Here is a 68,627-nt window from a genome sequence, read left to right on the forward strand (position 1 = left end):
TGGTTTGTTTTGGGAACCAAACCCGCTTCCTTAAGTTTTGCAATTTAAGCTGTTTTTCTTGCCCTATCATGGGCTGTACATTTTTTTTTTTTCTTCTGCTTTATGCAATTTGCATGCAAGTTACTTATGCAAAGCTCCCTTTCCAATTGAGCTGGCAAAGAATCTAGCATTACAGCAACTTGATTTTTCACAGATCGTGGACGTTAGAAGGAAACCTGTGGAAATACAGCACCTCTGTTAGGCCAGCTCTGCCTCGAAGGACATTATCAAGTCTAATAAATATGATTAATTTTCCTGTTTCTCAAAAGCTTCTTGTCTTTGAGCCGCTGATCTGTTCTAATTTCTCATGTGTCTCCTTAGCACAGGTTTGTCTGTATTGATTTTCCTCTGCAGATCATTTTAGCTCTCACACGCTTTCAACTCATCTTGCATTCCTGACACAGTTTGTTGCCTCTGGATGTGTTGCAGGACAGAGCAAGCTGGTGAGCCTCTGAAGCCAGTTTGTTTTGTTTTGCTTTTGCATTTGAACTTCCCAGGTTTCCTCTTCTTGTGAGCCTGGCAGGCAAGGGCAGCTCCTGGCTGAGGTATTTTGTAAACTTCTTGCTGATTTCTTCACATAATGAAGCATTTGTGTGCAGGTCATTCCTTGGATCTGCAGCTGGGCTGGGTTGGAGATGACAGCTGAAGACCTGTCCGTAGAGAAAGTGGATTTGAATCATCTGCTCCACTCTTAAGGATAAATCTAAAATCTCGCCTGGGACAGAACAGATCTCATCACTCAGCCTCTGTGGAAAACTTTGCTGACATATTATGACATGATAATTCTCAATACCATCAACAGAGCTGCAGGAAATATGCTGATCTCCACCACTGCGTTATACTTGGTGTGGGAGATTGGGCTTTGAGTTGGGGTCTCCTGTTACTGCGTAGTGTGCAGGACATCAAAAGTGTGCAGAACCAGTAGCAGGCAGCCCCTGTGAGAGCTGTTCCAGGAGTGTGGGACAGAGGGAACCTACCTGCCTCCTGCTCCTGGGGGATGCCTCCTGCAGTTCTGCTCGAAGGAATTAAGAGTTATTCCTCTGCACTCGCTAAATTTTACCCTCCCTGCCGAAAAAATTGTTAAGGTGATAATTCATCTGCGAGATGCTCGGAGTGCTGTGGATTTAGAAGTATTCATTTATGCTAGGATCATGTTGTAAAATCACTGGAATGTCTGAAGTTACAGCCTGAGATTGTCACAGGTGGCTGACGTGAGGTATTGCAGTGAACTCTGTTCAGATGCACTGCTGTTAGATACAAAACTGTAGCTCTTGTTGCAATTGCATATCTAAGGGTTACAGCGAGGAGCAGTAGGTCAATAAAATATCCTTGCAGGCGGTGACTCCGGAGCTCCTGTCGCTAGGGCTCACCTCCCTGGCAAGGTGCTGATGCTCACAAGCAGAGCTTAGTGCCCTTGAGATGACAGCAGCAGAGAAAACTCCTGGGGTAGGCGATGGCACGCTGAATGGAGCGAGAGCCCTTTCCTGTTCGATTGTTAAGGCTCTCGGAGTGGCACAGGGAAGGACGGCAGCTGCAGAATGTTTTCCTCTCCTTCCCAGGCTCATGTTTCTGTGCACAATGCACACAGTTGTTGAACTTGGCCTAGCGGCGTCCCCAAGCTTTTGAGAAGTGTTTGCAAATGAGGCAGAGAAGGAGTAGAGGAGTGTGTGCATTGTACCAGCCGTTATTGCTATCAGCGAGCATTCAGAAAAAGCCTCGAGAACATCCCAGGGCACTGCTGAGGTTAACTGGCTGCTCGAAGATGTTGCTTTGCAGAAAAGAGTATTTTTCTGGCCCGAAATCAGGAGTTACACGTCACCTGTCTGTGTGACCCCCAGGTGAGCACTGTTCTCTTGAAGGTGGATTTTCTAAGGTGGCTGACACGGCACAGACCTGGCAAAGGCTGATCTTTACAGCAGGTCTCTGTAGGATTGAACTGTTTAAGACACCTTAAACTGGGCCAGCAAGGTGTTAGGGGAGATTCTGCACTCAGCCCCCCAGCAGTAACCGGTGTGCTTGGCACCGGGCAGGTTTGAGATCTTTTCTGTCACTGTAGAGTGACAGAGTAGTCGCAGGTAGCCATGGTTATGTCAAAATATTAAATATCTGATTATGTTCAGGCAGAGCTCAGAACTGTAGCTGACAAAAAATAAAGCCCAGATAATATCATGCTGTAAATTGAATGCCATCGCTGCAGAACCATCTGACTCCTATCCCAGGGCGTGATGCACCAGAATATTTAGCACCGTGCTGGACACACAGAGATATGTTTGTGGCAGCTCTTTGTTACCTCTGGGTCTCAAAGCAGGAGGATGAGGTCCAGCTTAAGTACAAGGGGAAGAGATGAGGGAATCCGAAGATACCAGGCTGAATCTTTCCCACTGGTAGTTTCGGGGATGTTCTGCAGTCTCCAAGAATGACTTTCAGAGCAGGGGCTGCAGAGAGCAATGTTGTTGTGATTAGGGTTCTTTATGAAGAGCTGGGTACGTATCTGGACAGTGTGTTCACTGAGGCTTTCACTGCAAAGCGAGCATCTGCAAAGCTCACCGGGTCAGGCAAACTGCAGGCTGGTGCCTCTGTGCGTGCATTCATCTGCGTGTAAGCAAAGACCACGTAGGTGAGGCTGTCCTCATTCCCGTAGGAGAACCTAAGAATGTCTTTGAGGTGCAGGATTTGCTTAGTTCCCAGTTCTTCAAGTGACCACAGCAATTCTGCTCACAGCGATCTCAGTACAAAACTCTTCTGTGGGAGAGTTACCAGCTCCGGGACAAATGTACCCCTTTGGAAGCAGGTGAGAACCCCGTGTTTTCAGTAGTGCTTGCTTTTCGTACAGGTGGAAGGTCGCTCTGCATACTCCGTACACTTCAGTGCTGTCTGTGCAAACAGTGAATCAAGCATTGAGGACTCAGGAGGGATTTGTTCCGTCTGAGTGGCTCTGGGACTTTTTGCATTTTGGGAGCTTCCTCTGACATCAGCAGCAGGACTGAACCCAAGGCGTTCAGCACAGTGGGATGGAGTACCTAAGCTAACACAAACCCAGAGGTTGGTGGTGTTACTTTCCTGGGGACAAATGTCTCCTCAGAAATATCTGTATCTGACAGACAATGCCTTGATGACTTTTTTTTTTTTTTTTTTTTAGAAAAAAAAAAAAAAAAAAGACAACCTATAGTAGAAGAAAGCTTGTCAAAATTATTAACGTGCCTCTCAATGCCAGGTCCCACATGCTACCAAATGTAACTGCATGAAGCTACTCATCTCATCGCCAGTTGTCTGCTTTTAAAGATGTTTAAGACTCCAATTATGCAACCAATTTATACTGCTGCAGAGGGATTAATGGGCACTGTCACAAAGCCAGGCGTGTGCTGGTGTTGATAGCTGTGCTGCTTGGCAGTAGGGTGGTTGGGCCAAGGGAATGCTTCACCCAGGGGAGCAGAAAGGACGCAAAGAGGATGGTTTCTGTTTGTTTGTTTGCTCACCCCTGTTCATTTGGCCTGCTTTTTCTTGTTTAATATATGAGTAGAAAGATAGCAGCCACAGCAGAAATCCTACTGTTGAGCCCACAGCTCAAGGACATGGATCAGGAAGCCAGCAGACTGCCGGGGATTTAGGGTGGGTATTGAGATTTTTGGTAGTTCTTTAAACTGAACCGACCCATCAGTGCTCAGTAACTCTCTGATCCACACGAAATAGCAAGTTACAATGTGCATCAAAAAGCCTCTGGCTACACTGCTGCTCGCTGCTCCTTCCTCCTTAACTGTCAGCATCTGCAGAGTGCTGAAGCAGCTCGCCTAAGGCTACGGATATAATCTGCTGCAGGTTGCAATTAGGAGAATTAGCCTGCTGGTCATTCTTTTGGTCTCTCTTGACTTGTTATTTCTGACAAAGAGCCCATCTGAGGTTGCTCTTCAGAAAATTCAGGTCAAGCTTTTCAACTTCAAGAAATCTCGGAAACTTAGTCTCTAGTCCCAGATTTGGCGTTAAATCCACCTCTTCTCCAGCTGACACCAGGAAGACACCCCACACTGTGACTGTTCAAGAACTGAAACCCAGTGGAGGATCTGATAAAGAAAGGATCCTATCACCCTAAATATTGTTTTAAATTCTACGCTGAGTATTTTGCATTTGTACGTAGTGAAGCCTGTTACATAGCGAGACGTGTAACTTCTTTAGCTTAGCGTTTTCAGGCCTGTCACATCATAGATATTCATGGAAAGTCAGTCTGTCTACTGCATTTCAAGAAAAGGGAATGTTTATTTTCAAAGGTGGAAAGGCAAGCTGTCATTCACAGAAAGCTTCCGTAAGTTTCTAGCAAAACAAGAAAACGCTATGTATGGATCTTTTTTTTTGTGTATGTGTGATTTTCCCCCTTGTTTCTTTTTGGAAGAGTTGAAGCTGCTGCTAGGTGTGTTATTTCTTGTTATTCTACCTTCCAACTTCGAGTAATATTCCCTGTGTACACACCTGATGAGTCACTGTCTTCTTTGGACTGTTTTAAGGGGATGCAGTGTGCTTCCAGACTTGACTTCTCTAAACTCTGTCTTCTTTCCTTTTCAAGGTTCCTGAAGCTGAAAACATTTCTGCTTTCTGCATGCTGATGCGTACAACATGGCAAGTCTGCCTGTTCGTGCAGAGCAGGTGACACAGAGTGAGGCAGGAAGAACAGATAAAGGATGTAAAACACTTCTTACACACTTCACTACTACGAGAAAAGGTATCCAAAGGGGAAGATTCAGGTCTAGAGGGTGGCAAAGAGAGGGAAAATATATTTAAAAACAACTCAAGCTGATTTGACCCACAGCATATTTACTTATTGCTGAACATAGGGAGAGTGAAATAGAGTGAAAATAGAAGACAGGATTTCCACAAAGGACTTTTCCTCTGTAGGAAGACCATTTTCTGATCTGTTCAGCATCCCGAGTGCAGGGCTGTCAGGCCAAGCACGGATGCTTACGAGGGCAGGCGGACCAATTCTGGCACGGACTTTCAGACCCAGGCACTCATGTCTCTGTGTCTGGTAGGCACAGAAATCTTGCTCTCTGCACAGGTTTTATGACAGGGCTTTGCTGTGCAAGGCTGGAGAGCGCCGTTTGGAAACGGAGTGCACCCCGGGGGATCTTGTGCTACCGAACCATTGGAGACGATTTGGCAGCACGCCGGCCCCCAGAATAACGAGATGGAAAATGAGCTCTGACAGGTCAGATGTAATTCTGCAGGGGCTACCGTGCCAGCTACCAGCCTCCGTCCTGGCGTGCAGGGGAGCTGCAGCTGCAGCAGCTTGTGCAGGGAGAAATGCTGCACTGCACGGAATGGAAGCAGCAGCCCCCTTGAGCACTGGGGCTGCTTCGGGGCTGGATCCGGGAGGACTTGTTCCCATGAGGCAGGGAGTGATGCTGTGAGCCCTCCTGAAAGCTCAGGGGCTGTCTTACTGGGGAAATCCCATCCTAGCTTCAGTTCCTGAATCCTGCCAAGTGGATGCGTTTGGTTTTCAACGTGCGAGACCTTTGGTCCTGGAATAAATCGCGTAGGGCAAAAAGGGGCTGAAAGGAAAGCGCTGCGCTCTTGGGTGGCTCAGGAGGTGAACATCCAAACACAGGAGTGGAAGCACACAGCCCCCTGAGTGTTTGGACAGAGGATTACAGGACAGCTTCTGTTGTAAACCTGGATAAGGTGTGTTGGCAGAGCCGTGTTTTGACAGGAGCTCTCCATATTCAAGCTAATAAATGAGAGTTGGAAGGAAATGTTTCTGCCTGTAAACTACTGTGACAGACCTTGTGTAATGAGAAATATCTGTCAGCTTTTTCATGTATTCCAGATTTATTCACTTGAACGTTAAGTTTGCTAGTAAATTCTTAACAAGCCTACTCCAGTGGAAAACAGCCCTAATTACTGTGAGCGTATTTCTCACTCCGGATTTAAGAAAATGAGGGAGAAGGAAAGATTTATTTATTCCTCCTTCCTCCCCAGCTCACTTCCAAAATGGGGAAGAATTTGAATGTGTGGCCTGAATTTAGTTTGGTTGTAGGCAAAGCCAGGTGTGGTGTCTGTGTCCTGAGGTCACGAGAGGAAACGCTGGTTTATGGGTCCAGTGTGACGGTGTGCACAGAGACGGATGCTTTCTGCAAAGAGCAGGGAAAGTAGGGCTTGAGAAATCCTTTCGTTCCCTTTGCTGCAGGGTTCTGCCTGCATGCAGGAAGAAATGAAAGGCTGGAGCTGGTGCTGTGCAGGAGTGCTTGCTGACTGCCCCGGGTGTGACTGTGCTCTGAGGGAGAGCAGGGGCCAGCAGGTGGTGGTGTTGTGCTGCCTTGTTGGGGAAACGAAGGATGGGAGAAAGGCAACCTGCTGCTGCACTTCCACAGCACTGCTGTAGCCCGTGGTCCAAGTGCTGGTGTATGAAGACCCAGGTAAAGGATTAGGAGCCTTCTTTTTAATGGCTTCTACCCCAGTCAGCCTTCTGACAACCAGCTTGAACTTGAGCTTCATGAGACACTTCCCAAGGTAAATTCGGTTTAAAATGAGCTGAGTGTGTCATGGTGGTGGCTGTGAGTACATCTCTTACCATACATCTCTTTTAAAAGTGCTGTGGAGACAGATTTGGTTCGTCTTCGCTGTTCCTGGAATTGCCTGATTATCCACACCAGCTTCTGGCCTCAACATGATTTGTATATATTCTTCTCTCAGCAGGATGTTTTATTTCTACATTGATTAATCAACTCTTTTAAGTCGTTGAATAGTCTGTTAGAGACCAGGTAAAGTATTTGCGTGGAGACCAAAGGTTAATCTTGCATCAAAATTCGTAGCGGAGGAAAGGGACCTTTCGTTGCTCCCTCTGTTATAAACCACGAAACCTCTTCTGCTGCCCCTGGGAAAATACCAGGCTCACAAGAACTCTTCCTTTTTGTGCCACCAGATTCAAACCACTCAGGGGAAATGGATGCACTGAGGTATTTTTCCTCTTTAAATTTTGCATAATGTTTTAGGGGAAAAAAAAACAATGCTGCAGATCATCTTGAAATTAGTCTTTTAGCCCTCGTGTTATTCGTAATGTGAGTGAAATAAGGGCCAGGTAATGAGTCCAAATAGCTACTGGGACATCTGAGGTCCCAACCATCTTTCAAGAGCAGATAAAGACAGCAACAAAACGTTAATATGGACTTCACCTTTAAAAGCAAGATCTTAGAAAATTACTTCTAAAATGTAAAACTCTCTTCGGTCCAGCTTTCTTGGCAGCTGTAAGCATCCTTTGCAGCCTATAACTAGACTCCATAACTATATATAACTCCATAACTCCACTCTATAACTAGACTAAGGTCTAGTTATGGTTTTCTGCTCAAGGAAACTTTGTTTTTCATGTAGTCATAAAGAGATTTTTCTGGCTTTTTAAAGCTGTTTTCCTCTAAGAAGATAAATTCAGTTATCTATCCATCTTCCCTCAGAAGGTGTAATTGTGTTTTACATTAAAAAAAAAAAAAAAAAAAAAAAAGCAACAAAAAGGAGCCTTGCAGTGCCCTGTGAAAAAGAGCTGATGCTTATCTTGGAGATTGAGAATGAGACATAGAAGTAATACAAGTCAAAGTGATTTACCAGAACTAATGAAGAAATTCAGTGATGGAGCTGAGATTTGAATCTTGATCTGCTTCCTTCCCTATACCTCCCTCTAAATTCAGGTCTGCTCTTGCTGGGCCAAAACTAGGATCACTGAAAGCAGTGGAAAGCCATCCAGGAACTTGAGATGGAGCAAATATTTTCCCCCAATATGTCTGAAACAGTGATATAGAAGTTTAGAGTGCTCCCTTTGCTCTGTTTGCAGTGCAGGCCATTGCCAGTTGCCGCGCTGTGTCTGTGTTTCTCCACGGTGTTTGTCTTAACCCAATTTTCATCACAGGTCTGGGGCTGTGTTGAGTAAAACAGACACAGGAAAACCAAGTCTCAGAAGCAGGAGGAAAAAAAAAAAGATCTTTTCTACTGGCTGTAGAGCAAAGCTCATCCTCTTGGTGACGATATAAATGTTGGATGTATGAGTAAGAAAGCAAAGGGGGAAAATCAGAGCCCAGCTCCTTCTAGTTTTGGCACCTCCTAGGAAAGTCTGTAATATGCATATTTCACAACAGGCTTCCTTCAAAACTTCCCTTAATATTTCATTTGTCTTATCTTATACTTTCTACAGGTAACAGGTGGTAGTTATGGATTCAGATGCCATGAAAATCATTTAATAATCCTGTTGCATAAACTTTTTTTTCATTGATAGGCACAACGTGATGACCCGTGACTCTTTGTGGACCTGGGGCTTGGCATTGCCAACAGAGAAACTACAGCACAATTCAACAGCAAGGTACAAGACAGAAATGCACTGTACAAGACTTCTGTAGACAGATTTGGGCAAAGTGTGACCCTGCATGAAGAGAGAAAAGAAGGAAGGTGGCAGAAGACGGAGGAAAAAATCATACAGAACAGCAGAAAGAGACATTTGGGGGAAACAGCAGATTTACAGAGGTAATAGAGGAGGGGCAGGGATGGGAGAAGGAAAAGCAGATGCCAAGTGTGAAAGCAAATAAAATTTGGGGTATGATAAAAAGCCAGAAAGGGCTGAGAGAGCTATATTGGTAACAGGAGGAAGGAGTTAATAGCACTCCGTGCAAGACTTTTTCTGCTTCTGGCCACTCACATGTCCCTCATAGCAATGCCACTGCTGTGTCCATGTCAGTCATCAAAATACACAGAGAAAGCTCCAGGACAGCCTCCAGTGATTTAGTCTGTTTCTCTGTGTTTTTGCTTCTGGCTCTGAATCCTCCAGGGGGACCAGAGGGCAGCAAAGGAGCAAAGGGCTTAAGTTTTTTTTTTTTTTTTTTTTTCTTTGTTTAGTTTAGTTTATTATTATTTTTTTTTTTAACTTTCTCTTCACTGAAATACATAGTCTGTTCTGGCATTAGTCTGAAGTAGAAGTCTCATTTAGTAGAAGAAACTTTGCATTTAATCCACAGGCCTATTAGGGAAACAGCACAGCAGGAAACTAGTTAGACTGTTGAGTAGAAAATAGACTTGCTAATAAACCTCTCATTCTTGTTGCAATCCCAGGATGCTAAACATTTTTTGTTTTAATAAACAGAAGTTGGTGATTTTTGGATAACACCTTTTTTTTTTTTTTTTTCCCATAAATTAATACCTTGCAGATTGGTTCAAAGGCAAGAAAATTGGGTATTTCAGAGAGAATTGTACATTTCTTATAGATATACCTCATCCCTTGGCTTGACACATATAATAACAAAGAAAACAAAGGCTTAGCTTTTTTGTACGTGTATCTTTGTTGTCTGGCATGTCTTGATATGGCATAAATAAAAGGAGGACAAGACCCTGGAGACTCTGTTGCACTCACAGCTTTGTCCTTTCATCTCACCAGACCTTGTTTTAGCATATGTCTAGAGCCAAATTTCAGTTTGCTCTTTATGCCTGTTGCTTTTTGGAGACCTGTTTCTATGAGTGTGTCTCAGCGACTGTTGCATTTTCCACGGGACCTGAGAAATGCCAGCTGGGTGAGTACCTGCTTCACAGCTGTTGCAGTAGGAAAATTGCACGGAGCTCTGCGAGATGCAACATCAAGGCGAGGAGCTACAATAAGGAGGAAGATTCTTCACATATGTTCAAAGGTAAAGGTTTAGATGAGGCTACTGAGTTTATGAATAATCATTCAGACCAGGTTTACAGTGCTCTAAGTCTCCAGTAGACCTTAGCAGGGCACCTCCAACCAGCCCCTGCCCAGCCCAGGAGCCTCGTCCCAGGTCAGTCTGTGGCACTTTGTCCTTCTGAGCCACGTTCCTGAATTATTGATTTTATTTTCTGTATTGGCCTTGGACCTGACTGTTTTTATTACCAATTTAAGCTCCATATATGTGGTGATTTATTATTGGACTAAATAAAACAATGGTTTTGCAAAAGAAGGGCATTTCTGCAATTAGTGTCTATCTCGGGCAATACAGGTGTCACTGCTTGGCTGAAAAGAGCTTCTGGAATGACCGTGCTGCAGGTGCAGACATAATAGATTTGGAGCCATCGTCACCAAATATGTTGGAGTTGGTAACTGTCTCCAGATTGTTTCTTACTGTACCATGGTTTTTATTTCATTTTAACATGAAAGCCTATTTCTGTGTTGTAGTTAGGATTTGGGAATCACACCAAAGAACGTCAGGCGGTTATGTTTCATTTTAAGTAGGAAGAAGGAGCATGTGAGCTCACATAAGTGTAAGAGAAATGGATCTATTTGTGGAGTGGCAAAATAGTTACAGACACATAATAATAACAAATTATAATTTTGTTGGACAAGAGTACCTCCAGTCAAGCTGTTGTATGTGTTGAAGGCATATGTAGAAATTGTTTGTGTTCCCTTAAATTGCATCTTACAACAATTCATCAGTTTCTTTTGATGCTAATCAGTATTTTTTATTAGTTTTAGTAATAACAATTTGAATTCTAATAGTAATCACTGTCTCTTATGGTTCTCACATGAACCATTATGGATTTTTTCTTAATTTTGTGTCATAAACTGGATGCTTCAGTAATATGCTGTCAAAGGATGTCCTGCTTTCTTTATAAGAGACCTTATTATTAGCTAATTAAAAATCAAATCCAGCATAAGGACAGAGACCTTGCATGCTTTTACAGCATTCTAAAGGGTAAGTCTTGGTTTTGCTGGAATTAATTTTTGTTTTTTGGCTTCATAATTCTAAAATTAATGTCTTTCTTTTCCGTTCACAGAATTAATAGAGGCATAGCACTGGAAAAAAAAAAAAAAAGCCTTTTTTTCTCCCAAGAAGATGAATTTTAGTGACCAGTCTTGCATGTTTGTATAAACAGTGGGACTACATGCAGGTCTGCAGCATTCCGCAGGCAGTTTTGGCTGTAGGAAGATAACAGCAAGAGCTGCAGGGGGCTGTAGAAAGAGCCTCGGCTCATCCTTCCTGCAGTCTCTGAGTAGCCACCTGCTTTTTAAGGACTCTTGTAAAGAACAGTTATGGAGGTTCTTGTCTAAAGAGAGAGCTTTCAGCTGTGGGTGTCTTGACACAGATCACGTTCTTGCACATCTCTTTTCCTGTTCTTATAACTGTAGATGTTCTCTCTGAGGTACGTCGTCAGTTGTCATTGCTCCGGAGGCTTCAGCAGAGCTATGACAATTAATCTGCCTGAGAGCCTGCTCTGCTCTCCCTGCTGCAGTCTGTTTCTGAAGCCCACTCAGCTTTCTAGCTCTTGTTCAGCTTTCAGCCCATGGAAGTACAGGGCCCTCGTCTCCTGAATCACCAGGATTCAAGCAACTTCACTGAGTACTGGAATTGTCTCAAGTAGGAATTTCCTCTCCAGCCTGGATAGAGTTCATTGCCACCAGGGAGGGATCCAGAGCATTGAAGGGAGGCACCGTCCTTTCCCCGTTGGCTACAGAGGGATCCTGAGTGGCATCAGAGGGTAATTTTGGTGTTCTTGTTGTAGTGTTGTTAACCAATTTGAGATGGGCCGTGTAGCCCATCCGCAGTGTGCCTGCGAGTGGTCTCTGTCTGGACCTTGTGTGCCTGGCATGGGGCTACACACCAGGAATCCCCATCAGCACAAGAGCCAGAGGTAACTGATATTAAAGTACTTCTAAAACGAGGGGTGAGTAGAATGCTGAATGCTCTGTGAGACTTAATTACTGCTACTGCATCAAGTGCAAACCTGGGTAAGTCTTTAGATGGCATCTCATCCCAGAATAATTAGGAGTTTTTAAACTTCTTGAGGCCCTGATAAAGTTGGGGTCTCACCCCGTCTTTTACAGACTATTTTTTTGATAGCTTCAAATGCTTTCTGAGGTGGCTTATTTTTCCTGAGGGGAAAAAAATGGATGAAGTTTTTTCACATCTCATACAAGTGAAGAGTCTGCAACTTCTTTCTTATTCATTTTCGTCCAGTTTATCTATTTGAGTTGCAACTTGATTCATTTTCTCAGGATTAGGGCTTATTTAAGGTTCTCTTCTTGCCCTTGCCCTCTTTCCACTAAAACCAGCAGATTTTCGGGCGAACAGCAATGAGGCCACTGAATTTATAACTCTTTTCAGAAGCCTTATATATTCAGTGAGGGTGTTTACAGTTACTTTCATTGCCAATATGATTTGCTCGATCTTTCATATCCCTTTCTTTCCAGGAAGCTATAGCTATGCAGTATGCACCTTCCCAGTATAAGCTGTGATACAAATAAATCAGCTGGCTTCTCTGCAATGCCTTTCTTTGGCTTAGGTGCTCTCTGCGTTTTTGGTTGCCTGTGGAGTGAATCCCTCCTTGGGCTCTGGGATTGCCCTGGCCCTGGTGCAGCACATTGCACTTGAACTTACAAACCTCATTAGGTTCATTTGGGCCCACTTCTCAAGCTTCTCCACGTCCCTTTGGACCAGGCTCAACCATCTGTAGTTCCCTGGGTCCTCCTTTCTACCCTTTTTAAAGATGGGAGTGATGTTTTCCTTTTTCCACATGGGAAGAGGCTCTTTTGTATTACCAAAAATGACTTCATCACAGGTGACCAGTAATAAACTGTGCCATTTGTTGGACATGTTCTGTCCTTGGGGGCATTGCAACAAAGACTTTGGCAGTAGAAAGATGGACACAACTACATCTGTATAATTTAGGAGAGATTTCTCTCAGGTGATGTAAATGCAGCCTCTAACTGCCTTCAAGGTAACCTAGTACGTACTCCTTACTTCCTTCATTCTTTTCCTGTGGGATAGCATAAATCAATCCAGTTTGTAAGGTGAAGGGGTGGAGCGTGATGACCTGGAGCAGAAATTGAAGCTAAACATCAGTAACATTATTCAGGAGCTCCAAAAGTTAGCACCATGAGCAGATGAAATGGGAGAGAGCTCGTACCATTTTTACGGGAATCCAGAAGATCAGCGATCAAGGATAGCACACTGACCAGTGTCACTAAGAACAAATTTAACGTATTGGGGAGAACATCAGTGTTTTAGAGAGCCAAAGCACTCAGTGTAGGTGCTGGGGTGACAGAGTTTAATCTTCATTAGCAGTGTTGGTAGGATTGTATTCAGCTGACAAACAGAGGGGTTTGATTTGCCTAGACAACATTTTTATCACTGCAGCGGAGGTTGCCAGGATTAGCATTATTTTGATTGCCATTCGATGGCTAGAGAGCATGTTGGGAGGCAGCCAAACTCCCCAAAGCGTAAGGGAGCCCTGGTCTTCTTTTGGTTTTGGAAGCAAAACCAGGTACAGGACAGATTTTATTTTCTAAAGTAAATAAACTTCAGAGTGAATTTAGTTAATTGCCATCCAACCAAATAACCGATCAGATCAAGGTTATTTCTGGGTCACTGGCAAGGTCTGTGCAAGGAATTTAAAAGAAATGCTAATACTTTGTGGTCAAGAACTCAAAAATTAGGAGAGAGTGGAATTACCATTTCTCAGAAAGGTTGATTTGTTGAATATGTATAATAGAGTACACCAATGCCAGCTTAAGCCAACAGCAGTTTTCAGTCTCTTGCAGTCCCGGTTGGTCACAGCTAGGGTCAGGAATAACTGGCATAGATAAAGCACCCTTAGCCTAAAAGCAGAAATGGCCCAAACGCTCCTGTTTTACAAGGTTTCGGAATCCACTGTCTGCATCGTACTCTGGAAAGCTTCTTTTGCACTAAGCTTATCTTCCAAAGAGCTAAGTGTGGTACTATCACTGCTTTAAGCTGGGTGTCCTTACACCTATCACTGATGGCAGGAATTAAGCCGCCTTGTTACAGCTGGTCTGTCTGCGTAGTGAGTGAGTGGCTGAGGGATGCCGAAGGGGCTGAGAGGACTGTGTCTGTGGCTATGAAGTCCTGTGGAAACGCCAACCATCTGCAGCTTATTTAGTGCAGAACTGCAGGCACATCGCTCTCTAATACCTTATTGAGGTGTCTGTTTGCTGAGGAGAATCCTAGGGTGCATAGCTAAAGAGGGACCCGGTCTGTCACGACGTTGCTTTGCACCAGGGAAATCCTGTGTCTTACAGCATGCCTGACTAAAAAATGACCCCACAAATCCAATCAGAGGAAGGGACTTGAGTTTGTTCTTCACTACAGTGCAAGGTTAGAATTGGTCCAGCCAAACCTAGCTCTTGTGTACCGGAGCTAAGATAATGTGCCATGAAATAGCCTTGGTTAAAGTGGGCCAGGCTTGAGTCTGTTCGGGTTGACGTAGGTTGAAAGGGAGTGAAAAGGTTAAAATTGTCCCTTATTAATGTGGAAATTGTGAACTGAACGAGGCAATGCCAGACCAGTACCTGAGAAGCCATGGAGTGAGGCAGACTGTAAATACAAAGGGAAGGTAAATCGATGTATTAGGATATGATCAAAACAAACAAAGTGGCTTACCAAATGATTGCCTGTTGGCTGAGCTGCAGTAAGTCTGTGTGCACCCCAGCAGTGAGATGAAATCCATTTTGCACATGAAATTGGTGCGAATGAATATGCACTTAGTGACACGAGGGAGGCAGCAGACAGGTGGCAATTTGCAGTAATATATTCATTTTCAACGGCGTGCCTGTACTTTAAGATGATGAATGACTGTAAAATGCAAATTAACCACTGTTAACTAGGAAAAAGAGCCAGGATGCTGATTTATTTTTTTTCTTACTGATTTCTTTTTTCTTCCTTAGGTTTGATGCGGGTCAGGCTAAGCTGATGCAGACTCATGTTTTACTGTTTAGCAGCAAAGACAGTGAAAAAAGAAGCAGAAGTGCTCCTCAGCACACTTCAGGTACGTGCCATTATTAAGGCCACCGGTGATACGTGGTGATCTTTCCTTGTCAAGAATCCCCAAAGACGGGCTGTTCTTCTGGAGACCTTGGCTGGGCCTTGCGTGCCCGGCAGAATAAGCAGCAAGGAGCACGGCGGGGTTTGTCACCGGGCTCGCTGCTGTCCTTTGTGCAGATCCATTTAACATCGGACTCAGCTCTTTTGCCACTGGAACACTGTTAGCAAGTCAAGTCCCGGTGTGTGCTTAGGGTTATTTTGCACCCTTGCCCTGTGTAGTTATTAATTTAAGGACCAGGAGGTGGCAGCTGTTGGTTTTAATGTGAATACAGTGCTGATTTCTCTCACGGAGTCTTTGTCCCCCTATTAGGAGGGAACAGCAAGAATACTGTACTGGAACCATCCCATGATATTTTTACTACACATCCTACTCATCTATTTTTTTTTTCCAGACAGGGTGATATATCTTAATTATCATTTGGCAAATCATCATTATTCTTCTAGTTTATCATTTCATATGATTGAAGCTATTTGCAGCCTTCCCTTTCACTTGCTTCTGCCTATATATGTATTTTAGGGCTGCCTGAAAGGGTTAAGAACAGATGCAGACATATCCTTTGGGGAAAAACATAGAATACATCCCAGACTCTTCTTTTTTCTTTCCTCTCAGACACAGTAACATGCTGTTTTACCATTATTATCTAGACATTGTGGACAAATAGAATGATAATATGCAAGGAGAGACAAAATAAACATGCTCCAAAACTGCTTTTCTCTAACTAGGTTACTTAATATGGCCTTGGCAGATGACAGTTGTGTGAGAGGGAGGTATAAGATACACATGGCATCAGAGTTCAGCAAAAGCAAGCATGCATTTCAGCACGCCCAGAGTGCTCACCTGGGAACCTGCATCCCATTATGCTTCACGCAGTCCTCTGGACAACCCAATTTGAAGTTGTATTACATTCCTCAGCTCCTCATTTGTGCCTCATTCAGTGATAATTTTCATCCCCCTGTGAAACAATTTGAGGTTTTGCTTTCCTGGAGGATGAAGCCAACAGACTAGGGACGTTTATCACTGTTCATACACGTGAAATGAATCCTCATGTTAGGACTGCACAAGAACTCCTGGATTAGAGGTCCCAGTGCAAGGTGGCCGTGGGGTCAAGCTACAGCACAGTCACTAGTAAGTGTGTAAAGCAGTGAGATATGGAAGTCTGTTTTCACCGGGTTAAATCTTAACTCTATGCTTCCCTTGCTGCTGTGCCATGGAAACAGCAGAACTGCAGTAGTTCCTTTTGGCCTCTGAGTCCCACTGGCAATTGCAAACCTTTGGAGTTCACCCCTGTTGATGGAGGAGTTTTAGAAGAAGGCAGAAGGCTGGTAAGGAAAATCCTTTACTCCTTAATCCTTTACTCTGTGGTATTAGGATGCAGGAGAGAACTTGAAGCTACAGCACAAGGTAGAGGTCCACTGTATTTATTACGAGGGGCAGCAGCACTGTCATGATAAGAGGAGGCACTGCTTCTTGTGCCCCTTCCTCTCCTGATTTGTTTTTTCCCTCTCTAACCCCAGCATCTTCTTGGAAAATGCTAAAAGGAGATGGGTGCGTTCATTTTGCTGTTGTTGTGTCCAATAACACACCCTCATTCACCGTTAGCCCGCTTTCAAGCTCAGAGGTGTTAAAGGTAAAACTCTGAAACAGTGGCCGTCAGGTCCATGCTGTGTGACCAGGAAGGAAGAAAGAGAGGTGCACTTCCTAGAAATGACATGGCTGGTTTATTCTGTTATTTTCTTGAGACACTTTGCTAGCCAGCTAGCAAGGGTTGGACAAGTCCAACTGAGTCTTAGAATTAACAATAAGAAAGTGATGTAAATGCTAATTCTCCGTCAGAGCCTACCAGCCAGATTTTGCTCTCTGCTTCATTAGAGAAAAATATGTAGGAAATTCAGTGTGATCAGCAGACTCATTCTAGATTTACACTCATGTAATAGGATTTGGTCCAAAGAGACTAAAAAGAACTGATGTATCACTTTTATTGAGTTGCACATAGCTGTCTCGCTCTGTTCAGGAGAATATTTTAACCAGACCCCATGTAATATTGCCTGTACTCTGTGACTAATTTCTACAGCAATATTAATTTAATACTACAGCAATTTATTGACTAAGAAAGAACTAAATTGCTTGGCAGAATAATGGAGAGAATAATGGAAAAAAACGTAGCCAGAGAGTTAAGGATGGCAGTCTTCATTGAGCACAAGAGTACTAACTATAACACAGTGAAACCAAGTTCCTTTAAGAACAATAAATACAGAACTTAATACATCACCAGCAGGTGTGAACTGCTTCATCTCCTTAAGACGTTGTGCCTTGGTCTGCTTGGAAGCCAGACTCCGTCTTGCCTGACATAAAAGTTGTTTTCAGAGCCTCAAGCCATTAGCTCGTAAATAACACGGAAAATAACGCTATTGTAGTGCTTCTGCTAATTCCATCTCCGTATCATTGTCGTGCTAAGGCAGGAAAAATGTCAAAAGATGCAAATCCTTAAAATCAAGAGGGAGGGTGTTTGTGTGGTTTTGTTATTGTTGTGATTTCTTTAAATATTATGGATGATGGTAAACTCGTATTAAGTGGAACCTGGTTTCAGTTCTTCTCTTCTCCCACAAGGCTTACAATTATTGAAATACAGAGGCTATAATGCAATTTATTTAAATCTGTTCTGATGAATGTGGAGTGAAATATTAAAAATGACTCAGCCCTGCTGATTTTTTTGAGGATCCTTTCAGAAACATTTTGGAGTGTCTGAATGAATCCAGGAAGATTAAGCATCAGAAACACACCGCTTAAATAATGAGCTTGTAATTGCAGCTTTTATGTACTAAGAAGAGGCATTTTGGTCGTTTGCTCTCCTTAGCCGAGATGGAAACTGCCTTCCCTTAATTCACTTTTATTCTACTGTGGAAGATAATTTACACAGAGCACTGAGGCTCCAGTGGCTTAAATAGCGAGGCTGTAACAAGAAACTGGATCAAACAAAAATTTCATTATTCGTGAGAACAATTCTGATTTTTCCTAATTTGCAAAGTGGAGACCGAGAGCAAAAATCAGTGGTGGTGCAAGCAGATGTAAGTCCATCGGTCTGAGAGGGCAAAAGAGCTTTGGAAATTATCCCAGTGTAATCTCAGCAGAAGAGAACTCATTTTGCACTGCTTGTTTCTTGGAAACCCAGCCCTCCCTCCCTACCCCCCAATAAAAGCACTCCCATCTAAATCTGCAAGTCCAGTCCCAAATAGCAACACATCTGCCTTGAATCCTGCCTGCTTTTTTGGAGTCTGTGCCTGACCTGGGATGCTTCTTGTATAACGTTTTAATCCAGATGTTTTTCCTCTTCCAGCTCCGCCGTGTGAACGAGACGAAGCTGTTGTAGGGGGAAAGGGCCAGCTGGCCTGGGGGGGCTCCATGCGAACCCCCCTGCTGGTGCTGGCAGCGGGGTGAAATTCTCCACTTTGTCTGAAGGTAAGAAATTACTCAAAAGGCGAGCGGTGAGAAATGTGTTACTGTGATCCTTCCCAAACCTGGAGACTCGAATGCCGCTTTGATTAGGAGATGGTGAGCTAATTTCTCACGCAGCTTGGCAAGATAAATTTGGTTCCAGTCCTGCCTCCTAATACCCTTCCGTAGCTCTGGCCCGGAGCAGCTCCTCAGTCATACATCTAGCTGAAAATCACCCAGCACCTCTCAGTCTCCGTCAGAAGCTGAAAACTTGTTTGGATGTAGATGAAAATAGTGTTTCATCTGCGGGCTCCAGTCTGGCACGCCTGTGACTGGAATCCAGAAGAAGGTTTCTTGGAGCCACGGATGTTTGCCTGGCTGTTGGAGGGGACAAACAGCTGCCCGCTCATTTTCCTGACCATGAAAATGCATTTCCCAGGTGAAAAGCGTCAAATGGTTTTCTTAGGGTGACAGGAAATTTTAAAAGGATTGTCAGGCTGGGACAGGCAAACTTGAAATGGTGCTGGAGTGGTGTTCAGCTTAGTTTTTCCTTTAAAAAATTTAAAATAAAATTTAAAGACTGAACCAACTTTGCACTTTGGGACACTGCAACTCCGCTAATGAACAGGGCAGATTCACCGACAGCTTCAGGAAATCAAACCTTCTCCCATGATCTCTTCTCAGTGCTCATGAGCCCAGAGAAATCTAATGGTGTTGAGGAGTCAGAAAGTGACTTTTAAGCTGTTCGACTGGCTCAGTCCTTGACATCCCCAAAGCTAATCCCAGGAGCCAGCTGCAGGCTTGTCTCACGCTGACATGTGAGCACTGCTGCAGGAAATACCTGCTCGTTTCCTATTGCCCAAGGAAACATTTGGTTCTCCTGAAGCGCTGTGAGAGCTGACAGGCAAGGCTTTGATTTTGGTTTTTATTTTTAAACATAACTTGCAGTACCCTCAGCCCTAGCTGCCTTTCCATTACAATACAGATCAGCCTTCCTCTCACTTCTGGAGCGCAGAGATCATGTTTATTCTTCCCCCCTTTTGGCAGCATGGTGCAGATCTGAAGCAGCTCTCCCCCTAACGAACCTCGAGTCAAGCACGGAGCAAGATTCATGCAGTGCTCACAGTGAGGAGAGGGGTAGCTTGAGCTACACCTTTTCTTCCAGGCTATACTGGTTTTGAGGCACTGGCAGATGATGACGGTGGGAGGAAAACGGCACCTTTCTTAGTCACAAGGCTCTCTGGAGATGTTGAGTCTCCCTCTCTGCTCAGGAATGTGAGCATGAGTTAGGCAGGCAGCTGGGTTTGGCAATGCCAAGCCTTTGAGTGTCTCCTTTGCTCCCAGTGGAGATGTGACACTGCTACATGGCCCGTGATGGACTGCAGGCGAGGTGTACCTCTGCTAGGGCAGAGATCTCTTCAGCAGGTTCCAGCAGGGCCCATTTGGAAAGCTGTCAGTAGGTGAAAGTAGCTGCCACTTCCCATCTCGGAAGCTCTTATTTCCTGCAACATCGCCTGGGTCATACGTAGGGTGTGTTGTTCTAAGCCCAGGGTCACACTGCAGTGTAAATAAATTTCTGTCTCCGTCTTAATTAAATAACAAGTCAAGCATGGGCAGATAAGGAGCCGTCGCATCGCTGGGCTGACAGCTTTGGAAGGGAGATGCGGGGGATTTGTTTTACCTGGCCAGCCTTCCTTCTCCTTGAACAGACGTACCTGTTTGCTTCGCTTCCAGACAGACTCATGTGCATTGGCTGCTACGGGGTCTGGCTGGTGCAAGAAGATCTGCGGCCGGGCTGGAAAGCAGTCCAGACCGTGCTCAGAGCCTGAACAGTTTGGGTTTGGGAGGATTTAACTTAGAGGCAGGGTTCTGACCCAGCTTTAATAACAAGGCACATGTAGCTGGCAGTGTGAGTTGTGAGAGCGCTGATGCCATATGCTAAAACCCGTACCAAACAGGGCTGCTAACAGTGAAAAACCTTATTTTTCCTAAGACCAGACTTTCCTACAAGTGCTGAAATATCGATGGGAATTCCAGCACACAAAGACGATGAACTTCTGGCTTTAGCCAACTTAGCCAAGGATCTGAGGGCTGTGTCAGCTCCATCAGGAGTCCTTTGCCATCGGCTCACTCCTCTTCACATGCAAATACCTTAAACTCATTTCTCTCTCTGCTCTCAGCTACAGGATTTTGGCACGGGGAAAGGGCACCTGCTGCTGCTGAAGAACTTGGTGCTTCGCAGATGAAACCCAAGCATGTTGAATCCCACCTGGAGCCTGGCTGGCAGCGAATGCAGGGCCCAGAGTGGAAACGTGATGTTTTCTCAGAGAGACACTTGACTTAGTAAGTGGGATCTTGCGCTCTTTTTGTACGGGATCTCGTGCTGCCTTTTGCTCCCTGTGAGTTTCAAGAGGGGGTTTTCGGGTGTCAGCATTATATTGCATCGCAGAAGAGTTTTGCTACGTGGCCTCCATCCTGCTGTCCCACCCCAGCGGCCTTTCTTGAACAGAAGTCTGGGCTGGTGCCCTGCGCGCAGGGTGGTGTGTATATTCAGTAATTACCAAGTTTTTTAGTAAAAATGTGCCTGCTCTTCCCAACTTTCAGGTGGCTCATTGCATTTGTGCTTGTTTTCTCATAACGAGCTGTCTACAAAAACTCTAGTTCAAATTCCTTTCCAGATCTCTAACACCCTGAGCTTAGTGAGAGAAGCCAAACTGCCAGAGGATGCAATTAGCTGAAATTTCACCTGAAACCAAAATCTTACCCTGTGGCACGGATGAATCCCTGGCGGTTCATGCCTGGGAAGCAGAGATCAAGGTGCTTGTTAGCTTGGGTGCTCTTGGGCTTTATCTCCCCTGGCAGAGGGCAGCTGTCCCCCGTTGGGCCGAACAGAAAGACGCACGTCCTGAACGACCGGGGCTTTCCTTGGAGTCTGCTTCGCCACGTGTTTGTGTGGAGGCAGCGATTGTGTAAAGGAGTGGGAGATGGGGCAACGTTATTTCTGTTGCGGGCTCAGCCTCTGTGTGTGCTGTGCTTGTTTACAACCAACCAATCTGCACAGAAACGGCATGGCTTTGGTTAATAATGCTTGGCAAACAGCACGGCCTGGGCATCAGCATCGTGGTCTGATCTCCAGGCAACAGCTTCTCCTCTGCCTCGCGCTGCTGCCGTCTCCAAAGTGGGTTTCTTTGCTGCACCACACCGCCAGGAGGTGATGAGGGATAAAGGACATTAATAAGAGCCCAGGCAGGCTGTGAAGACAGCGTGCTGCTTGGGAAGAGGGTGCTGCTATACCTTCACTAATAAATCAGGATCATTATCCCACCGGGGGAGGGAAAGAGAACCCAGAGCACCAGCATCTGGCGTGAGTTATGTCTTGGAGCCGGCTGGGGCTCTCCGTCTTCCTGAAGCACTTGCTCCAGCTACGCCGTGCAGCCTGCCAGCAGCCATTCATCCCAGCGCTCCGGCCGGAGAGCTGATGCTGGGCCGAGGCAAATATTTATTGTCTGACTTTTTTCTTTCCTTTTTTTTTTTTTTTTTTCTCTTCTTTTTTAGTATATGCTGAGAGCCCAGAAACACTTGGAGGGCTTTCTGCAGGGGCTATGGGCTCGTGTGTCAGTGGGAGGAAATGTAAAGGCCAGGGAAGCTTTCTCTTTTTAGGAGTTTGATCACCCTGTTTGGCTCCGAATAGATGTGTCTGTAGAGAGAGTGACAGCTGCTGAGCACAGGGACGGCACTGCAGCAGCATGTCTGTCCTCAGAGCCCGTTCCTTACACCATGCCTCTCCTTCGGCCGAGCAACTGAGAGAGGAATGGGGCAATGCTGGTAGCGATGCTCCTGAATTCATTAGTTTCTGGTTTCCTCCACACTTGTTAGGACACAAATGCCCTGAATGCTCTTCTGTGAGTAATCCCGATTCACACAGCTAATCCTATTTGTGTTTTTTTTTTTTTTTTCCTTTGAGGGGAGGAACCGATGGGGCTTTTCAGATTGAAAGCTTGCGAGCACGAAGCTGCCTTCGCGTGCTGGGAGTGCGACGCCATCAGCATGGCCACAGGGCAGCTTCAGGCGGTGCCTGCTGCCCTAACAGCGTGGCAGAGACCACGGGCAGACATTTCCTCAGTATTTCCTCGCCCAGGGTCACTGTGGCACAAGGGACGGCAGCAATTACATGAGTAAGAACTGGCACTGTGCGGCCCGTGAAGCATTTTGGGGTTGTCTGGCTGTCTTTGTTCCTCAGGAAGGAAGGTGGGGCTTCAACCCCAACAAGCATCAAGGAACCAAACTATGGGGCTGGCTGCCACCGCCGGGTCAGTGCAGGGGCTGGGAGCCTCAGGGGCGACCTCATCGCTCTTTATAAGTAATTAAAGGAGGTTAGAGCGAGGTGGGGTTGGTCTGTGCTCCCACGTGCCTGGTGACAGAACGAGGGGGAATGGGCTGAAGTTGCACCAGGGGAGTTTTAGGTTAGATGTTAGGAAGAACTTCTTTACTGAGAGGGTTGTGAGGCACTGGAACAGGCTGCCCAGGGAAGTGGTGGAGTCACCATCCCTGGGGGTGTTTAAAAGCCGTTTAGATGTTGAACTCAGGGGTAGTGTTTTAGTGTGGGGCCGGTCAGTGTCAGGGCAGAGGCTGTGGCGTTCATTGGGGTTTGGCAGTGCCCTCGCAGCCCGCCATGGCGCCCCGCCGCCACACGGGGGCGCACTGCGCCTCCCGCCGCTGCCACTGCGCATGCGCGCTGCCCGACCCTGTGGGAGCGCTCCTTGGCGTACCGCCGGGCGAGGCGCATGCGCGCCGAGAGGCGCCGGGGCGGTGACGCGCCCGCACTGCGCCGCGCATGCGCCCTGCATCCTGCCCGGAGCGGGGCACGACGCGTGCTCAGCGCCCCGCGGCGGAGGGGGCTGTGCGCATGCGTGCTGCCTCATGCCACAGACCGGGCGACGCACGGTGGCGGCGCATGCGCATTGCGTGTGTGTGGGGGGGGGGGCGGTGCGCATGCGCACAGCGCCGCGGGCCCCCTCAAAAGCCTGCGCGGGGCCCGGGGCTGGGCCGGGCCCCTCAGGGCGCTGCCGGGGCCGGGTGGCAGCGGCGGGGCCCCACTGCGGCTCTCAGGGCCTTTATGGGCCGTGCTGGGCGGGTTCTGCCTCAGCGCCCCGCTCGGGGCTCGCTTCACGGGCTCCCCTCGTGCCCACTCCGGCTGCGGGCGCTCCCCTCAGCGCCCGTCAGGGCCCAAAAGCGGAGGACGAACAAAAATTTCATCTCCTTCCCATACCGGGAGTCGAACCCGGGCCGCCTGGGTGAAAACCAGGAATCCTAACCGCTAGACCATATGGGAGGCGCTGCGTGCACCTCGCCCCGCCCGCCCCAAGCCCCGCGCAACGCTCCCGGCCCCGCAGCGCCCCCTGCAGGCCGCCCCCTCCTCAGTGCGCAGTGAGGGCTGCCCGCAGCCAAGATGGCGCCGCGCGCTTCACCCCCAGCCCCTCCCTCCCCGCCCCCCTCTGGAGGCGTCACGTGGCGCGGCGGGAGGAGGGGGGCGGGGCGCGCGCTCACGTGACCGGCGGCGGCCGCCGAGCGCTGGGTCCCGTGAGCGCGGCGGGGGGGGGGCGGGGGGGGCGTAAGGACGGAGTAAAGCGGGAGGAAAGCCGGAGTAAAGGCGGAGGAAGGCCCGAGGAAGGCCCGCGGAGCGCCGCCGTGCTGTGCCCGCGGCTGGGGGATGCCGAGCGCCGCCATGAAGAAGAAGGTGAGGGGGGGGTGGGGGGGGCCGGGCCCTGTCAGGCCGGGCCCTGGGGGCTCCGCGGGCAGCGCCTGGGAGGGAACAGCGGGGGGGGAGGGGCGGGGGGGGCTGCGCGGCTCGGTGCCGTGCGGGGGCTGACCCTGGCTCTTTGTTTTTGTCCCCCCCCCTCAGGTGCTGCTGATGGGTAAAAGCGGGTCAGGGAAGACCAGCATGAGGTCCATCATCTTCGCGAATTACATCGCCAGGGACACCCGGCGCCTGGGCGCCACGAGTAAGGCTTCTCCTGGGGGAGCTGGGAGGCCCCCGGTGCTCGGGCGCTGTGGGTCGGAGGGGGGATGCTGCTCCCTGCCGCTCCCAGCCTGTGCCAGCATCAGTTGGGGGCTCCCAGCTCGCAGCGAGCTTCGCTCCGTGGTTTGGATGAGGTCAGGCAGAGGCTGGAGCGAAAGGGGAAGGAGCCCTGAGCGCTGCTTCCAGTCCTGACGCTTTGCTCCTGGACTTTTAGCCTTCCTTTTCTTGGGGGGCGATCAGGGAGCAGCCTGTGGTGCTGCTGCACCTGCTGTCAGAGGTGTGCTTGGAGCAGCCTCCTCATTCTTGCTGGTGCTGAGGCCTCCCTGTCCTCAACGTGCTGCTCATGAGCCCAGAGGGAGGCCCGGTGATCTTGCTGTGCACAGTGGTTGTGGCAGGGGGAGGCACCAGTCTTAACAAGCATCCTCTGCCTCTATTTTTTTGCCAAAGCCACTGGTGTAAAAAATAGCACTGAGTGGAAAGCCCCCTGCAACAGCCTCCAATTGCTCTGGGAGGACTTGATGTCTGACTGGCACATGTCCTTGTGTTGCTGTAGGTGTGGTTTCTTGACGTTTACGCTGTTTGTGTGTTTTTAAGGCTGGTTTAAGCCCTCGCAGAACGTGCTGGGGCTGGTGCCGTGCTTCAAATATCGCAGAGGTCAGCGGGTGTCGGGGCGGGGGAGCCACCTGCTGCAGCACAGCGGTGGCCTGGCTGGCGGGCAGGAGGGCTTGGGTTACTCAGGAGCTGGATTTACACCCAGCGCTGTTCAGAGGGAGCTCTGATAACCGTGAGCTGAACTGCGAAGAGCTGTGGGCTACCCGAGGAGGCAGCTGTGGTCTGGGTGCGTGGGGCAGTCGGTAACCCACTCGTTGTCTCTTTGCAGTCGATGTGGAGCACTCCCACGTGAGGTTCCTCGGAAACCTGGTGTTAAACCTCTGGGACTGCGGAGGGTAGGTGCTTGGATTCCTGCTTTTGGCGCTGCTGGGGGCCGGTGCTGTGAACGGGGTGGGGGTGGAACAGGAGCAGAGGGCCTTCTGCCCCGAAGGCAGCCGCGTGCTGCTGGTGTATGGAGCAGGCTCGCTGCTCGCCGCTGTGGAACTGGTGAGGCAGCTCTGGGAAGAGCGGATCCCACATCTTAGGGCTGTGGGTGGAAGGAGGCTGGCCTCCTGCCTGCAGTCTCCGAGCTACCTCCACGGGAAAGGCCGAGGAAAGTCCCACCCTTTCCTTGCTGGCTCCTTTCTTCTGCTGGCGAGGAGCCCGAGCCCTTCACCTGGTGCTTCTGTTGCTCTGCTCCTCCTCAGCCAGGACACGTTCATGGAGAATTACTTCACCAGCCAGCGGGACAACATCTTCCGCAACGTGGAAGTCCTCATCTACGTCTTCGACGTGGAGAGCCGCGAGCTGGAGAAGGACATGCACTACTACCAGTCGTGCTTGGAGGCCATCCTCCAGAACTCCCCCGACGCCAAGATCTTCTGCCTGGTGCACAAGATGGACCTGGTGCAGGAGGATCAGCGGGATCTGGTGAGCAGCTGGTAGTTGCCATAGAAATGCTTTCGGAGAGAGCATCTCCTGGCTGTGCGTTGTGTAACGGTGCTGTTCTGTGCTTCAAATCCAGCCCCGTCAGCACTGCTCCTCGAATTGTTTCTCAGATGTTTCTAAGATGTTTCTAAGACTTGTCTGAGCCCCTTCCTCCCTTCCCAGATTGTGTCGGTGCTGTTTCCTGCATGCATCCAGTGGAAGAGAGACCTGCTGGCTTTTAGTGACAGCTGCTCCCAGCCTTTGCTTTCATAGCTCTGGTTCTGGTGCTGGGGGCAGGGAAGGAAGGGAGACCTGAAGAAAACCCAGCAAACTTGGAGCTGCCTTTAACCGTCTGGGTGGCTCTGAGGATTGTGGTGATGACAGTGGTGGTTGGTTTCTTTTCAGCTCTCGCTTTCGATCCCACGTAAGCTGGGCTCTGAAGGCTGACAAAACAAAGGCTGAAGCTTTCCTGGTTAACTAGAAAGTGGTTTGTACCAGGCAGTGCTTCTGCTTCCTGTCCCGTGGCGTTCGGTGTGCCTGCTTGCCCAGAGATCACCCTGGTTTAACGCTCCCGTGCTGCAGGAGGCATCCTGCAAAGGCTGTGGGTCAGCCTCTCGGCTGGGTTTGGTGTTTTCTGCTCTCCTCAGAGCTTTTGGAAGGTTGCAGGGAGGCTGGAGGATATTGGATATCACCAGCCTCGATTTTTCAGCTGTGACTGAAAGCAACCAGCTCCTGATATCAGAGGAAAAACTCTTCCAGGCTTAGGCACCTCTGCCTGAGGAGTACACCCCTGGCTGCTCGGCCACTCCCTGGCCTGCAGCGAGCCCGGAGGCCCCTTAGGCTGTTGCAAGAAGTCCCACGAAACTTCCCTCTGGCTCCTGGTGAGCGTCTGCAAAAACAGCTCAGAGAGCTTGTTCGGAGGAGCAGTTTGAGGATCTTCTCCTCCTTCCCTGCGAGCTGAAGGGGGAGTCTCAAACCTTGAAGCTGTTCTGTCCCGCTCTGTTCGGGGGCTGGTGTACAGCTGCAGGTTTTGGGTAGCTGTGCAGGTTCTGCTGAGGCCCTGGGGTGGAGTGGGCAGCTGGGAGGGGGCCTCTCTCTGGTTTTATTTCCCGTGCGTATCCCTGCGCAGTCACCAGGGTCTGTTCTGAGGCCGTTCCTGCAAACACTTGGCCTTGCTGCTTTATTGCTGCTTCTGTAGGAGCCTGCTGTGAGGCTGCCTTCTCTTTGTCCCCTTCCTTTTTGTAGCCCGAACTTTGGAGGGCAGAATTTGGTGGGAGAAGGCTGCGTGCGAGCCTCGGAGCTGCCTCGTCCATGCAGTTCCTGCTGATGAAATTCTCTAGTGCTTTCCTTCTACCTTCTTCCCAATGACCCAGCTTTTTGCACGTGGCCAGGGGATGTCAGATTTCTGCTCCTCTCTAAAATTCACACCCGGGAGCTTCCGTTTCTGCTCCACAACACCACAGTTATCTGAGGTTTGAGCCTCCTGCTGCAAGATAGCCGGGGTTGCTCGTCTCTGCTGCCCCAGTGGGAGAGGTTTCTGGCAGCCCGTCCCTGCCAGCACGCGCTTCTGCTCCTCTTTCCCCAGCGCCATGCGTTGTTGAGTTTTGTTTGAAACGTGTGCTGGAAGTGCCAGTCAGCAACCACACAAAGGAGGAAATATTTACACTCGACTGCTCATCTTTTCCTTTTTTTATTTTTATTTTTATTTTTATTTTTATTTTTATTTTTATTTTCATTTTTATTTTTTTACTTCCCAGATTTTTAAGGAGCGTGAGGAAGACTTGAGGCGCCTTTCCCGTCCCTTGGAGTGTGCTTGTTTTAGAACTTCCATCTGGGATGAGACACTCTACAAGGTTTGTACCCCATCCCCTCTGCAGCCGGCCTTTTTCCCCCTCCCCGCTTGAAAACGAGCACGAGGAAGGCGAGCAGTTAGTTCCTACTGCTCTGCTACTGACTGCTCCTCTTCAGATCTGCGCGGACTCCTCCTGGTGGAGGTTAGCTGGCCGGAATGGCATCAGTATTTTAAATTAAAAAACAAAAGTAAAACTCCTCCATGTCTTGGAGTTGTGGTGTCACTGTAATGCTGCTTAAACGCTTTGCCTAGCCACTTCACAAAGACCTCGTGCACCTTTTAGTCATGTGTAGCCAGCAAGGAGCTCTTTCCTGGTTGCTTTTTCCCCACATTACAGTTAAAGCACTTCAGGCATTTACCATCCTGGGGATTTACTTTGCTACTTTGCTTCTAGGAGCGCGTGAGGGTGGCTTTTTGGTGGTGGTGGTTTTGGTTTGCCTTTTCTTGTTGGTCAGCCCTCGTTGCAGTGTCAGAGTCTTTAAGGTGTGAGCGTGGTAGGTGCTGCCTGGGCTATGCTGGGAGCAAAGGAGCGTTGTCAGCTGCCAGCAAGCAGTGGTGGCAGCACGCTGGCAAATCCATCCAAAAGCAGTTTAAATTCGGTGTAGGAGGGGGTCTGGCTGAGGCTGATCCCGTACCGTGTGCCCGGCAGCACCCCTCATGCTGCCTGCACCCAGCTCCCTCTAGACACCGGCCCTCCCTTAACCTACTAACAGGTAGCAGGCTGTGTTGAGCTGTTTAGAAACAGGCAAAGCCGTGTGCTGCTCCACACGCAGCCCTCTGGAGCTCTGCAGACCTCGTGCCCTGGGCAGCAGGGTGGTGGGAGGCTCTGGCACACATCGAGTGGACAGGAGAGCTCTGGGGGTAGTAGGTGGAGATGTCAGCAGCTCGTGGTGAGGCTGGGGGATGTGTTAACGCAGCCCTTCTTCTCTTTGTTTGCCCACAGGCTTGGTCCAGCATAGTCTATCAGCTGATCCCCAACGTCCAGCAGCTGGAAATGAACCTGAGGAACTTTGCTCAGATCATCGAGGCAGACGAAGTGCTTCTGTTTGAGAGAGCCACTTTCCTGGTGAATACAGCCGTTCTGCCCTTCGCGTCCCTCTGCCCAGCCTAGGACGGAGTTCCCTGGATGGAAAGTGCGGTTGTGGCAGTTGCCCAGAGAGAGGTGCCAGCACCAGATGGCAGAACGCTTTGATCCAGGCCTTGTGATACTCAAAGTAGCTGACAGGACTCCGTGGCTCATGTGACCTTCCCAAATTTCCACGGCTCGCAGTTGAGCCGAGGGCTTGAGTGGTATTTCCCTCTTCCAAGCTGCGGGAGGGTTTCAGATCCCCATTCTGTTATCAGCCGTGGGACTTGAGAATTCCTTTCTGCACAGGACGAGAGCCTTCTTTAGCTTGAAAAAAAGTCTTTTCAGTTCCTTCTCGGCTGTTTTTTAACTGTTCTTGATTCCTTTTTTGCGAGTGCCTGATGCTCTACAAGCCTTAAGTGTGGATAGAGGCTCACTGACAGCTGGATTGCTGTGGGGAAGCGTGTTGGTTAAACCCACCGCTGCCTGTCGTGCCGTTCTCTTAGTGCCTAGCTTGGTTCCTTCAGGCTTTGTACCTGTGCTCTCACTGACCTGAAGAAACTGATCTCAGTTTTGAGTGCTTTCCTTGACAAAGGCCTGACTGAAGTGACTTTTCTCGTTACTTTTCTCACTTCAACTGTCAGGATTAGGCACCTGCTGTTTCTGGCAAGTTCTGCTTTTAGAACTCGTGTAGCTAACGAATAGTTCCACCTTTGCGCTAGGTAGCAGTGCTTACATGCATTCAAACCCTGCATTTTTATTTTTTTATTTTTACTGAAAGCGACTTCTTTGCTACAAAAATTCTGTACAGATTTTCGGTGTAATGATGACTTTTTAAAGACTTTCTCCTTCTCACTGTTTTCTTACACTTAAACTTCCCCAGGGCCTCCTTTCTCCCGAAGTGAAATCTTATTCTGAAATTGTATTGGCAGCGCAGTAACAGGAAAACCTGGAGAGTTGAGAAAAGAGCTTGCATGTAGTGAAGGCTTTGGTATGGATGCGATTCTTGAATATGGTTAAACTTGTATCTGTAGGAACAGTTGGACAGGCTTAAAAGTAGGAAATAAAGATTTTTTAAGGTGCTTGAGGAAGGGGGGAAAAAAACCTCACAACTTAATTCCTGCAAGGCTGTAGCAGCTGATTTATGGATTCCTCTGAGCTTAAAGCTCGTAGCGTAGTGTTGTTCAAATAATGCTTCTTCCTGGTTTTCTGTGGGAACAAAGACAATGCAGCTGTTGGATGTGTGATCCCCCTTAAGCAGTAAATGCCCTTCTCAGCCTGCTGGATTTTTGGCTGGGGCGTGAAGGTGTGTGGGCTGCCAGCCCCATGGAAGGGGCTGGGGAGAGGAGAGGTAGGCGTGGGTCACGGCGCGAGGAATCCTGGAAACTTTTGATCTTTCCAGCCTCTGCAGCCGAGCACCAAGGTCTGCACCTCGCTGCTGCATTGCTGCGTGGGAGGGGAGGGAGGGGAGCGGATCCGAGCGCAGGCAGCGTAGCCCCATCTCGCTCTGACTCAGTTAATTGGTGCAGGGAGAGCTCCCTAGGAAGCCAGCCGCCTGTGTTCCGCTGTTCCACCTTGTGCTTTTCCACCTTGTGCTTTTTTTTGTGCTTTACGTCGAGTTAAAACGGCACCAAGTCGGGGTGTTCAGACCCCAAAGGGACAGGAGTGCCTCTGGGGTGTTCACACCTCAGCACTTGCGAAGGGCTCCCCTGAAATCAGTGACTAACCCTGCGCTTTTTCTGCCTTCCAGGTCATTTCTCACTATCAGTGCAAAGAACAGCGGGATATCCACAGATTTGAGAAAATCAGCAACATTATTAAACAATTCAAGCTAAGTTGCAGGTGAGCTGGTCCAGTGGGAAGGATCCCTGAGCAGGGGTTTTGGTGTCACGCTGAGACGAGGAAGCTTTCCAAGTGAACATTGCCTTTATACCTCCTCGGCGGGAGGAGGTGCCTCGGTTAAACTGCTTTCTAGAAAGCACAGTGGTCAAAAACGTCCGAGTTTCTTCTCATCTTTCATAACTTCCTCCTCTGGTGATTGTTGAAAGGGGGTTGTTTTGAAACACCCATTTTCTGCTCGGCCTTTTTCTCCTTGGCAAGGTGGGGAAGTGCCAGGAGCGGGCTGAGGAGCTGGAGGCGGTTGGCAGTGCAGGCGAAGGGCTTTGCCAGCGCCCTGGTCTGGGAGGAAGGGGCTTGCAAGCCCGTGGTTATCAGCGTTTTGAACTGGAAAATAGAAAGCTTACTTCAGAGTACCTCGTCTTGTGAACCGCCCTCAGGTTCCCCAGTCTGTCAGCAACATCTGGAAGCGTTCAGAGCCCGGACAGGACGGGGAAGCAGCAGCGTGCTTTGCAGAGCTGCCTCGAGATCCTTCAGCTTTGTGCTTGCTTACAGAGGGTGTAAAACTGTCCCGGGAGTGACAGCTTCATCCGTGGGACAAGTGATGCTGGGCACAGCGTCCTCCACGGGGCAGTGGAGCTGTGTCTCGAGTTACAGACCCTCAGCAGTCCGATGGCTTCGTGCTGCCCTTGCTGGATGAATGAAGCCTGAAGCTGGAGGGTTTGCTTCTTAAAAACAAACCCCAGCCTCACCTGGTGGTCACATCCCCCTTTGCAAGCAGTGCTTCTTTGTTTCCAGTGCTGAACAGGGACCCTGGGGATGGGGTGGGGAACTTGTGAGTGCTGTTACAGTAACGCTACATTTCCCTTTTTTCTTTTTTTTTTTTTTTTTCCCCTCTGTAGTAAGCTGGCCGCTTCTTTCCAGAGCATGGAAGTGAGGAACTCTAACTTTGCTGCTTTTATCGACATCTTCACCTCAAACACATACGTGATGGTGGTTATGTCGGACCCTTCAATACGTAAGTTGAAGCAGAGACGAGCCTAGGGCCGTTGTTAACGGGGACGAGCAGCTGGCTTAGTTAGGGTGCATTCCTGCCGGAACATGGCACAGAGCAGGCAAAGCAATAAAAAGAATTGGCTTAAAAGGCACGGAGGGAGAGGGGAGGTGGTTCAGCAGCGCCTTGCCTCGCAGGAGGAGCGGAGCCGGCGCTGTTTGGTGCAGGGTCGGAGCCACGGTGGGGAAGCGCGGTGGCAGATGTGAGCTGATGGGATAGGTCGCGTCTGACAGCCTATTTTGGGCTGCGCTGCTTTGGCAGCCACGGTGATTTTTTGGAAAGGAAGCAGGGATGGTTTATGCATGAGTTCTTGCTCTTCTTGCCTGAACCGTCTGGGTGGGCAAGGGCTCTAATTATAGTCGCGTCTGTTTATCTTAACGACTTGCGGCCAGCAGTGCCAGAGGCACGGCCTGAATATGTGACTGTGTTTATATTCCTGATCGAAGCTGCTTCTGGTAAAATGTGAGGTGCTGAAGGCACGCTGTCCTGGGCAGCTGCGTGGCCGACAGCTGTTAATCTTGTCCTCCCCTTTTTGAAGGGGTTACTGCATTAGGGAAAACCTGAGCGAGCCCTGGGGTGCTGGGTGAGCTACTGAGCTGTGATATTCCTGTGCTCGAGCAGCAGATGAGAAGCTGAAGTGACTTCTGCGTGACCACGGCTTGTCCTGACTCTTCTCCTGTGCCTCCCTGATACCAGCGAGCAGCCCCCACCTCCCGGCGCCACGCAGGGAGCAGGAGGCCGGGAGGTTGGTGCTCCCTGAGCATTAGGGAAGAGCGCCGGCTTCACACTGCGTCACTTCTCCAAATTTAGGTGAAATCTGGTGCTGCCCGGTGCAAGTAAAAGCTGTAGAACACTTGTGCCCTCTGCTGAGCAGCGGGCTTCACTCCTCCTTTTCGTCATGGTGCTGAGTTTGGCGTGGCAACGTGAGCCCAAACCAGCCAGGGTTCTGATTTGGTTCTGCTGACAGGAGCTCAGATAAGCGCTGTCCATCCCTTCTAACTTTTTCTTCTCCCTTCTCCATCTCAGCTTCTGCAGCTACGCTGATCAACATCCGCAATGCCAGAAAACACTTTGAGAAGCTGGAGCGAGTGGACGGACCAAAGCACAGCTTGCTCATGCGCTGAGCGCCGGCCGACGCACCTGGTCGTTGGGGGGAGAAAAAGTGAATCGGAACTACTTTTTTAGGAGAATCTAACAATGTGGATGTCTTTGTGGGTTTTGAAATGAGTGTGCTGCTTACCACCGCAATCTTCTTTATTGTTTCTCCTTGTAACGTTGGACACTAGTCACTCGGATGATGTCTGGATACACTGCGGACCTTCAAAAGAGACTTCCTGGCGTGTGTGGGGTTGGGAAGAAGTAAGGACAGGTGATGTGCACGTGGTCTCATGCTCCTGGCTGTCATAGTGGCACGTGGCAGAGCCTTTCTGGATGTTCTGCTCCCAGGTGATCGTATAAATCACAGGGATGGAGTATTTACTATTTTATTGGTAGGTTGCTAGAATACATTTATAAATTTCTCCTTGTCTTCAGTCATGAAAATAAATTTTTTGCTACCGGGGATTTCAGATCCTAGAGCTTTGGACACCGTGGGCTTGCTTTCTTCTAAAACCCAGGGCAGCCTTGGCAAGCAGACGTGCCCTCGCTGCGTTTCCCCTTCCCCAGCCTCTGGGGAGTGCCAGCTGAAGGTCACTCCCGAATTTCCCCTCGAGATTTTTATTTTTTTCTCCATATGGAGGCAAAATTCACCAGGCGGGTGAAGCAGCCGGGATGCCCTTGGCCTCTCGACGCTTCCCGAGGTGACGGAAGGTGGCGGCGAGGTGTCCCTGGTGTCCCTGCCCTCCTTGCTGGGGCTGCCGTGGGCACGTAGGAATTGCAGAGCGCGGTGGCTGGGGGCTGTGCGTGCATGAGCGACGGGAGCCGTGTTCGTGGCGGGCCACTCGGACGGCGTTCGGCACCGGGGTGGCTGTAGTACTGTCTATTTTTAATGAGGTTTGATGCCACTAAACACAGGAGGAACAGGAGCACTGAGTTAGGGGGCTCTGAGTTGCTGGGTGGGACCTGATGCCTGTCAGCATCTTTTTTTTAGTTTTTTTCTCGCTGCATCAAATGACTGTATAAAAAAAAAAAAAAAAAAAAGGGTGTGGCAACTCCCAGCCTAGCTCCATTTTGTGTTCTCGAAATCACGCTTTTCCCCTCTATCCCCGGCCCACACACTCGGAAAAAAAAATCTGAAAGGGTGAGTCTGTGGTGTGAGAGCAGAGCTAAAGGGCACATCTCGGCTGGGGAGCCGAGGCCGGGCTGCGCACGAGCTCTTCCACCGGTTCTAAAGCGTGGCAGGATGAAACACCCCGTGTCTTGCACCGCCTCCTCAGCAGCTGCGTTTGGGAGCTGTGGGGCTGGGTGGATTTCCAGCGAGAGCCACCAAGGCGGCGTCCCCGGGGGAGAGGAGCTGGGAAGCCGATTCCCAACTCAGACTTTGCGGGGAGCGCTGCTGCCCCTCCCTACCTCGTTGGAGCCTCGGGAAGGTCGACAGCGGCTGCTGGGGAGGCAGCTTGGAGATTTGGGGAGAGCAGAAGGCGGCTCAGGGCCGTGGTTGCGGGGTGGAGCTGAAGACACCTTGCTGAGGGCACGGCTTCACAGCGGGCTGGAGGACGGGACCGGGTGGGAAACGCTGCCTCAGGGGCTGTGGGCGCGGGGAAGGGGATGCGTAAAGGGGGAAAAGTGTGTGTGTGTGTGGGGGGGCAGGTAATAAAGGGGTGAAGGGAGCTGTCAGTGGCAGTGTGCAGAGGAACGAAGCCACCGCTTTTCTTTTGAGGTGCCCGACTCACCTCTCGGCTGGGTTTTGTTCGTCCCTGTCCCAAAAGCCCAACCTGGAGGCGTTTTGCCCAGCCTGGGGTCCCACCGGCCTCCCCCGGTTCCTCAGCCCCTTGGTACCCAAGCACCCCAAACGGCGCTGCCTGCCCCGGCCCTCGGGCATCCCACAGGCGGAGCCGGCCCCAGAGAGGGGCAAAACCCCAAAAAGACCCCAGGGCAAATCCCATGGGGGGATTTGGGGTGGGGGGGCCCCGCTGGGAGCCCAGCTGCCCCAATGGCTGTGCCTCCTGCCACCGTGCTCCCCGGTGGCTCTGCGAGCCGTTTCCTTCCTGCCACCTGAGGTGAACCGAGCGGCCCGGGGAGGGAGAAAGGAAAAAAAAAAAAAAAAAGAAAAATAAAAGAAAAAAAGAAAAAAAGAAAAAAAAAAAAGAAAAAAAAGCACGTTTTTTGTTTAAATAACTCAGGGTGGGGCCTGCAGGGCGGGGGGGGGGCCCGGCCCACGAAGCCTTGGGCAGGGCCCCTCAGGGGGCTCCCCCAGCCCCCAATTCCCCCATTTCTCACCCCAAACCCCCCCGCACCCCCCGCACCCCCGGGCCCCGTCCCCATAGCAACGGGGGGGGCGCCGCCCATTGGCTGCTGCCAGCGGTGACGTCACTTTTAGGGGCTCCCCCCCCCCCCCCCCCCCCCTCCTTTCCCCCTCCCTCCCCTCCCTCCGTGAGGGCCCCGTGGCGGCCCCGCCCCTCCCCTCCCGTGGGCGCGGCGCGGCGCGGCCCAGCCCCGCCCGGCCCCGGCACGGCCCCACCCGCCCCGCCCCGCCCCGCCCGGCGCCGCCCCGGGGCCCGGGGCAGCGGCGGCGGCGGCGGCGGCGGCGGCTGCTGCTGCGATGCGCTCGGAGGAGGCGCACGGCAAAGTGAGAGCGGCCGGGCCGGGCCGGGCCGGGCCGGGGGGGAGCGGGGCGAGGCGAGGCCGCCTCCATCTTGAGCGGCCTCTTAAAGGGGCCGCGGGGCCGGGGTGGGGCTGTGGGGGGGGGGGGGGTTGGTTGGGATATGAGGGGAGGGGGGGAGGGGGAAGGGGAAGGGGGGGGGGACGCGGCCCCGGTTGTGCCCCGCAGGTGCCGCCCCGCCCCGCACGGGGCCTCCCGGGGCCTGCCCGGGGGTGGGGGCGAGGGGTAAGCGGGGCCATTTTGGGAGGGGGGTGGTGGGGTGGGGGTGGGGTGTGAGGAGGGGGGGGGGGGCAGCTCCCGCCCCATGCCCTCCCCCCCCCCTCTTCCGTCCCCTCCCGTCCCCTCCCTGACGCCCCGGGGGTGGCGGCGCCTTTAAGCGCGGCCCCGCTTCCGGGGAGCGCGCGCGGGGAAGGTCACGGCGGGAGGCGGGGAGGGGGGGGGGGGGCGAGGCGCGACGTCGCCGCGCGCGCGCCCCCTCCCCCTCCCTCCCCTCCCTCCCCTCCCCGCCCCGCCCCGCCCCGCCCCGCCCCGCCCTTTGGTCTTAAAGGGCCCGGCCTCTTTAATAAGGCGCGGGGGAGGGGGAGAAGCCACGCCCTCACCTCAAAGCCACGCCCACCTCAGGCCACGCCCACATTCCGAGGCTCCGCCCCCCTGGCACGCGGTGGGGGGGGGGGGGGCGGTGTCCGTTGGCGTCACCCGGAGCAGGTGGGTGGGGAGGTGGGGGGGGGGGGTGTGTGTAATTAACCCCCCCCGTTAATTACCGAGCGGCCCCGTTAATCAACGCTTAACCCGCAGGGCGCGGGGCAGGGGAAGGCGCCCCCCAAGATGAGCTCGTCCTCGCTGCTGGCCGAGCCCCCCCTGGAGCCCCCGGTGCTGCTGGCCGACATCAAGACGGAGCCGCCCGAGGAGCTGCTGGCCACCGACTGCGGGCAGCCGCAGGCCGAGCCCGTCGACCTCTCCCTCAACAAGGCCAAGGCCCCGCCGCTGCCGCCACCGCCGCCCCCGCCCGCCACGCAGCCCCCGCCGCCCCCACCGCCCCCCTCCGTGCACTCGTCCCCTCTGCTGGTGGCTCCCCCCGTCCCCGCCGCCCCCAGCGTCTCCATCGCGTCCCCGGCGCTGGGCTCGGCCGCCTCGGCCATCCCGGCCGTGCTGTCGCCCGGCTCCATCCTGGCGTCGTCGCAGGGCAGCGGCGGGCAGCAGATCCTGCACGTCATCCACACCATCCCCTCGGTCAACCTGCCCAGCAAGATGGGCAACCTGCAGACCATCCCGGTGGTGGTGCAGTCCCTCCCCGTCGTCTACACCACCATGCCGGCCGACGGCGTCACCGCCATCACCGTGCCGCTCATCGGGGGCGACGGCAAGAACACCGGCTCCGGTAAGGGGCTCGCCCGCTGCTTTCCCGCACAAGGCGTCGTCTGTCGGAGGGGTGGCGACCCCAAAAAGTGGCCCCCGAGTCCCCCTAGCGTGGGACAGCGGTGTCCCCGTGCTGGTGGCCACCCACAGTGGCTCCAGTTTCAGTGTCCCCCCTCATAATGTCCCCACTGTGTCCCCCTCCATATGGGGTGGGTGGCCTGGGTACCCACCCCTAAAATGTCCCCTCTCCTAACTGCATCACCATCCCCCTTACGAGGGGGTTTATGTCCCACTTGCGTCCCAGGGGTACCTCCCCGTCCCCAAACTCCTGTTAATTTTTTAGGGGGGGGTCACGCCGCCACCTGTCAGTGCGCTGGGGGCGGCGGGCAGGTTTTCGGGGTGTTTGCTCCCCACGTGCCCTGCGCTCCCGGCCTGACCCCGTCCCTCCTTGTTCCTCAATAGCTTTTCTTTCCCGCCCCCCCCCCAGTGAAAATCGACCCTGGCGCCATGTTCCCCATGGACATGCCGAGCGACAGCGAGGACAGCGCCTCGGAGAGCGGCCCCGCGCCCTTCCAGGACCTGCAGCGCGAGTGAGTGCGGCCCCGGGACCATGGGGGTGGTGGTGGGGGGAGTCCCGGGGGGGTGCACGGCGCCGCCATCCCTGTCCCTGTCCCCCCCCAGGCCTGCCACCCCGCGCCTGCCCCGCGCCGAGTCCCCCGACCTGAAGAAGCGGCGGATCCACCAGTGCGACTTCGAGGGCTGCAACAAGGTGTACACCAAGAGCTCCCACCTCAAAGCCCACCGGAGGATACACACGGGTAATGGGGCCGGGGGGGGACGGGGTGATGGGGTAATGGGGTAGTGGGGTAAAAAGGTGGTGGGGTGATGGGGTGAGAGGGTAGTGGGGTGGGAGGGTGATGGGGTGACAGGGTAGTGGGGCCATGGGGGAATTAATTGGGCAGCAGGGTAGCAGGGAAGTGGGGTGATGGAGTAGTGGGGTGATGAGGTGACAGGGTGACGGGGTAGTGGGGTGATAAGGTAGTGGGGTGACAAGGTGACAGGTAGTGGGGCAAATGGGGTGACGGGGTAGTGGGGTGACAAGGTGACAGTGGGGTAGCGGGGTAGTGGGGCCATGGGGTAATAGGGTGATGGGGTAATGGGGTGACAGGGTAATAGGGTGACAGCACAGTGGGGTGACGGGGTAATGGGGTGTCGGGCAGAGGGGTCTCGGGGCCGCCCAGGGGCAGTTCCCCAGCCTGGGGCAGGTCCCTGGGGGCCCCGAGCCCAGCCCCGGGGACCGCCTGGGGGCGTGGCCTCGGCGCAGGGGGCGTGGTCTAGGGCAGGGGGCGTGGCGTCCAGGTGCTGCCGGCCACGCCCCCAGCCCGCAGGGTGGGCGGGGCCCGGCGGCGTTGGGCCCGGCGCGGGCTCTGCGGGCGTGGCGCCGTAATGCACCTAATAGGCGCGCCCCGCGCTGCGTTACCGTAACGCCCATAATAAGCGCGCAACAGAACCCAGTTTAGGGCTGTCAGCGCCGCGCACCCAGCGCAGGGCCACGCGGGGGCAGCCTCGGCCCGGCCGTGCCGTGGCCGCGCACCGGGAGCTCCTCCGGGTGGGGGCGGCACCGCTTTGTGGCTGGCAGATAGCGGGGTAACGCCCGGGGGGGGCACGGCGGCTGTAGGGCGGTGCCGCAGGGCGCCCCACAAATGCAGGTCCCGGCCGCAACCCACCCAGCGCACACCCTTTTTGGGGCCGTTGTTGAATTGCACTTAGTGCTGCCCCCAATAGCATTTTGGGGCCGTTACCGTATTTCACCTAGTGCCCCACTGCAGGCACTTCGGGGGCGCTACCGTATTGCTCCTAATAGACAGCGCACTGCCGTGGTGCTGCCTGACCCCTGCTCCCCCCATATCTATACCCCACAGGCGAGAAGCCCTACAAGTGCACCTGGGAGGGCTGCACCTGGAAGTTCGCCCGCTCGGACGAGCTGACCCGGCATTTCCGCAAGCACACGGGCATCAAGCCCTTCCGCTGCTCGGACTGCGACCGCAGCTTCTCCCGCTCCGACCACCTGGCCCTGCACCGCCGGCGGCACATCATGATGTGAGAGGAGCGAGGCGACCGGGGGCACGGCGGTGGTCTCACAGCCCGGGGACTGCAGGGAGCGAGGCCCCAGCACCAGCGCGGGACGGCCTCTGGAGCATCCTCCTCGTCCTCCTCGTCCTCCTCTGGGTCTCTCCTCCCCGCCGGCAGCACCTGGAGGCTCCTCCTGGGCTCCTCTTGGCTCTCGGCGGCCTCCTGCTCATCCTCTGCGCTCGCCTTCCCCGTGGACGTGGCGAGGATCGAAGCGGGGAGGTCTCCACTCTGCCTCCTTCCACCTGGGAAAGCCGCCGAGCCTCCTTCCCCACCTCGCCCAGAGCCCCTCTCCGTGTGTCGCCTCTTCCCGAGCCCCCCCTTGGCCCGCGCTGGGTTCCCCAGGACTTGCTGGGGGCTGGGAAGAAAAGAAAAAGCTAAGGGGAAGGGGGTACAAAAGGAAACAAAAAAAAAAAAAAAAAAAAGGAGGAAAAAAAAAAAAAAGCCCCATCCCACCACCGAGACCGCCAGCACGGAAAAAAGGGAAACTTTGCGGAACGTGGAACTGTGATTTTTGGAGTTCTGAGGGGGGGTGGGAGGGGGTGGGGTGCCGGCTCGCAGTTTTTGCAGACTATGGGACAGTCGAAGCGTTTCTAACTTAAAAAGGCAGCAGCCTCCCTATGGACCGTGGCCACGCGCTTTTCTTTGTACTGGTAATGGGGATTTTTGTGGGGTCGCCCTCGCTGTGGTGCTGGGAGGGCGGCAGCATTCGGGGTGGTGGGGAGGGGAAGGGTGATGGGGGCCGTGACCCCCCCCGCAGGGCCAGTTGGAGCTGGGGAGCTTCCCAGGGAGCTGCCTTTGAGGTTGGGGAGGGGGGAGCAGAGCCCCACGGCCCCCAGAAAGGGCCCTCTTGGGGGCTTTTCCTCTGTGTGCGTGTGTGTGCATGTCCCCATCCCGCCCCCTGTCCGTGCTCACCAGCTGGTCCGGCTCCTCAGGGCCGGGGGGAGCCCCCACATCCTTCCCTGCCTCGAGAAGACCCCAAAAGACCCCAAAAGGGGAGGCTGTGACAGTCCCGGGGGGGGGGGGCAGCACTACTGATGTCCTGTCCGGGGTCCGTCCTGCCAATCTGCTGTTTTCCAAGACCAGGATGATGGGGTTTGGGGTGGGGGCTTTTTCTTCTTCTTTTTTTTTTTTTTTCTTCCTTTTTTTTTTTTCCCTGTTTGTTTGTTTTAAAACCGTGAGATTTTAAACTCTTGAGCTGTGACATTTGTACAAAAGCGTTTGATGTTTTTCTACAGGGGAATAACATTGGAAGCGGAGAGGAGCTTGGTGGTGTGTGTCTGCGCCGCGGGAGGGGCTGAGCTGGGTGAAACGACGTCCTGCACCCCCCGAGGTCCTCTTCTGAGGTTTTATTGAAGAGAAAAAAACAAAAATCAAAAAGAGGGGGGAGGAAATAGAGTTGTACCCAAGAGGAGGAAGGCCCTGGACATCGGTCCCCTCTGCAGGCTGCTGTGGTTGAGGAGGGGGCTCAGGCCCTGCTGGGCTCCTGCCTCCTCCCTTAATACCCTCTCCTGAGGCCCCACTGCTTCCCAGCCCTACAGAGCCCTGGTGGCGCTAATTAGCCTTAATTGCACCGAGCAGCCTCACGTGGGGCCTCCACACACCCCTCACGGGCCCAGGAACCCCTCCACGTTTGGCCTGGGGCCCCCACCCCGCTCCCTGAGCTGTGTTGTGGTGTCCCAGCCCCATAGGGCTGGCTTCAGGCCTGCCTCGGCCCCATGAACCCCACCGGTGACCCCCTTGGACCTGCTGGCGGGGCTCCCCCCGTGGGAGCTGCTGTGACCCCACTGTGCCCCATGCATGGGCCGTGCACCTCATGGCCTCCCCAGCGAGGCTCAGGGTGGCGCTCACCCAACCTTATTGACCCCAAAGGCCTCCATGAGCTGTTGTGGAGACCGCAGAGCTGCGTCTCGGCCCCATGGTACCCACAAGTGACTTCCCCGTGTGCCTGGGAGCCCCCCGATATCTCCTTGAAGCCCAGCTGGTGCCCACCAGAAGCCCCCTTTGCACGGTGTGCTCAGGCCGGGAGCGAGGTGAACCCCAAAGAGCTCCGTGGTGTCCTTTGGGGCGAATGGGGTTCAATCCTCCCTGCTGTGGGGTTCGCCCCGGTTCCTGGGTTCCCGGGGGGGCCTCTCCGGCCCCGTGCTCACCAGACTGGTTCAGCAGGGGCCGTGCGATTTGGGGCGGCCGCCGCGCTTTGAAGGGCTCCAAAAAAGGGTCTGATGGCCGCCAGCCTCCCGGCGGGGAAAAGGAGAAGGCAGAAAAGGTGGTTTTGGGTTTCGGCAGGGGATTGGGCCGCCCCGGCCGCCCTGCGGGGCTTTGTCTGCTGGTGGCAGTGAAAGGGATCCCCGGGGGCCGTGTCCCCGCTGCTGCATCCCAGGGGAGGCGAATTTGGGGCCGTGCAGCAAGGGGTGGGTGCTCCTGGGATGGGGCAGAGCCCTGTGGGGGTCCCCAGCACTGGGGGGGGGGGACCCTAGATTTGGTTCTCGACCTAGGCCATGGTCGGAGCTTTTCCTGCCCCTCGCTCTGGTTTGACCCGGGGATGCTCAGCACCGGTTTGGGTACAGTGGGCGCCCGGTTTCAGGCACCTGGGGGTGCACCCAGGAGCCCCCCACAGCCGGGGTAGCAGGGACAGGAGCCCCCCGGACCCACCCCGGGGACAGGGCAACCTTCCCCCAAGGATCTTAGGGCAGGAGCAGCCCCAAGGCCCTTGCCCAGCGTCCTGGGGATGGGCCCGCAGGAGGGATGGCTTTTTGGTTTCAGGTCAGGAAAAAAAGGCGATTTTTTTATTCCCACGTTGCTCCGGCTTTCCATACTTCTCTTTTTTTTTTTTTCCCCTCTTAAAAAATTAAAAAGTAAAAATAAATCCAAGACCACAAAACACCAGGCTTAATCAAAAAAAAAAAAAAAAAAAAAAAAAAAGAAAATGAAAAGAAAAAAAAAGTATAATTTTAAAAAAGCCAGGCATGCATATTTGGAAAAAATAAAAATAAAAACAACAAAAACACAACAACAAAAAAGAAAACGAAAAAAAAATAAAACAAGCAAAAACCACCAGACATAATAGCAAAAGAAAAAAAAGCAACCAACAACCCAAACCTCAGGCGTAATTGCAAAAAAAAAAAAAAGCAAAAACGCAGGCAGAATTGTAAAAGGAAAAAAAAAAAAAAAAAAGCATAATTGCACAAAACCCCGGCCATAATTGCCTCGCGTGTCCATCAGAGCTGAGCAGGAAAGCCCGGCGCCCTCACACCTGCCCTTCCAAACTTTTTTTCCCCTACTTTTCCCCTAATTTCCCCCGATTTTCCCCAAACCCCAGCCTCCCCCCATCTCTTCGGGGCGGCCCCGGCCCCTCGCTGCCCCCAGCCCCGGGGCTCCCCGCTCCGTGCCGGGGCCGCTTTTATCCTCCCGTGTCCCGGCGGGGCCGGCGGTCCCGGTCTTCCTCCTCCTCCTCCTTCTCCTCCTCCTCCTCCTCCTCTTCCTCCTCCTCCTCCTCCTCCGCCGCCCAGGTAAAGCCGTCCCCGGCCGGCACCTGGCTCCGCAGCCGCCGCGGGGCCGCGCCGCGTCCTCCTCCTCCTTCCCCTCCCCTTCCTTCTCCCAACTTTTACCCCCCCCTCGTTTTTTTTTTTTTTCCTTTGGCATTATTTCCCTCTTTTCACAAAAAACTTTTATATTTTTCCATTTTATATTTTTATTGTTTTCCCTTTTATTTTTATTGTTCCCCCTTTTTATACTATTTTCCTTTCGTTTCCCCCCTTTTATGTATTTTTCCTTCAATTTCCCCCTTATTATAGATTTTCCCTTCAAATTTTATCCCCTTTTACATATTCCCCCTTCGATTTTCCCCCCATTTTATAGGTTTTACCTCCAATTTCCCCCACCTTTTTGTAGATTTTACTTTCAGATTTTCCCCCTTTTATAGGTTTCCCCTTCAATTTTCCCCCCTTTTATAGATTTTCCCTTCAAATTTTCCCCCTTTTGTAGATTTCCCCTTCAATTTTTCCCCCCTTTTATAGATTTTCCCTTTGTTTTTTTCTCCCATTTCATAGATAACCCCTTCAAAACCCTCCTCTTTTATACATTTCCCTTCCGACTTTTCCCCCTTTCATATCCTTCCCCTTCCTATTCCCCCCTTTCACCCATTTCCCCTTCAAATCCCCCCCTCGTATAGACTCCCCTTCAAATTTCCCCCCTTATTCATACCTCCCCTTCAGCTTTCCCCCTTCTATCAATTTCCCCTTGGCTTTTTCTCCCCGTTTACGTATCCCCCCCGCCCTCCCCGTCCCACCTTTCCCCTCCTCTCCCCCCCAGCCCCGTGGCCCCGCAGCGGGTGCGATGAGCAGCGGGCTGGTGCTGCGCGCCCCGCTCCCCGAGGACGCCTCGGCGTTCACCCCGCTCAAACCCGTCACCATGTCGGGGGAGCCCGGCGAGGACGCCTCCGTCTTCGAGGACATCAAGCCGCCCGCCCGGGCCCTGGACAACTCTCCCGACCTGGCGCAGGTAAGGCGGAGGCCGGCGGAGCTTTTGCCTGCTCAGGTGCTGCTGGAGCCTCCAGCCCAAGGCCGATCGCTGCGTGCCTTTGGGTTGAATTCCCCTTCGTTATTTGATTATTATTATTATTTTTTTTTCACGGTGATAGTGGCGTGTCTTCGGTTGAATTCTTTTTTCACCCGCTTTTCAGCACTCTGTCCGCTCGTCCTTTCCCTTCCGCAGCTCTAGCTCCAGGGCGCACTCGGTTTTGTATTTTTCTCCTTCCCTTCCCTGCGCCGCCGTTTTGGAGCTTCGGAGCAGGGGGAGAAGCCGGGGAGGGGGCACCAGGGACCCCATGCCACCCACTGGGGACCCCGTGGGCACTGGGATCGCTCCCACGCATGGCAGAAAAGGAGGGGACATTTTTCTGGCGATTATTTATATTTCCACCACACGAGATTTCCGCTTCGAGATCCCACAGCCTGTGGCCTCCCCCTGCCCCGGCTGGGGATAACACCCCAGATTTTGGGTGCCCACCACAAGGCCGCTCTTCTTGGTGGCCATCAGCCGGGACATTGGGACATTTTCCCCCCAGGAGAAACGGGGAGAGCAGGGCCGTGGCTGGTGCTCAGCCCCACGTCCCCAGCACCGCTGGGACCGGGGCCCCGCGAGGTGGCAGGAGGGCGGCTCCTGGCCCCGTGGCCACCCCGTGGGGACACCTCGGGGCCCCCCCTGCCCTCCACTTGTGGCTGGCTGGGTTGGGGGGATCATTGCGTCCCTTGGAGGGGAGACCCCCGAGGTGGGGTGGAGGTGCCCAGTGCCCCCTCGAGCCCACCCAGCTGTGGTCCCAGTGGTCTCCAGTGCCAGCTCGCCTCCTTATCTCGCTCCTCGGAGCTGCACAAATCGCTGCTTGATCGGGGCTGTGAGGGTTTGATGGCTATGTGCTGCCGAAAATTTTATTAATTTGGGTGGATGTCGGGCCTTCGTGGGATTTGCTCCTGTTTTTTTTTTTTTTTTTTTTCCCTTTCTCTGCCTCTCCAGTGGCTCTGCCCCAAATTTACAAAAACAAAACAAAACAAAACAAAATGAAACAAGGAGAGGAAAGAATTTGGTAGAAAAAAAAGTTTTTTCCTTTCTGATTTGAGCCAGATTGACCAAAAGTAGCATTTTCCCCTTTAAATCCCGAGAGACCAATGCCAGAAGGGAGATGCAGAAGGAAATTAAACGAAACCGAACCCAAGGTGCGTCCAGGGAAGCACTGCAGGGGAGAAAGAGATGTTCCCCCTGCAGCACCCCCGGGGGCCCGGGAGCTGTCAGGGGGGTGATGGTGTCCCTCGAGCTGTCCCTCTGCCTTGTCCCCACGGCCACCCTGTTGTCACCCATTCTCGGTGGATCTGGGGAGGGCTGTGGGCCCAGTCACGCGTGCCTTTGGGCAAAATCCCCTTTCCAAGGGCGCTGGCAGAAAGAGAATGGGCAGTAGAGGGATGTTGAGTTACAGGCTGGGCAGCCAGGGATGGGATCACTTGATCCCTCCCAGCGTGAGTGGAGAGACTGGGAGCTGAGCCCCGGGTCTCTGCCCGGGGGCTGGATCCCACCAGGGCTGGATCCCTCGTTTTGGGGTCAGCTGGAGCCTGGTGCTGCCAGGACCAGCCTGCAGATTTGCAATCTGATGGGCTCTCTGCTGGGCAGGTGCCTGCGGGGCCGCAGAGAACCCAGACAGAGTCCCCGGAGGGCTCGGGCCTGTGGGGGCAATGGGCTCGGACCAGGCCAGACCCCATTGAGGGAGCAGGCCCAAAAACAGTGAGCCAAAGATGGGGAAATTCGTGTGAAATCTGATCTGGTGGTTTTTATTTTTGCCTAATCCCCCAACCCCACAGACGTCCCGGGCAGGCGAGGTGCGGAACGAGGTGTCTGGGCCCAACGTTGGGCTCGCGGGAGCACCGTGGCTTTGTCAGTGGGGCACAAAGGGCGATTGTTCTGCGGAACGGCCCCAGGAGGGGAGGAGGCGAGTGGGGGACTGCAGGTGGGCTGCCCCCTTCCCTGTTCGTCCCCCGTTGCCCCACACGGGCAGGTATGCGAGGGAGGAAGCGAGCAGGGGACGCCGGCTCCGTAATAAACGCAACGGATTTCCCTTTATCGCTCTTCCTGAATGGGTTGTGGGAAGCACACGTCGGCTGGGATTACTCACGAAGGTCTAGGGCAGTTCATTTTTGGCCGGTGCATCATCCACCGTGAAGTTTTCCCTCTCCAACCTGTTTGGTCAGCTACCTACGCTGCTTTGTTCCCATTCCCTGGTCCACTGAGCTCCTTTATCTAACCCATCCACTGCAAATAATCGCGCTTACCACCGTCTTGTTAGCTGAGCCCCTTGATTAGAATATTTGCTTTCCGTGGGCTCCATTGGTGAATTACATGAGTCACAGGGTACCGCTGGTGTTTGGGGATTGGATAACCGCTGTTTACAATTCAGATGTTCTCAGAACTTGAGCTAGCATGAAAACTCTCTCTCAAAAAGAAAAAAAAAAAAAAAAAAACACGGGCTGTTTCCCACATCAAAGAGGTTCAGCCCCTTCCAGGCTCAGATTGAAACTCAAACAAAGAATCTTTCATTGTGCTCAGAAATGCTTGGAGAATTCTTTGAAAAATATTTTTTATTTATTTATTTTTTAAATGTGATGGGGAACCTTCAAGTTTCCACCAAGGACAGGATTTGCCAGTGTGAAAGCGTATTTCATGACCTTGCTCCTTGTGGCATTTCCAATACAAGGAGGAGAAAAAAAAGGTGAGAAATCAGTCCCGGTACAGTCAGGTCAGGTCCTTCAGCTTCCAGAAATGCAGGAAGGAAGAGTGTTATCCATCTGTTACCACCTCTGCCACATCCAAGGCAACTGTTCCACACGTGTGAGCCATCCCGCAGCGGGCAGGGAGATGTGGATACCTGCTCACCTGCCAGCCCAGCCCATCTCATCAACCTTACCCCTACAACATCATCCTTTTCCACTTGGCTAGACTAGAGAGCTGCAGCCAGCAGTGGCTGAATGTTTTCCGCTGGAAACCCTCGCAAGGGATGCGAGGTTTGGTGGCATTCTCGGACAGGTGGGAATGACCCAGGTTTATTAATCTGAAAGGAAAACTTTGGGCATTGCTCTGAAGCGGTTGAGACTGTAGAACAGAGCGCTTTGTGGGGAGCAGCTTCCAGTGTTTGGTGTTTTGGAGGTTCTGTGTCGTCCTTTTGGGCCTCTCCCTAATCAGTGCCCCTTAGTTAGAGCAACTGGCTATTCATTCCTTTACAAAGGAGACGTGGAAGGAGAGGTTTTGTCCAAGGAAAGGGGTCTGGAGGACAATCTTTGAGGCTTGCTTCTTGTGGGGTAAAGGAAGGACCCTCCTGGAAGCACAGATGCTAGGAAATCTATAGGGCAGGGTACACGCTGGAAGGGGCAGGAGTCCTCTCAGTCCACGGAGTGAGTCTGGCAGTATTTACTTGGCCCTGTACCATGCCGGGTGCCGTGCGAGCCCAGAAGAAAGAAGTTGGCCCAAAGACCTACTCACTCGAACGCAATGTTTTCACACGCCTTAGGCTTTGTTTTGTTTTGTTTCGCTAACTGGTTTGGCGAGGAAGTTGAGGGCTGCCGGGACGGTGGGATTTTTGTCCGTGCATGAAACCTGACCTTGCTTCTCCCAGACGTGCATGGGGTATTGGGTCTGCCTTGCTCATTGTACTGGGAAAAAACAGGCTTTTTTTGGCCCGTCTTATCGCGTACCGACTGCCAGGAGGACTTCACAAGTCCCAGCAAGCAGCAGATGACTCACCCTGCCTTTGTCAGACCCTGCCTGGGAATGTGCACCTTTTCGTCTGATTGGAAGAGGCTGGGCGATGAGTGTGAGCCTTTGGATGGTTTGAGTGAGGTGGAATGAATCCCACCCGTAGCCCAGCCGGGGGAAGCTCCCTGCGAGCTCTAACAGCCTCTTCCATGTCACGCTTTGGTTTGGGAACCATGGGAGGGCTCAAGGAGAAGCCCAGTACCCTGTGGCCATGCAATTGCTAGAAAAGAGTGGATAAATTTGTCTGGGTCATCCTGGGGAGCGGTGACATCTGAGAGCCTCCATCTTGTCAGATTCAGAGGGGAGGGAGTGCTGGCGCGGAGGCTGCAACAGGGGACAGCCGCTGGAAAGCACGGCTCTCCAAATTCAACTTCTGGTAATGTGCATAAGGAAACTTGGGGAACGTTTGAGCTCCTGCAGATTTTAGCTGAGACTGAAAAAGCTCCAAGACTTCTGATCTTCCAGGAGTTGAAGTGGCACTGGATCATTTAATCTTTCCAGAAAAAGCATCCATACCACAACCCGCCCAGCGCAGCCTCCTGCCTCCAGCTGTGGGTGCCCACCTCAGTTGATGGAGAACCTCCTCTTGGCTTCGACGGGCTTGGCCCCAGCCTCTACTGAGCAACAGCATTTTGGGAATAGAAAGCTGTGTACAAAGACACGACTGCCTTATGGGGTGTCCTCCCCTCCCATGGAGGCACACTTCCAGAGAGCTGTCCTCCTGCCAGGGCAGAACAGGGACAAGGAGAGGGCTGTCCCCCTTTCCCACCCGTGGTCTTTGGGCTCCCTTCAGGCATTCATTCTGTGCTGAGGTTGTGCTTGGTAGGTCTGGGAAAGGAGAAACCAGTGTGGAGATACTCTAATATTGACATGGGAGCTCCCAGGGCAGGTGGGCCAGGTGCTGGTGGTGTTCAGCAGGGCCTGGAGATGGTGCAGCTGGGCCCGAGCTTCCTCCAAGCTCCGTGCCTCCAAGGTCTGTCCCGGTTATTTTTCAGCCCATTATTTCTGCTCGCTCTCTTAAAGCCCCACTGGAGCCTGGTTGCCCCTCTTCTGGGCACTTGACCTTGGAGTTGGACAGGGTGCTTGCCCTGCTTTCTCTGGCCTGTGGGATTGCTGGCTGTAGTGGCCTGGCTTCTGTGACAGACACCCGAGGTAGATGGCCTTTCAGTGGGTTGTTATCAGCTGTCGGAGGAAAGGAATGGCAAACAGAGTCAGCAAGCCTGTGGAAGCATTGCTGCCTACTGGCTCATCCAGAGGCCAGCTGCCCAAATCTGCCTCAGTGGTGACTCTTGGGCTCAAGGAAATCCCTTGATTAGAAGAAGTGATAATTAACTCAAGTAGTTCAACCACAGCAGCGGAAAAGAGCTTGGGAATAACCCTCTGGAGTGGTGTGGCTCAGCTCCTGCACCATCCATGAGCTCCTGGAGGGAACCTGGAGAAAGGGTGGATCTCTGTGACTCGTCCTGCTCCAGGAGGCGCTCCTGCAAGTGGGAAGACGTGAACACCTCGAGATGGGAAGCTGCTGGGGTAGGACACCTCTAGCAGCCTTCTCCATGGGCTCCAGAGAGAGCTTGCACAGAGACTTCAGCGTAGATGTTTGCTTTCCAGGTGGCCCAAGCTAGTGAAGATGCCTCTTGCCCCGTTGCACCTAATGTGTCAGGAGCAGCACTGGCTTCTCGGAGTCGCTCCTCACCTCTTTGAGATGGAGCAAGCAGAGGAGCCCGCCTGTGGCACCCACCTGCCTAAGCCCAGGGCTCACCGTGCTGCCTGCAGTTGTGCTGGGCTGTTCACAGCAGCCAGACATTTTGGCCCCGTGTGCTTGAAAGGAAGAGTCCCGGGGCTTTCTTTGCTAATCCCGTTTTGCAGAGAGTTCCAGAAGACTTGAGGAACAAACAGAAAATAACGTCGATCGAGGTCAATATCAAAACCAAATGATCAGAGAAACAAATATTTACTCAGGTCAATATTTAACTAGGGAGACAATAAATGCTGATATTGAACCAAATCTGTATATAAATACAGTCTATTTATAACGTGTCCCTTTAAAGGGGTACTGCCAGGTACTTGCCGTGGCTTTTGATTGATGATTATCCTCCCCATTGTTTGCTGATTCCCTTGGAGGCTGGAGTTGCATGCAGGTGCAGGCAGGAGAAAGAGCCTGTGCTGTGTAATCCCACGGCCCGGACACCGCAGCCCTTGGCCCACGCGTGCCAGTGCTCCGGGAGGTCCCCCCCGAGCTGGGGAGGGGGTTTGGGGCTCGGTGCCCCCACTTGGCAGAGCAGCAAGGGGCTGGGGCCAGGAGGGCTGGAGGCTGCCAAGAAACGAAGAAAGTCCTTCCTTCTCTCCCCTGCCCCCCGCCCCCCCACTACTGCTCCCTCTGCCAACTTCACGAGCTCGTCGCCTGTTTAGCAAACATTGATCTCTCTCCCTGTTCCCCCGTGGTGACAACATTTGATGTTTCTATGGCGGTTTGTTATTTATCAACTGCAGATTAGAAAGCGTTTAATCATGGGAATGACACGGCCCGCCTCCTGCCTCGGCAGCGCCTCGCGCTCCTCTAACGCTGCTCGTAGTTGACCGCTGCCCAAAGGGCCCGGCTGGCTCACGCACCCGTTTTTGTGTGTCCTGCAGAAAGATCTGGGGCTGAGTCTGGGACTCGGTGTGTTGATCGATGCCCCGATAGCTCCTCAGCCTTGGTGAGGCCTGGATGAGGGGTGATGAAGGCCCCCAAGGCAGGAGGCTCCTGTGGGGTGTTTGGAAGCTGGAGGCTGGCAGAGCAGGACTCGGGGCAGAGCCTGCTGGCCTCAGGAGCATCTACTAGGGGAGGAAAAAAGCAGTGGAGAATCCTTTCCTTTGCCAGCTTGGATTTTTTTCCCCCCTTTTTCCTCTGGCTGGTTGAGAAGACCCTGCTATGCAGTCAGAAATAGATACAGTGACCTTGAGGGGAAAATACAGGAATTCAAGTCTTTTATTGCACCGTAAGGTATTCTTATTGGCTTTCCTTTGCTGGTCAAAACAAAAAGCCCAGTTTGGAGGAGATGCCTCTCAAGCACGGAGGTTTTGTTGATGTCTGCTTTGGCTGTGTTTCCCCTTGGCTCACTTTTTGCCCCAGCCGGTGACCCATGACTCCTTTACGGTTCCTGGCACCGCTGTCAATGCAGTTGGTGGAGGCTGGGGCATGCCCGAATCATCCTCGTCTGCAGGGATTGTGGTGATGGCACTGCTAATTAAAATGCCTATAGGGGAAGCCGGGCCACTGAACCCACCAGAGAGCTGCTGGTCCTTCAGCTGCGAGGCCTCGGAGTCTTCCTCCGTGGATCTGTGGTGGGGGTGGCTCTGGCAGTAATGAGAAGATCTGGGCGCTGAGGCTATGTGTTTGGTTCAATCCTCCTCAAAAGGGCAAGAAAATGGTTAATTCCCTGCCTGTGCCTGGCAGGCGGGGAGGCAGGGACAGGCTGAGCATCCCTGGCTGCTCCTGCCTCATGGGAGCCACCCTAGTGTCCTCAGCTGCCCTCTGAAGGGCCGCCCTGGGCAGGGCCACAGCCTGCCACCAGGACCTGCCCCAGGCTGGCCGAGGAGCTCAGAGGCTCGGCCTCCACAGGATTTCCTCCTGGCTTGGCCTGCTTTGCCCTCGGATGCTTCCTTTGTGCTTCTGCTGCTGTGTTTTGGCAGGGGGTGTGTTGGTTTCCTGGCCTGGCTGACCCCAAGGCCAGGGGTGGCTGCAGCAGTAGGGCAGGCTCAGGCTGTGAGGGAGCCTGGCTGCACCACGCAGGTGTTTCTGAAGCTGTTCCTTGCAGATGATGGGACACAAATCCCTGGAGCCCTTGGAGCTCTGACCCAGACATGCTTCCCCACAGCACGTGGGGCCAGCAGCTCCCGTGCCCTTCGCCCTTTCACCACCTGCCTTCTCAAGGCCATGGTTATCGTCTTCCCGCAAGGAACATCCTCCATTTAGACGCAAATACAAAGGCTCCGTGTCCCTCAGATCATCCTGTCATGGAGCCCGGTGTTTGCCACCCCTTGCAGCCAGGCCGAAAGAAAGCCAAAGAACCATCCCTGTTGGTGATCAGAGGCAGGGTGATGACATGGCCGCGATCCCACCTCAAAATGGAGGTTCTCCCAGTGCTGGTGGATGGCTCCCCAGCCCTGGCTAAGCTCTGAGGAGAATTGCTGATGAAACCCCAATGGAAATGGGGTGCTGGAGAGGGCAGCTTGGGGCGTGGGTTTCTGCTCAGTCTCCCTGCACAGCTGGCTGTTCCTCTGGCTGCCCCCAAAACCCATGTCCTGGGGGTGCCAGGAGGGGCTGGTGGGGATAGAAGATGCTTGTGGGGTGCGGGAGGTGGCCTGGCTTCGGGGGGACCTTCCCACTAACCCAGCCCTGTCTGTTCCACAGCTGCACCCCATGAGGATGGAACAGCGGATGCCGCTCATTCTCGAGGTGAAGAACTTTTCTCCTTCCTCCCTCCGTTTGTTTCTACCCCTGTTGGTGAGAGGTACCTGTAAGAGACCTCCCCACTCCCCCATCATCCCATCCCATCCAGCAGCCCCCTCAGGACGTGGTGGTGAGGACATGGTGGTGAGGACGTGGTAGCACCTCCGCTCCTTCACTGGCAGAGGTGCATTCCTCATGCTCATGGTGTCTCTATCTGTGCTAGCCACCTGGGCACCTACGTGGGTATCTCCCACACGTGTGGGTATCTCCTCCATGTGTGGGTATCTCCTCCACGTGTGGGCATCTCCTCCACGTGTGGGTATCTCCTCCACGGCTTGCATGCCCGTGCGACCCGTGTCGCCACCCGCTGTGAAAGGAGCTGTAAGCCACAGCCAGGTAGAGACACCTGCGTTTGGGACGCGTGAGTTGGATCCCACCCAGGCACGTCAGGAAGGCAGCCCAGCATGTAGTCAGCCCGGCTATTGTGCCAGCTGCGGGCTGAAGGGTTGTTTTTGGGTGAAGCGTTGGGTGGGAGGTGCTTGGGCCAACGACTTGGTGCTGGGGATTTGCTCGGCGCCCAGCAAGCGGGGAACTGCCTATGGGTTGCTGGGTGTTTCTGGGCCACAAACAAACCGAGCGGCTCTTCCGAGGACATCCCAGGGGTGGTGTGGGAGCTGGAGCATCACCAGCACCATAGTGACCGTCTGGATTCCAGCAGGGTGGGGCCTTCGCCTGCAGGGTCCCCGCAGTGGTTCTGCAGCCGAGGGCAGTCCTGGCAGCCTGCTCGGTCCCATCAGAGCCCTTCGCTTTGCTTCCCTGACCAGCTGCCCCTTTGCACCCCCTTTTCCCCGGGACCCCGGGGCTGCTCAGGATCAGAAGTGGATTTCTCAGGCTCCATGGAGTGGCAGGAAGGAGACTTTGATCTGCAGGTAGGGCCGAGGAGAGAGAGAGAGGGCTGGGAGACAGCGGGCAGGGGCAAGCAGTGCAGGAGGTGGACAGACGGATGGGCTCTGGGGCTCTGGGTGCAGGCTGGGATCTCAACTTAGAGCCCTTTTTTTCTCCCCTGAATAACCTGCTCGGCCACCCAGCGCATAAAGACCCGCTGGAGCGTGTGTGTGTGTGTGTGTGTGGGGGGGGGAGACCTGCCTGGGAACCGAAGGTGAGAAACTCAAATGCCAGAGATAAGGGAAGCTCAGAAATAAAAGGCATCCAGCTCCTTCCCCCCTGCCCCGCTCCCCCGGCAAGTGGGGCCGTTTCATCGCTCAGGTATGCGCGGCATCCGGAGCCTCCGGTCCCACCCCGGGGGTACGGTGAGGTGCCAGGGTGGGCGCAGGGCTCAGCACCGCGGCACCCAGCACCCTGCTCCCAGCCTGTGGCCCGGCTCTCCCAGCGGGGAGCAGAGAGGCAGCCGGGTTTTTGGCGGTGAGGAGGGTCCCTGGCTTTCCCCTCCCGCTGCTGCTGAGCCCTCACTGCAGCAGGGGTAGATGCTGCAGGAGTTTTGGGTGTTGGGGGAGGCCTGGGCGCTGCTTTTCCACCCATGAGGACTGGGGAGGACTGGTGGCATGTGCCCGTGTTTGGATGGCGGCCGGCTTAGCCGTGCAGTGCCAGTGTGGCTTGCAGAGGTGCAAAGGCTCTTTGAATTCACTGGAAGCACAGGTGATGCATTTCGCTGGAAAGGGCGAGGAGAGTAACTTGGATCCCGTCCAGCTCTGATAAAAGCAATGAACTTGCAGCAGGGATGACTTTGGCCCGGTGGCATAGTTCAGAGCTGCACAGCCCTCGGCTCGAGTGTGCTGGGCGTGGGGTGAAGCAGCCTGCGCTCCCGAAGCACGCTGTAGGATCTGCCAGGGAAGCCTGGTGGTTTTGCCAGCTCCTCTACATATGAATGAACCTACAAGAGCTTTGCAATGAGCTCGGCACAGGGATAACCACATAATTAAAGGCTGTAGCTTTACAGAGGAGCATTAGCGCTGGTGCCTTTAACCACAAAGAGCAGAACTCGAGTCATCAAATGCCAGGGGATGAGTTTCCTAGCGGGTTGCTCCATCAGGTTGCTGAATTATCGGGCCTGGATCCAGTCAGATGCCGCATCAGGCATGAACCCTGACAAGCGGTGGCTGTCTGAGCTGGAGGTCCTGTCAGCCTGGAGAACCAGACCTGCAGAGCTCAGCCAAAGGTTGGGTGAGGGCTGACTCACTTCACCAAGACGAGGCAGTGAGGGCATGCCTGGCCGCTTCAGTTTTAGGCTCGCAGTCTGTGGAGCCAGTGCCAGCATCACTTATGTTTCTAGGGCTGTAGCCCAAATTACTCTCAATTAATTGCCTCAATTAATTTTCTCGGTTTTGTCCATCTCAGTCCTTGAGTAAAATGTGGTACACGCTGGGTTTAAAGCAGGCCAGAGCCAGCACGTCTAAGGTGGGCTGTTCCCAATGCGTCCAGCCGTGCTGCTGATGGGGGCAGAGCTGATTTCATCCCCTGCCTGCTGCTAGCTGCCCTTGTTGGCGTGGCCGAAGCACTGTGCGAAAGCCTGGCTTTTCGTTATCAGGCTGAACTTCCCTCTTAACTGCAGCCTGGCTCGGCCTTTGGTAGCACTGCAGGTAGGTCGGAGGGCGGTGGGACAGAGGACAGGGTGACTCACCCCGGGCTGAGTCAGGCACCCAAGCCCGATCGCAAATGCCTGACTCACGGGCTGTTCTTGCTTCTCTCCTGGTTCCCCTCTAGCCAAAGCTCCTGTTGAATGTCCAGCTCCCATCGCCGCCACGTCAAACTGCCCCTCACAACCTCTCTTCTCTGTATTTCCCTCCGCAGGGACGATCCGAGATGGACAAGTACCTCTCCAGCCAGGTGCCTCCCGTCCCCATGATGCCAGACAAGAAGTACCGCCGGGAGAGCGCCTCGGTGGTGGACGAGTTCTTCTCCGCCGAGAAGCCCAGCTCCACGCCGTACAGCGTGAACATCAACGTCATCCTGCCCGACACCACGCACTTGCGCACGGGACTTTACCGGCCCCCCAAGCCCCTCACCCCCTTCCCGCAGATCAAGACGGAGCCCGGCACCAGCTTCGCCCAGCCCTGCTCCTCCACCGCGGGCTCCACGCAGACCCTGCCTGACTTCACCAGCGTCTTCAGCATGCCCCAGTCCGTGGCCGTCAACAACATCTTCATCAAGCAGGAGATGCCCTCTGAGATGCCGCTGTCCAGCAGCCCGCAGCAAGCCCAGCTTTACCAGCTGCCTCTTGGCAGTGGCACCGCTGACCTTACCCCGCTGACCCCCTCCTCCAACAGCACCACAGCCATCAACAGCCTCAGCGGCGTCACCATGTCCACAGGTAACGCCATGTCCAGTGTGCTCCACAGACCTGTCCAGCCCGGAGGGCCGGTTAAGCAGTACCCACATGTCTCCCAAGGACAGGGAAACTTCAGCATCTCAGGGCAGTTCTACCCCGTGCCGGGGGTGAACCTGCCCCCTTCGCCCCCCAACTCGCAGCCCGGCAGCCCAGAAAATCAACCAGAGCTCATCAACACCATCTCTCCCCCACCATCCTATGAAGCCACTTTTGGACTGAAGCTGGTCCAGTCATCCCAGGTCCCCCCAGTCCCCAACAGCCTTGGGAGCCTCTCCCAAGGGCACATTGTCATGCAGCCCCCCAAATACAACAGACGCAACAACCCTGAGCTGGAGAAAAGGAGGATCCACCACTGCGATTACCCAGGTATGCTCTCAGCGCTGGCTTGGTGTCGGGGTCCCTTCTTGGCTCAGGGAGGCTGCGGATCAGGCACCCCTCTGACTGCGAGGCAGGGCAGCGTGGCACGGGGTGGAGAGCCCTGGGGAAACAAGGTCACCCCCACCAAGGGAACAGAAGGGGCTGGCCCTGCCTTTTTGCTACCTCTCCTTTTTCTCTTCCCGCTCTGGCAGTGGCAAGCCTGGCTCTGAGAGGCAGGGAGTGCCAGCAAAACATGGGGATGCTCCCAAAAACCTGCTGCCTCAGTGGGCTGGTGTGCTCAGCCACGTGCTCTCCAGGAGTGAAACCATGCTGCAAGGCTGTCTGTTCTTTCCCAGGAGGGTTGGCAAACCATCTACTGATTTCCATCAGCAGCCTTCTTGGTCTCTCCATGGAGCCCCAGTTCTCTTTTATTTTTATTTTTATTTTTATTTTTATTTTTATTTTTATTTTTTATTTTTTATTTTTTATTTTTTTGGCCACAGAGCCTCCAAGCGGTGGCCCCAGCACTTCTCTGCATGCTCACAGGGAAATGAAACTCAGCCACGCTCTACTCCTGTGTGGAGCTGGGCCTGTTTTAGCCCTGTTTCCATCCAGTCAGGTGGGGTTTCCTCTGCACAGGCTAGCTCCTCTTTGACCATATCCACCAGTGGGAAGTAACTCAGCTCCCACCAGGAGCCCCAAAATGGGCACTGCAATGCCACCAAGTCTTCGTGAGCAGCCGTCGTGAGGGATGTAGGCTGCTGAGAGCTCTGCTGGCATCTGGGAGGTTGGACCCAAAGCTGATTAAGCTGGTGGAAGGAGGAATTCAGTGCGTGGCTGGGGGCCTTCACTAAAACCCTCTGAGGAACACAGCTTTGTTAAGAGTTCAGCCATTTTCAGGCCCGGGGCCATCTCCCTTGGGTTGAGGACTGCTTTTAGTGTCTGCAAAGTCCAGCAGTGAGGGACGCTGCTGCTCTGTCACCTGAGGGCTCCCCGGGATGGCAAACAGCATCTGCACGCCTGGGGTTGTGCTGGGAAGCAGTGCCAGCGCTAGGAAAATAAACAGTGCTTTGAAAGTGGGTGCGGAGGCAGCAAGAGGCTTCGTTAGACAGCGTGGAAAGAGAAAAAAAAATATGGCTGGGTTGCTCACACAGGTCGTAAAAATTCAAATTCATATTTTAATATACATGTCAAAACCAAATGAAGCAGGGCCATAAAGGCAGCACGAGGAGTTTTTCTAGACCTGAACTGACAGCCATTCGTTTGGCCGTGCCTGTTGCTGAGACTTTTGCTGAAATCACAGTGTTTCTGCTGAGATTGAAATTGTTTCTGATTGAAATTGTTGCTGCTGATCTGAAATGTGTCCCACTGGCCGGGGTCCATCTCACCCCTCATCTGGCTTGGAGAACAGCATCTGTCTGTCTGTCTTGGAGAACAAACGCTCTTTAGATACTGCTGAAACAGAATGGGGTGGCCAGGCTTATTTGCATCCTATTTACCCAGTGTGTGCCTCAGGCCCGCTCTGTCCCTGACCTCAAACACCCAGGCTGTAGGTTTGTTGCAGCGAGGGCCCCTTTTTCACAGAGAAGCTGTGTCTTTGCTGTTTTCGCAGGTTGCACAAAGGTTTATACCAAGAGCTCCCACCTGAAGGCGCACCAAAGGACTCACACAGGTAAGAGCACCAAGTCACCAGCAAACCCTTCCAGCTCCACGCTGGGTGGCTCTCAGAGGCACACAGCCTCTGGCAACTCTCCGTGGTTTCCCTGCCTTCCTGAGGGATGGTCTGGGATTTAGGAAATCCTCAGGGAGCTCTCCCAATGGGCCAAGAGGAGGAGGTGTCCCCAAGCCTCCGCCACCTGCAGTCTGAAGGATTTTCTTTCCACACCTCCCAAATCCTCCCAGCTCTGATCCTGCCAGAAAAATTGGCACGTGGTGCACATCAACAGCCTCTGAGGAGGTGTCTAGAGTCCCCGTGGCTCCCCAGCTGGACTTTTTGGGCTCGTGGTGAGCTCCTCTGTCCTGTGGGCAGCTGCTGAATGCAGGCAGAGGGTGGTTGCAGGGTGAGGGTGCTGTGGGGAGAGGAGGGCTGGTGCCCCAGCACTCCCACCGCAGCCAGCTGGCCCCGAGTAGACCCAGCTCACTTGTGCATTCAAGCACAGGTCTCCTCATTAAGGCATTTATTATATCTGAAACTTTATCAGATCCCCAGGTAGTTCGGGAACCATCAGTGCCCTCATAAATCTCTTTTATAGGAGGGCTGATCTTTACTGAAAGCAATTAAGCTGGCCCAGAGTTCACTTTTCTTTTTTATGAACAACGAACAAAACCCGTCCTGAGGCTGGGAATCGGCTCTCGCGCTTGGCTCCATTCCGTGTCCCCCTTATCAGCCCTTCCAACGAGCCCGCCGGGAGGTTTGCTTTGTGCACGAGGCACAATATTTCTCCGGGCAGGGAACGACACCCAAGGGGTGGCAGCGAGGCGCAGGAAGGACGCTGTCCCGGCGCCGAGGGCCGGTGGCGATACGCCTTTGTCACAGCGGCCATCGGGGCCGCTAAAATTTCTTGTTCCCTTCTGCTCGGAGCACAGCTTGGGGACACGGCCCGTAGGAGACACATGCCGTCCCCACAAGCCGTGCTGTAAAGCTGTATCCGTGCAAACGTGGGTGCTTTTTGAACCCAATAAAGTGCAGTTGTTTGCCCGTGTTTCCCAGTAACGCGGCTGGAAACGCGAGCGTGGTTACCTGCAGGAGGGGGGGGACCTGAGCAGCCAGGACAGCTGCTGCTGCTGGGGCCAAATGACGGGAATCCAGAGCTTTGGGTTCTCATCTGCACAACCCCAGGGGTGGCACTGGTGAGCTTGGAGGGGGCTGTGTTCAGTTTTTGGGGTCTCCTGCTCTGTTTTTGACTGTGGGGCCTCAAACGCAGCTGGCACCCATCCCACCTCGTGCTGCCCACCGGCCGGGAAGGGGTCAGGGCACCCACGGGACCCGAGCTCAGCATCAGCCAGGTCTCTGCTTGCGGTTTTGCCCGTTGCTGTGGGCTGGGCTGTATTCATCTCCCGGAGACACCATTCATTTCCTGGGTGCCATTGTGAGATTAAATATATAACCCGGCGGCTCCCCGCCCCCCGGGGCTGGGAATGCCAGCCTGGGCCCTTTGTTTGAGCTTGCCCTGCCGTGCTGTCCTGGGAGATGGAGCCAGCTCGTGGGACAATGGAAAGCATTTTCCCTCCGTCCTGGAGCTCAACCTGGTATTGTTTGAAGCTAAAGGGCCTTGGTGGGGCTGACCCAGCCGGGTCACCTGCCTGGGACAATGTGGCTGCAGAGAGCGAATCCCACCTTCACCTTAGGGTGCCACCACGATCACCAGCAGCCCCCCAGCCCCCCAGCCTGCCATCAGATACAGCTGCAAGCACTGCATTTACCCTCCCCCCCCCCCGACATAAAACCACCGTGCTTTTTGGCACACAGCATTTTGGGGGGGGAGCAGGACGCGGCCTCGCTGCCCCATCTCCTCCATCTCCGCGGCTGCCCTTCCGACCCTGCAGTATTTCCTCCGCTGCGTGCCGGCTGCCTCTGCTCTTGCCCTGGCCGTGTGTTTTCTGTTTCCTGGCCAAATCCGCAGCCTGTCTGGCAGCGGGGCGGGGGCAGGAACGGCCGCTCAGCAGCCAGCGTGCCGGAGCACCGCGCACATGCCGGTGCATGCATGCTGCGTGCGTACGTGCCTTCATGCCGCGATGGTGCGCTCAGCAATTGGCCGATGAAACAGTAAATATTTGAGGTCGGGAAAGTCGGCACATTCCCTGAACTCTGCCTGCTTGTTCAGGCTGTTAAGAGCGAGGGCTAATATTTGAGAGCACCACGCCCAGGCAGGGAGAGGGCTGCAGCCAGGGTTCAGCGCGGCGGCTGGGAGCTGCAGGCAGGCACGAGCTTTTCCAGCCCGGTTCCCAGCTGGCGGAGGGGTTGCACAATGGCATTGATTTCCTTCGGGGCTGGGGAATAGGTGTGCGGGGAGGAGGCATGACATCAGCCCGCCCGACCGTGGTGATGTGGTGCAAACACAATGTCCTGCCTGCAGCCAGCTGCCGCGCGGCAGGGAGGCGGCTGCGGGGGGGACGCGAGGCTCCGGGGAGCCCCTTCTTCCTCTTGGTGTGCCCTGATCCCGTATCAACGGCAAAAAGAGCCATCTGGGGCTTTTCAGGCTGAAAAAGAGAAGAGCTCTGGGAGGTTTCTCTGCCAAAATGCTCTGTTACCCAAGAGGGCCTCCCGTGGCAGTGCCCCTTGGCAGAGCACCAGCACAGGGATGGGCGCAGGGTGGGCGGGTGGCAGCGGTGTCCCCATGGGTGTGTGGTGACCTGTGTCCCCTCCCCGCAGGCGAGAAGCCCTACAAGTGCACCTGGGAAGGCTGCGACTGGCGCTTCGCCCGCTCCGACGAGCTGACCCGGCACTACCGCAAGCACACGGGCGCCAAACCCTTCAAGTGCCTGGCCTGCGGCCGCTGCTTCTCCCGCTCCGACCACCTGGCCCTCCACATGAAGCGGCACCAGAACTAGGGGGCCACCGCCACCGCCACGTCTCTGAGAGCAGCTGGGGACTCTTCCCCGAGGGGCCCTCTCCTCCGTTTGTACATAGGAACAACCCCACGCCGAGATCAACCGGCAGGGCAGCGGGCGAGCCCCGTCCCCGCTGTTCCTGGTTTTAAAAGAAATCTCATTAAAAAGAAATGATAATTAGACTGATCTTGCGACGAGGCTCCCTGCAGCGCTGGGGCGATGGGCCTTGGATGGCAAAGGGCTTTCTTCCAGCAAACCTGCTATTTATTTGTCACTTGGGAGCAGCTGTCCTTCACATCCCGAGCTCGTGGGAACGTTTTGCCCCTCTCGGGTGGTGCCTTTGGGGTACCCGAGGAGGGCTGGGATGGGCTGGAAGGCCTGGGAGGTGCCACCATCGGTGCCACCCTCTTGGACTGCCCGTGTCATGGCTGTGGATGGCACTGGTGATGCGCAGGAGCGGGGCTGCTTGGGTTGACAACCCCGGTGTCTCTGGGGGCATGGAAGAAAGCATGAAGTACTGACCTGACGTGCCTTCAAGCAAGGGACGGCGCAGAAGCGGGTGACAAAAGCTCTGTCCCATCGAGCCCACCCCTGGTTTGCTGGCCACCAGCTGTGAGTGTCTGCCCTGCTCGGCCAGGTTTCCTGGTTGTGTCCTTAGCATTTCCACTTCCAATATGAAATGTGACTCTCGGGGACTCTGGGAGGACCAGGGTGGGTCTTGGAGCAGAAAACCCACCCGTAAGCCCTGGCTTCCCAGAACACGCCGTGCCTTTCCTCCAGCGGGCAGCTTCTGCCCCTGCCTTCACCACGCACACAAAGACCCAGTCGTTGCCAATCACTGATGGTGCGCTGTCGCCGTTTCATCAAGTTCAGACAGAAAGGGAAGAGGGAAAAAAAAAAAACAAACAGGCGTCTTCGAAACAAATTCCGATAAATCCTGCTGTTCAGACTGTGATCGTGTTACCTACCTCACCGGCTCCCTGCCCCGGGCTCTGCAAGGCACCGTCCTCCTCTTCCTTGGGTGCTGTGATGCGTGGGGCACCTCAGTTCCTCTTCAAAGCCTACCAGGGGTGAAGCATGAGCAGAACAAGGACCAGGCCATGCCAGTTTAACCAGCAGCCATGGAGGTAATAAGTAAATAAGGAACAAATAAACGGACCCGGCGTGCTCAACAGAATATTGATTTCCACCCGCACCCTCTCCCAGCTCCCCTTTTGTTCTTCCTTGAACAAATTGAAGGGACGTGCGGGTGGAGGTGTCTCCTTGCCAGGAACCGACCCGCAGCATCTTCAGGCGGTGGAAATGTGAAGGAAGGGCCCCAGCTGCAGGTTAGCCAAAATCCGCGGCCAGGTTCCTGGTGGCTCTTTGCCTTCGATGAGTAAAGCTGGTCCCACCTGCGGCGCACACAGCCCGTCCTGCCGTGCCAGGAGGAAGAGGTTGCAGCTTTTGGGATGATGTGGCCAGGCCTGGCAGCGGTGAGGTCTTTGTGTGAGCACAGTGTCGTCCTCCTCCTGTCCCGTGGCACCCAGCAGGAAGGGGAGGAGGGGTGAGGTGCACCCCGGCGCACTGAATTGGCTGTGACTTGCCATGGCGGTGAGCGGAGGAGGCTTCCTCGGTGCTGAGGGTAGGAACGGGCTTGTCCCCTCTCCACCTTGTAGGCTGTGGGGTCTCCACCTGCACTGGGGTCTGGGAGGAGCACTGGTTCCCCCTCTAGCTTCTATTTGGAGGCCCACAGAGCAGGGTCAGGGTGGAGGGGGAAGTTCTTGCCTATGGAAACCCCCCTCTGGCACAAACACGGCCGTGTTTCTCCTTTCTTGGGTGGGTTGAGCTCACCCCAAAGGAATCCAGGGCAGTGTAGGAGCCACTGCCGGTGTCTACAGGCTCGGTGGGGCTGGTGGGAACCCAACACCGCTGTGCTGGGACCAGTCCTGTCCTCGTTCCCCTGCTTCGTGCTGTGACCGCCAGCCTCCAGGCGAGGCTGAACCTCCCAGCGTCACCTCATGTGCCCTCCCAGAGGGGTTTCATTGCCTCCCCTTTTATTTTGGGGAGACAAACCTCCAGCCACCGCCACTTCCAGCTCTCAGGGTGCAAAACCCGTTTGCTGGCAAAGAGCGAAAGCCAAACCAAGCAACAGGCAGCTTTAAGTCTTTAGGGGAACTTGGAATAATTTTCCCAATGATCCTGTGTTTTTGTTTTTGTTTTTTACTACAGAAAAAAATGCACCTGTTCATCCTCACATAGATATATATATATATATTTGTTGTATTTGAGATTATTTTTTGATGAGGGGATGGCAGGGGAAGACGTGTCTTAACGCAAACCCCACCCTTGTGCAGCTCTGCACCTCTGGTCCGCATGCAAAATGCTGCCATGCAAATGTTTTACTAGCGCAAAGGCAACACTCCATAACAAAGGAAAGAGTCCACAGCAACACCTCGGCTTTTATTCCCCCATTTCTGCCTCCAACCATGCACTCGGTGCTGCCCGTGAGCCCCAGCAGCTGGGGCAGGTGGGAGGGATGCGGAGGGAGGGCACGCAGGCGGCACTGGGGAAGGTTTGTGACCCCGGGGGTCTTCTCCTGTGACATTTCCATGCTTTGTGCAGAACAAACCTGGCTTTCGGCAGCCGGGAGGCGCTTGTATCATAGCAGAAAGAGGCTGTAAATAGGGAAGCACTGCATCGCTTGGCGGGGCTGTGCGGGCTGGACTTGATCGTTCACTGCCCGAGACGAGCACAGCGAGAAAAAATGTTTGGGACCTGGAAAACTTGGGTAGAAGGTTTATTTTTCCAGTGATGCTTTTTGTTTGTTACACAGCCCCCCAACTCCGAAACTCCCTACGACTTTTAATCTATCTAATATTTTGTAATAAAATTTTATCACATGGCGATGTTGTCTCTCTTCTCTCTTCCCTCCCGTTGCAAATGCTCCTGTTACCTTTGCCTGCTGCTGCCCGTGCATGCGTGTGTTGATTTTATGGGCTTAATAAAAGGAGAAAAGCTTTTTGTTAGGCTGGGTTAGGCAAGAAGGTAACGGAGCAGGGCTGGATCAGTGCGTGGCATTAACCCACAGCACCAGGCAACGCAGTGAGTGCCATTACGTGGCTGAGGCTGACACTTTGGAGGAATGCTGAGTGCTTCCTCCAGCCGACATTGCGGTGCCGCGCAGAGAAGGAGGAGGGCAGGGGGCACTTATTCTCTCCATGAATGGTTGGCTCGTGGAGGGCATCCCAGCCTGACCACACCATTTCCCTGGAAGGGAAGAAGGAGCATCCCTGGGCCAAGCAGGAGTGGAGCACAAGCATCCTCCTCCTCCAGAGGAGGGAGACAAGACAAGGAAGGACAGGAGACGGGACAAGGAAGTGCCGAGCTGGGGAGGTGGCAGTCAAAAATCCCCTTCTGTGTCCTTCTGTGTGTGTATACACACAGGTTTATACATATGCAAACAGACAGCTGCGCTTCAGCCGGGGCTGTTGAGCTCACGCCTTGTGCATGCATGCACCTGCACTTACAGAAACGTGCAAATATTAAAAATATGTATTTGTAGGTGCATATATAGATAGATAATCAGCCTGTATACATAAATACATATAATATATATTATATATACAAATATACATAGGCTGAACTAAGCTGTTCCTGGCTGGACCACATGTGCTTTCTCCAGCACCTTTGTGACCACTTCCCATGGTTGCCTCCTGGCTACTCTTGTGTGGTCATGAGCCTTATTCCACATTAAAAGAACAATTTCTTATTGCTTGCCATAGGCCTTGCATTATTGTCATATTTTCCATGGAAAACCTCCTCTTCCTCCCAGCAGCTAAGTTCCCTCAGCTGGAGGTGTGTTGCGGTGCTGAGGAGCTGTCTGACACCCTTCTCCTATGGCTTTTAGACAACCCCCAGGTGTTGCATTGTGTTTTCTTTCCAAGTTCTCCTCCCTTGGCTGTTTCCAGACTTCGCTATCACCCACAGGATGACCTGATTAAGACAAGGGAGAGTGGGATGTCCAGCCACACACCTGTGAAGCCATCTCCTGCTCTGCAAGTGTTTGCGGGAACTCCTTTTGATGTATGCATGTTCTCACGCTGGCTGGCATGGACGGAGCCAGGATGCTGTTCCTCTTTGCTGAAAACCTTCCCAGCTCCCGTGGTGAGAGGCGTCACCTGCCCAAGCACCCTGCACCCATCCAGCTCCTCCTGCCATGCACTGCAGCTTGCCCTTTGGCACTCCATTGTGCCCCGGACTTTGGCTCTGGCTGCGAAGCCAAGCTGTCCCTGGTGAGATCGAGAAGAAGAGGAAAGATCTGCTGTGACGTCATGAAAGTCCAGAGAGTGGCTTTTTTATTGCACGTGAAACCAGCGTGGCTTTCCTCAGCATAGCTGCAGTGAGGAACCCACAGAGGGCATCACAGCGCGGATTGAGCTGCGGGGCCCCTTCTCTCCTCATCCATGGTGGTGCTGCTCTGGGATGGGAACACCCCAGAGCCATGGGCTGCAGCCTCCTGAGCCCACCCATGGCTGTCTGTCTCTGCTCACCGATCTCTATCCCCCTTTGCCAAGACTGATTTGCTCCATCCCCGGTTTTGAGGGACAGGGCTGGCTGGAGCACGCGGAGGACAGCAGGCAGCCAAGGCCAGCAGGGCTGTCCCCGTTGGAGCACTGAGGAAAGGGGCTGCATGCCCCTCGTTCCCCATCTTTGCCTTTTCCCTCTCCCCAGCCCCAGTTTTCCTAGGGGTGGTGATGCTCTGCTCCTCCCTGCCGCTGCCATGCGAGGGCCAGCCGCTGCCTCAGGGCTGGTGGAGACATCTCAAAGGCAGGCTGGGATGTCCTGAGAGGACACAGCGTGGGGAGTTTTGTGCTGGGCAGCACCAAGGGAGAGCTGCAAGACTCTGGGAAGGGTCCTGGAAACACAGAGGAGAAAGCAGCGATTAAAAAAACCCCAATATCCTCTGGTCCACAGCTCAACTCGGGCTCTTCCCAATGGGCCCTCAAGACAGTGCACAAGGGCCTCACCCTGCCAAAAGCCCCTCTCCTGGCCTGCAGACCCCTTTGCCCCCCCATGACTTTCACTGCTGCAGCCTCCCCCCGCTGCCGGTGCCATCCTGGCCTTGTTTGTGCTCCCGCGATGAAGCAATGGGGCTGTAAAACCCTGCCTGGATCCCGCTGCCTGTCCCAGCGCGGTTATGGGGCTGTAAAGCCACAGGAATGCCAAGATCGCGGCTGGTCAAGGACAGGGAGGGAAGGAGGAGGCGGGGGGAGACAAAAACCTGAGGAGGGGGCCCAGCTTTGTGTGCTGGGCCGCCACACCCTGGGGAGCACCCATGGGTGCCCAGGGTGTCTTGTCCTGGTGTAGGAAGCAACGCTGGGAAGTGATGGGAGGCAACGAGACGGGTGGTGGGGTGGGCTCGGTGGAGATGGGCCACGTGGTGGGGATCTGGAGAAGATGGAGGCCCACAGAGGTGTCCCAGGCCACAAGGCTGAGCCTCGCCGGTGGCCATGGCAGTGACTTTCAGGGTGGGATTGGTGTTGAACTTTATCAGCGTCCCGGTGACTAACGCAGCCCGTCTGCCCCGCCGCCGATAGCTGTCTGCCCAAGGTTGTGCTGTTTGATGTTTTCTTCTCTGGGGGCTGTAAAGTTATCCATTGACTCGGGAAAACACAATTCAGGGAGACAGAGCTGCTGGGCGGGTTGGTCAGGTATCTCTGCCGCTCGGCAGAGAAGCAGCTACCGGTGGGGCATGGAGGGGCCTGCCTGCTCCCTGCCAGGCCCCGGGGCTGGGCTGGAGCTCACACAGCCTGGGGTCAGCCCTGTGGAGGCCTCGGCAGCCTCCCGTCTCCTGTAAAATGCAAGGGCTGGAAGGGGAGCAACCAAGGAGGGCTAAAATTTGGAGCCGCAGGTGGAGAGAGGCCCGTGGCTGCCCCTCCACCGGTGGGAACGACGCCGTGACAGCAGCCACGAGCGCTTCCCTTCCAGCCTCCCTTATCTCCTCTGTCCCGAGGACTATAAACCCCTCAAGGCTCCCCGTGGTGCCCTATCGTGTAGCTGAAGCCAGGACCGAGCCATTAAAGTTAACTATTACCCAAAGTGAGTGTTTATTTGGGGTAATAGAGGCCCTGGGGAAAGTGAGGGAGGGGAGGAGGAAGGCTCTTGTTGCTTTTTGGCAAGATACGGCCAGCCCTGCAGCGCTGGGGCAGCCGGCAGCCTGCCCTGAAGTGGTGCTTGAACAAGATGAATGCTTAAATAACGGCGGGCAAACAGCGCTGCCGGCAGCAAGCTGGAAGAGCCCCGGCCACCGCCAGCTGCCGAGCCCCAGCCAGCCCCAGAGCCCAGCGATGGGGACACCTTGGGGTCCCCTGGCTACAGGGGTCCCCATCACCTGCTCCCTGCAGGGCTGTCTTGTCCCTGTGGGAGGAGAGGGAATTTTGGGAGAAATCCTCCTTTTCCAGGTGTTTTCTCCTTCAACCTGTGCGCCCACACCCTATCTCCCACCACTTCCTAGCTCCACCATGTCATACAACTCCCACCCTGTCCCACCTCCACCAGGACAGCCCCCTTGTCCCACTCCCTGCCCCCTTGGCCGTCCAGATATCACACAGGGAATGGAGCCAGGGAGGAAACATCCCCACGCACACATTTCCTTGGATCGCAGAGTGCCTTGCAGTGGGCATCACCCCGCTTCATGCTGAGTATCTCCAAGCAGTGGGCTCCTTACAGCTAGTAGTAGTAGTGTTGGTGGCTTTATGGACCAGTGGGGTGGTCCAAGGAGACCGGGCAGTCTGAGCCCCAGAGGGAAGGTTCTGGTGGGAAACATGCAGCCAGCCCTAGAACCACTTTGGGAAAAGCCTGGGGAGCAGAAGAGCAAGGCAAGCATCCAGGGACTTTGGCAAGGACAGAAGAGAGCAGCGATGGGATGCAGAAGGATGAAAGCAGCCCTGAAAGCCTTGTGAGGGATGCAGACCCCATGAAGCAGGTGGATCTGATGGGAGGCGATGCTCAGGCAACTCATGAGCTGCAGGACCAGCATGGAGACACCGGGGGACAGCAGCCGACCACGAGAGCTGAGCCGAGGTGGTGGGAAGCCCTACGAGCTCTTTAGGGCCAGGACAGCTGCTGGCCCTCACCCTGAGCATCCCAGTGCCCATTGTGGTGGGACGGAGCTTCCCTTTCTGCTCCTCCCTTCCTGGGCACATGCCGGCAGCGGGACAGCTTCCCACTAACTGTGCCGCTTGGGGAGAAACCCAATCATGTGCCCAGTGCTCACCTGAACCCTCTAATCCCCTAATCCTTCACCAAGGAGACCCAAGCACCACCTGGGGCCGCGGGATGTGGAGGGGCCCCGGAGCAGGAGAATCGGCTCCCAGCACCGCTGTCAAGTCCCTTTGCTTTTTGGCTCATCCCAAAGCCCTGCCAGGGCTTTCTGATGGTTCCCCTGGCTCGGGCACCATCAGGGTCGCACCATCCCTGCTTCCCAAGCCACCTTTCTCCAGAGCTGCCTCTGCTTTGAAGAAAACCCTGACCTCAAGCTGCTGGCGTGGGCTGTTTGGGGAGAAATGTGGCTGTGTGCAATGAACCGGGTGAGATTTGGGTGAAATATCCCTGCTGGCAGCAGGAGTGGGGGGCTCTGAACAACATCGAGAGCAGCTCCATCAGAGCTCAGCACCAGGAAAAGGTAATTGGGGGGCAAACCCTGCCTGGGGGAGCACCAGAGGGCACAAGATGCATGGCTGGTGCTGTGCTTACCTCCAGCACCCTAAAGGGACACGGGCTTGTCGCTGAGGCTGTCAGGAGGACACGTGCCAGGGAAGGACTATACAAACCCGATGTCAACCCCACTCACCTTCTGCATCCACCCAGCTGTGTCCTGTGACTGTGAAGGGAGCAAGAGGAGGGTGAACATGCGGGTGGTGGAAATGAGGGAGGAGGAGTCCCACCCCTCAGCTCTTCCTGCTCCCATGATCTCCAAGTCACCGCTGGGCACCTCAGACCCCACATCCCACCCTCAGCCCAACGATACTCCCCATATCCCACGCTCAGCCCAACGAAGCTCCCACCACCTCCCACCGGCTACCACCTCGCGTGGGCCAGTACCGAGGCCTCACAGCTCATCGCACCAGTGAACTTTTTGCTTTCGTCTTCCCTCACCAGGCCTCCAGATGCCACCTGCCCCATCTCCGGCCGGCCTAGGGTGAAAGCAGCTAGACCTTCACCTTGGCTCCTTCCCCAGACTCATCCCCCTCAGCTCCTCCAGCCACTGACGCAGTTGGGGCAGCAGAGCCCTGCTTTTGGCTGAAGCCGTGGCAATGCCCTGGGAGCCAGCACAGGCTGAGTTTTGGCAGTAGGGATGCCCGAGATGACCCTGCCCAGGGAGTTCCTCCTTGCCCTCAGCACAAGGCAGCGCTTTCCGCCTGCCTCCAAGGACCAGAGCTCCCGGGAGGACATTGGGACGAGCAGCGTGAGGAGCTGCAACCTGAGTAGGAGGGACCCTGGGGGGATGAAGCCTTTTTTTCCTGCCCGGTGCAATTCCCAGTGAACCTGAGATGGAGCAAGAAAACCGGTGGCAGGCTGAAGCCAGCAGGTACGAAGCGTCCCGTCTTCTCCAGGTACCACACCGTGCCCAGGGGCACTCAGCCCCGCAGATCCCACAGATGCTTCAGGAGAGATGTCAGAGTTATTGGTCCAACAACCCCAGGAGAGGAGGAATACGAAGCTCAAGCCACGGCGGAAGCTCCAATTTAAAGTATCTCCTGGAAGATGGACAACACCAGCCCGCTCCGCCAGG

The 68,627-nt window shown here is 53.9% G+C and overlaps 3 protein-coding genes across 3 annotated transcripts; all 3 read left to right on the top strand.

The window, feature by feature from the left end:
• Positions 1-23,867: 23,867 nt before the first annotated feature.
• On the top strand, positions 23,868-33,212 carry LOC311213870 (ras-related GTP-binding protein A). The gene is made up of 9 exons (XM_084294172.1): positions 23,868-24,019; positions 24,185-24,284; positions 25,182-25,248; positions 25,600-25,822; positions 27,577-27,672; positions 28,615-28,737; positions 30,488-30,579; positions 31,476-31,591; positions 32,654-33,212. The coding sequence occupies exons 1-9, from the start codon at positions 23,993-23,995 to the stop codon at positions 32,749-32,751; spliced, it is 942 nt and encodes a 313-aa protein (XP_084150298.1). The 5' UTR covers positions 23,868-23,992; the 3' UTR covers positions 32,752-33,212.
• A 2,043-nt stretch (positions 33,213-35,255) lies between these two features.
• Positions 35,256-40,009, top strand: KLF8 (KLF transcription factor 8). Its single transcript, XM_084294338.1, has 5 exons — positions 35,256-35,354; positions 36,183-36,765; positions 37,231-37,333; positions 37,425-37,561; positions 38,666-40,009. The coding sequence occupies exons 1-5, from the start codon at positions 35,328-35,330 to the stop codon at positions 38,845-38,847; spliced, it is 1,032 nt and encodes a 343-aa protein (XP_084150464.1). The 5' UTR covers positions 35,256-35,327; the 3' UTR covers positions 38,848-40,009.
• A 3,199-nt stretch (positions 40,010-43,208) lies between these two features.
• Positions 43,209-59,851, top strand: LOC311213999 (Krueppel-like factor 5; the record flags this gene model as incomplete). Its single annotated transcript, XM_084294362.1, has 5 exons — positions 43,209-43,373; positions 51,559-51,603; positions 54,406-55,309; positions 56,913-56,972; positions 59,673-59,851. The coding sequence occupies 5 exons, from the start codon at positions 43,209-43,211 to the stop codon at positions 59,849-59,851; spliced, it is 1,353 nt and encodes a 450-aa protein (XP_084150488.1).
• Between the last annotated feature and the right edge of the window lie 8,776 nt (positions 59,852-68,627).

Source organism: Netta rufina, assembly GCF_964035555.1.
Source record: "Netta rufina genome assembly, chromosome: 12".
Classification (NCBI taxonomy): Eukaryota; Metazoa; Chordata; class Aves; order Anseriformes; family Anatidae; genus Netta; species Netta rufina.

Excerpts from the sequence above, each read along its gene's own strand:
- KLF8 (XM_084294338.1), top strand. The coding sequence starts at position 35,328 with ATGCGCTCGGAGGAGGCGCACGGCAAA. Across the intron at positions 36,766-37,230 it reads CGGCAAGAACACCGGCTCCG|TGAAAATCGACCCTGGCGCC; the intron begins GTAAGGGGCTCG and ends CCCCCCCCCCAG. Across the intron at positions 37,334-37,424 it reads TTCCAGGACCTGCAGCGCGA|GCCTGCCACCCCGCGCCTGC; the intron begins GTGAGTGCGGCC and ends GTCCCCCCCCAG.
- LOC311213870 (XM_084294172.1), top strand. The coding sequence starts at position 23,993 with ATGCCGAGCGCCGCCATGAAGAAGAAG. Across the intron at positions 25,249-25,599 it reads AACCTCTGGGACTGCGGAGG|CCAGGACACGTTCATGGAGA; the intron begins GTAGGTGCTTGG and ends GCTCCTCCTCAG. Across the intron at positions 25,823-27,576 it reads AGGAGGATCAGCGGGATCTG|ATTTTTAAGGAGCGTGAGGA; the intron begins GTGAGCAGCTGG and ends TTTACTTCCCAG.